A 72,089-nucleotide genomic window follows, 5' to 3' on the forward strand; every position below is an offset into this window, starting at 1 on the left:
GCGGTATGGAGAGTCCTCAGAAGGCTAAACATAGAGCTCCCCTATGACCCAGCAGCCCTACTTTTGTGCATCTACACAAAAGACCACAAACAAGAACACACTAAAGCTATCAGCACAACAATGTTCATCTCAGCACAATTTGTCATAGCTAAAATATGTCATTTGAATTTTTTTTTTTTGGCCAGTCCTGGGGCTTGGAATCAGGTCCTGAGCACTGTCCCTGGCTTCTTTTTGCTCAAGGTTAGCACTCTGCCACCTGAGCCACAGCCCCACTTCGGGCCATTTTCTGTATATGTGGTGCTGGGGAATCGAACCCAGGGCCTCATGTATATGAGGCAGGCACTCTTGCCACTAGGCCATATCCCCAGCCCTGTCATAGCTAAAATATGGAACCAATCCAGATGCCCCTCAGTAGACAAATGGATTAGGAAAAGGTGGAACATATACACAATTGAATTTTATACCTCTATCAGAAAGAATGACATTGCCCCATTCATAAGGAAATAGAAGGACTTGGAAAAAATTATACTAAGTGAAATGAGCCAGACCCAAAGAAACATGGACTCTATGGTCTCCCTCATAGCGAATAATTAGCACAGGTTTAGGCTAGTCACAGAAGAGGATCACAAGAGCCTAATAACTATGCCCCTATCAATGCATAAGATAATGTTAAGTGAAATGAACTCCATGTTATGGAAACGAGTGATATATCACTGTTGTAATTACTTTCAATATGCCATGTGAAACCGCAGCTTCTATTATTAATGAACCTCTTGTATCCCCTTCCTGTGGTTTTACCTGCAGTATCACTGCATCTTATCTGAGTACACTGGAAACTGTATATACTGGTATTAGAACTAGGAAAGTGAAAGGGAATACCAAAATTGAGAGGCACAGGATAAAAAGACAAACGACTACAAAAGCAATGCATATCTGTTTGGTGTAAACCAACTGAACAAGTCATGGGGGGAAAAGAGAAAGGGGGAGGGGTAGGGGGCATGAGGGAGGAGGTAACAGTACAAGAAATGTATCCAATGCCTAACTATGAAACTGTAACCTCTCCTTACATCACTTTGAAAATAAGTAAAAAAATAGGGGCTGGGAATATGGCCTAGTGGCAAGAGTGCTTGCCTCCTTCCTACACATGAAGCTCTGGGTTCGATTCCCCAGCACCATATATATGTAAAACGGCCAGAAGGGGCGCTGTGGCTCAGGTGGCAGAGTGCTAGCCTTGAGCGGGAAGAAGCCAGGGATGGTGCTCAGGCCCTGAGTCCAAGGCCCAGGACTGACATGAATGAATAAATAAATAAATAAATAAATAAATAAATAAATAAATAAATAAATAGATTAGAAAAAATAATCACTCAGCTTAAAAAGAAACAAAACAAGGAAGACAAAGCCACAGAGGAAGGTCCTAAAGTGTATGTGACAGGATAAGGTCAAGAAACTGTGCTCATGAGTTTTTCGTTGCTGTGAAACAGCTTGTGGATGGGGGGAGTCAAGTTGGATCTGGCTCACTACTTCAGACAATTATGGCACAGAGGGGATGGCAGAAGAAAGGAAAAGGGACAGAGGCAGGAGAGACAGAAGGGTAAAGGGAGGGAAAGGGGAGAAGATAGGGGAGGATGGAGAGAGGGAGGGAGAGGGAAAGAAGAAGAAAGGAGAGAGAAAGAGGAAAGAAGAGAGGGAAGGGAGCAAGAGGAGGAGAGAGATGGAGTAAAAAGCAGCACTCTTCCCTTTCTACATTTTATGGGAGGGGAGGGAGGATCAATGAGCTTGAACTCATGGCCCTGAGCTTTTTCACTCAAAGCTAGGGCTCTGCCACTCTGAGCCACAGTGCAATTTCCTGTTTTCTGGTGGTTAATAGGTGATGAGAGGCTCACAGACTTGCCTTATAGGGCTGATTTCGAACCACACTCCTCAGATCTCAGCAAGTAGCTAGGATACTGGTGAAAGACACCACTGCTGGCCCTTTTACCCTTGATGTCATCTGGGCCCCAGCCCATAGCATAGAGCCACTCTCATCTGGGACAGAATTTTCCCACTTCACCACTCCTCATTAGAAATAACCTCATAGACATACCCAGAGGGGTGCTTTCCTAATCTCCTAGCCCCTTCTCAATCTAATCAATTTAACCCAATTAAACATCACAACCCACTCCTTCCTTGTCAACTATGCAACCAAACACATCTCATGTAACTGGATGAGACATCTGCATCTGACCCCCCAAAAGCTCACATTTATCTCAATGCACTATATATTCAGTTCCTACCCAAAGTTCCACACAGTTTCATAGTTCCAGGACTGCTCAAAGGTTCAAGTGCAAATTTCTTCTGAGACTCAGGGGCAAATTCATAGTTTTCAAGTCCTGTAAAATCAAAAAGTACATAACATATCCAATATACATATGTACATAATGAAAATTACAATCCCCAAATAGTGAGCTGTGACATAGGAAGAATGGAACCAAAGCAAATCTGAAAACATGGCAGAACTATCATTAAGTACAATAGCTACATAAGGATCATCCAGAGCCTCTGGAAGAAGCATGTAAGTTCCAAAGGTTTGGAACAGCTCTGTTCCCAAGGCCTCACCAGCTGCAGCCTGTGTGGTCTTTTCCTTCAGCTCATACCACTCATTGTCTGTGGCTCTCCTTGACAGACATTAACTTCCTGAATTCTCCATTGCATCTTCAGCTTCAACCTCACTTCTTCCTTTGAAATCTATCTTTGTGTCCTCCTAACTCTTCCATGGCAAATGCCTGCATAGCTAGCAATGTGGCACCAATGCCAAGATCTGCTGCAGTTCAAGCAGCTGGGCCCTAAAAGATCATGGCTGTAGCTGTTCTTGAATGCCTGGATGGCACCAAGGGAAATTCTTGCCTAAGCAGCTTTCTGTGAACAGAGCATTCCTGAGTGTGTGCGCCCCTGCCCCCTCTCTCTCTCTGGAAAGCATGTTCTTCCTGTTCTTTCCCATGAATTCAACCATTTCAGTTTTGAGCTTGCCTATGGTGCATTCTACACATTCATAACATTCCCTTAACCTATCTTTCCTATTGATCTGTTGAAAAGTACTTGGTTTCTTTTTTTTCTGAATAATTATTGTCAAAGTGATGTACAGAGGGGTTACAGTTTCATACATAAGGCAGTTGGTACATTTCTTGCGTAATTGGTTACCACCTCCCTCATTTTCCCCCTTCCTCTCCCCTTTTCCTTCTCCCCCCCATGAGTTGTTCAGTTGGTTTACATCAAATGGTTTTGAAAGTATTGCTTTTGGAGTCGTTTGTCTTTTCATCCTTTGCCTCTCAATTTTGTTATTCCCTTTCACTTTCCTAGTTCTAATACCAGTATATATAGTACCCAGGGTACTCAGATGAGATACAGTGATAGTGTGGGGACAAGCACAGGAAGAGGATACAAGAGGATCATCAACAAGAAAAATGCTACGGTTTCACATGGCATGTTGAAAGTAATTACAACACTGACATAACACTCGTTTCCATAACATGGAGTGCATTTCACTTAGCATCATCTTACGTGTTCATAGGGCATAGCTATTGGGCTCTTGTGATCCTCTGCTGTGATTAGCCTAAACCTGTGCTAATTATTCCCTATGAGGGAAACCATAGAGTCCATGTTTCTTTGGGTTTTGCTCACTTCATTTAGTATAATTTTTTCCAAGTCCTTCTATTTCCTTATGAATGGGGCAATGTCATTCTTTCTGATAGAGGCATAACATTCCATTGTGCATACGCTCCACATTTTCCTGATCCATTTGTCTACTGAGGGGCATCTGGATTGGTTCCATATTTTAGCTATGACAAATTGTGCTGCGATGATCATTCTTGTGCTGGTGGCTTTAGTTATACTTTGTAATCTGAAGTTAATAATGTTGCTATACTTTGTATTTTGATGTTAATGTTGACTTATTTACTTTTGTCAGTCATGAGGCTTGAACTTCAGGCCTGGGTGCTGTCTCTGACCTCTTCAGCCTCTTCAGCTCTTCAGGCTAGTGCTCTACTACCCTGAGCCACAGCAGGACCTCCAGTTTTCTGGTATTTGATTGGAGATAGCATGTCTCATGGGCTGGCGTTGAACCCCAATCCTCAGATCTCAGCTTTCTAAGGAGCCAGTACCCAACTTATTTCTCAATCTTTTATTTTATCGATTGATTTTTTGTCACTCGCGGGGCTTCAACTCAAGGCCTGGGTGCTGTCCCTGAGCTCTTTTGCTCAAGGCTAGCACTCTACCATTTTGAGCTACACCACTTCCAATAATGCTTATTATTTGATGGTTACAGGTATCTTTTTCTCTTTCTACCCTAGACTGAAAACAGAGTTTCCACTTCTGCCTTGAGTGCTATTGCAATGCCAAGGATTATAGACCTTGCCCACTAACGGATCAAGTTAAAGGGCCTCTGCTATGAGAGAGAGAGAGAGAGAGAGAGAGAGAGAGAGAGAGAGAGAGAGAGAGAGAGAGAGAGAAGCGAGAAGCCCATCCGCCCAGTAAGCATGGCCACCGCACCATCCCTCGGCCCTCTAATCCCTGCTTCTGTGGTACAGTTTTACCTCTGCAAGGCACAGCCCAAAATCACTGGAAAGGGATTCCCTTCCGGCAGCCGGAAGGAGGACCTGGCTATGTGATATGGAGAGAGTCAGAAGAAAGGTGGGCAAAGAGCATGCGGTTTGAGAGCCAGTAGGAGCTGGGTTCAAGTTCCTACCTTACTCCTTTTGGCTCTACATTGAGAGCCCTTCTGAGGGGCTGAGGGCACAGAATAGTTATCTGAGTGTATCTGTGAGCTGACCCTCATTCCCAGGGAACAAAGCAGAACTCCAAGCTGCTTAGTGGAAATGGCAAATAATGGATCTTGTCAGCTAGTGATAAATGGTGTGAAAAATAAAATGAAAAATGAGAGACTTGGTGGAGATGGGCTGCATGCAGGGAATGGTGGAGAAACATGAGTGTGAGTCGAGAAAGACACAGCTCCCCTCACTGGGCTTGGCACAGTCAGTGGCTTCCCTCCCTTTCTCTCCTCCTGACTTCGCCTCCTTTAGATCTGGCGCCAGCTTTGTGCCCTGTCCTAGTTGGGTTTTCAGTAAATACCTTGGTTGCGTTGCCTCTCTAGGAACCCAAGGGTTAGATATGGAAGCCTTTGGGAAAAGAGTATTCTAAGAAAAAAAACTCATGGAGAGAATGTATTTGAGTTGGCAGGAAAATGACTTTCATCTCAGATGGTATGTATTGTGAGGATTATAGACATCTATTGCTTCTGGAATTAGTGTATTTTAATATATAAAAAAGAGCACAAAGGGATCCTGCTCTGAAAATCATACTCTCCAACCTCAGAACAACATTCACCAGCTCCATACGAAACACTATTGGGCTGCTGAGCAGTATCAACTGTACGTCCTGGTTTTTTTCCAGTAAGGTCTCATCAGAGACTATCTTGTAAAAGGTGGAAAGACAATATGGCAGATTAATCCCTCAAAGAGGCAGTGGGTCAGCACATAAGCTATTGTGCACTAGCTATCGGGAAACAGGTACCTGCTTCTGAGCAGCTAATATTCTAATGGGGAGAATAGACACTAAAGACATAAGGCAACTTATTCAGGTGCAGATAAGTGCTATGAACAAGAGAAAAAGGGCTTAGCATGGTGTATGTCTGTAATCTCACCACTTAGGAGGCAGGGGTCATGAATTAAGGCCACCCTGGGCTACATAGTATAAAGAAAAAACAAAGCAAAACAAAACACAAGCTGGATGCCTGTGGCTCACACCTCATAACCCTAGCTACTCGGACAGTGTCAGAGCCCAGAGTTCAAGCCCCAGGACTGGCAGACAGAACAAACAACAATGAAACAAAAACACAAACAAAAACCAAAAATGGTTACCGTACTAAAAACATATCAGAAAGCCTGACCTATTTTGTTTAGCTGGTCAGAAAGATCTCTTTGCAAACTTAATGTCTGAATTTGGGGACATAAAACAGGAACAGACAGCAAAGCCAAAACAGGATTGTCGGCAGAACTACAAAGTGTAAATGTGGTGAGGTAGATGAAGCTGAGCCAGAGGGGTCTTGTGAGCAGGGAGGGAGGGGAAGAAGATGAGACGTACAGTAGCAGCCAAGATCCTACAGGCCTTATGGGCACAGGGAGGAAGAGCCTGTCCCGTGTGTTAGCCATAAGTGCAAGGGAGAGCCAGGTGAAGGGTGAAAAGCCTGCATCCCGTTGTGGCTTGGGCTTTAGGGTGTACTTAGGTCACAGAGATGTTCGGATGGTTGAGTGGGATGATGTAGGTGCATCTCTTAGGATCCGGTCTGTCTCATGGACACCCTCACTCACTGCTCTTTCTCTCCTGACACAGGGAGGCTGCACTGTACTGAAGGAATGGGAGGAAACATGGAGAGAGCACTTAGGAGGGAGCAGCCATCCAGGAGAGGAATGATGGTGGCTGCAGGGCTGGGAGATGCCCAGGTCAGGTGGCATGGTGACATTTTCAATGTAACTTGGTGTCTCTGTTTCTGCTGCAGATAACCTCTGCCGCCATGTTAGCCATACCTAGCCCCAGAACAATACATCTAGCGACGTCTAAACCCCTTCACCCAGATTATCTACCTGCCCGAATGCCAAATGGCCTGTGCCTCATGCTGCTACCCACTCAAAAATATCTCCCAGAATTCAGGAGCTTGCAAATCCAAATACAAGGTATGTTGGTATAAGGTCAGCGTGGGGCAGAACAGTCTGGGAAGAATGGGAAGGTTAACCTGATTAGGCCAGGGAAGAGAGTGCAGAAAGGAAAACAAATGCAATAGCAAACACAAAAAAAGCAGTAAAGCCACATACCAGTGGCTCATTCCTGTAATCCTAGCTACTATGGAGGCTCAGATCTGAGGATCATGGTTCAGAGCCAGCCTGGGCAGGAAAGTGGGGCCATGGCTCAGTGGTGGACCCCTAGCCTTGAGCAAAAGAGCTCAGAGACAATGCGCTACAGCCTACAACAACAACAAATAGATGAGAGAAATCTACCCTTAAAGGGTTAGCATAGAGCCTGATGCGGTGGTACATGCCTGTGATCTTAGAGCAGTATAGCGGCTGAGGCAGGAGGGGGTCTCAAGTTCAAGGCCAGTCTGACTGCCAGGGTGAGTCTGGCCCAACATCTCTACGCCAGTGTAAAAAAGGGTTATGAGATGTGAAGATGAAGTTGTTCATCACAGTGATAGTGGAGCAAGGTGCAGAAGTTCATATCATCCACTATCAACCAATAAAAAGCTGTGCATGGTGGTACGCACCTGTCACTCTAGCTACTTGGGATAGTCTGGAGCAGAAAGTGAAACCCAGTTTGAAAACTAGGCAGAATGCACTGGGGCCATGGTCACATGATGGAGCACCTGTCCAGCAAGCTTGAAGCCTTGACTTGAAATCTCAGTCCTGCAAAAAAGCAAAGGCTTTGCAATCTGACACGTGGATTTAGTCACAGATTTTTTGTTGTGTTTTGCATGCTGATAACTTATGGGACTTGTGCTCAGTCTCCAGTCCTTGGCTTTTTGAGAGTCTTGCTCTGTAATATAGTTCAGGCTGGCTTTTAATTTGGAACCTCCTACCTCAGCCTCCCAAGTTCTGCAGTTCCAGACATGCACTACAACACTTAGCCCCTAGCCATTCATTTAACTTCTCTGAGCCTTCATTTCCTCTTCTGTACCATGAAAGTGGTAAAAGTCTAATGGGATAATGCCCCAGTGTTTGCTACTTGGGGAGAGCCCTGGTTGATTTCAGGTTCACTTCTTCTTCTCCCATTTCAGGGCTCCTGTGAACGTGGTATATTATGACCCTGATGCCTTTAAAGTCAAGCCGGCTGCTCTGACAGCACAGTGTTCTGCGAGAATCAAACAGTTGCCAGAACCTGTTGTACACTAAGTACAGACCAGCATTTCTGCCACACATCAACCACATATCCGGAAGAAGTATTAGATGAAGTAGTGTCCTGCCTTGGTTTACCACCCCCGGACCCTAAATGTGATGCTCTAGAGAAGACCCCCATGAGCACCAAGTAGCAATTGGTGCCACTGTCTGGAAGTGTGGTATTAGTAGGTTTAGAAACCCCAGTATGCAATAAAGAGAAGCAGAGCTTCTTCTGTAGCCTTCTGCCTCCCTGTGGGCCCCTGGCTGCCCCTGGCTGTGGCTCTTCTGCTTGTGGGCCTGGTCTTCCTTTCTGCTGAGTCCTGGTTCCCAGGCCTTGTGCCTGCCTCCAGCTCTTCCTTCTCTAGCAGCCCTGGTTGAGATCACTGCATGTGCTACTTCCCACCGCCCCCACAGCATTACCTGCAACTACAATGAACAGGGTCAGGAACTTGGAGAAACTGGAATGCTGGCATTTAGGGAGCAGGTTACCACAAAAAGAGGACATCTCCTCAAATCCTGCTTCCTTCCCTCATGCTTAGACTTCAATGACAGGAATGACAAGAAAAGCAAGAGTTGCCCAGCAAGGTGGTGCACACCTATAGACTGAGCTGCTAGTGAAGGCTGAGGTGGGGGAATCACGTGAGTCCAGATGTTTGAGATTAGTCATGGCAACACAGTGACAGCCCATCTAAAAAAAGAAGTGTAAAAAAAAAAAGAAAGAAAGAAACCAAAGAGAGTGCTTTAGATATTTCTCATTTTTATTATAAAAGTGATATACAGAGGGGTTACAGTTACATCAGTCAAGTTTGTCCGATTTAACTTTTATTCTTAATAAATTCAAGGTAAGCCCTACCTAAAAACAATTTCTCTTGATACCCTTCTTGCTTCAATTGGAAATAAAAAGGGACTCGGCTTCAATGTTCATTTGATCTGCCCTTGTCCCCTTGTCCCCAATGTGGGACATGCCATCCCAGCAATGAGCAAATGGGATGCTATCCCAGTAAGATGCAGACACCCTGGGACAAAGCTTGTCCCGGTGATGAGGAATCACCCAGAGGCAGTCTGAAAGAACTACACAGAGAAGAGGGGATGGGGTCAGATCCTAAATACAGCTACTTTGTGTTTGCCCTTTCAAAATGAACCAGAACCAGGAGGTCAAAAGAAAATATTTAATAAGCATGCCTGGAGAATGTTCATACCTTTCTTCTAAATGGGCAGGAACTTGTATCTATTACCTGATATTTTTATTTATACTGAGTCCCATCCACACTCTATAGTCCAGACATCTATACTCTAATTACGAGAGATGATCAAGGCCTCCCACTGGGCCTTAACCACTCCAATCCAGCCCCAGCTTCTGACTGCTTATTCTTAACCAGTCCACTGCGCTCTGCCCTACCCAGTCAGAAGTTATTAACCAGTCAGAAGTAGTCAGGGACGTGATCCACCAGAACTGCCTAGAATGCAGGAGAAATGAACGAGCCAAGTCATTCAATTTCTTTCTTTTACATCCTGAATGGATAGCTGCCCTTCCTTCTGCCATTTGTGTATGCTCTAATTACTTTTTTCCTTTTCTTATTGTTCAGCTCCTGCCCCAGAGATTCTTTCAGACTCCATCCAAAGACATAAACACTTGCTCATCATCAAAGAGCTGTTACTGCTGCCTTCTCCCAGATCAGAGACATCTTGGCCTTCTACCCATACTATCAATGCCCCTTGTCAGTGTCAAGTAGCCAGGGAGAGTCAGTGCCCCTTTACAACTATCAAAAGGATGGAATGTCAGGTCCTGCTAGGAAAAACGTCCCATCCCTTTGCTCTGTGGGCATGCATGACTGCATGAGGCCCTTCCCTAGGACTCCCCACCCAGCTCCTGTATCTCAGGCAACTGGAACACCTGGGGGCAGTGGGAGGTCCCTCAGACTCTGAGGTCATCTCCTCATCTACTGCAGCCACACCTCCTCACCCTCCCCTAACTAATCATCTTTCTCCTTACCACCCTAAGTTCTCTCTACACGCCTCCATCTTGTCCTGACTGGTGGTTTGGTTTCACCTAATAAACTCTCTTCTGCCTGAACAGTGTGGGGGTCTCTTTTAGCAACCCTTATAGGTACCTCTAAGACTTGCAAATCAAGAATTTCTTCAGATATCTATGTTCTGACACACAGGGGACCAACAGAACACTACCAGGGAGCACATGGTTGAGCCCCAATCACCTGTGACACCATTTTCCTCAGCCCCACCCACAGCAGCTTGGGGTTGCTGCACAGCAAGAGATTCACACATAGGCTGGTGGATGACTGTCTGAAAATTCAATTGCCTCAGATCCAGGAGTGAGATCCAAGGCACAAACTACAGCTCATGATTGGATATTCTCTTGAAAAGTTTGGATTGCTTTTGAGTGTTGATACTAAGAACAACAAAGGCAGGCCTGGGACCTGGAGGAGGAGCCCAAAGGGCAGAGAGCATTGTCTTTGGAAGTGGAGTACAGTGGGCAAAGAGCAGAAGGCCAAGCTACTACCAACCAGCCATGCACAGGGGTGACTCCCGCTGATGTCCATGAAGCTCCCCAGCCTAGAGTATCTTCAGTGACTTATCACAAGTACTGAAGTGCTGCGGGCCCCAGGAAGGAGGAAATATCCCATGGGTACCCTGTGGCTTTCAGGAAGGATGACTATCTGAGCAGACCCTGCTGGCTGTTTGATATTTATCTAGCTATTCAGTCAACCTATGTCCGCAATGTAGAGGGATAATGGAGTCACCCAAAAAACATCCACTGGTACTATATTTATGGAACTGTGGAGCATAACAATGTGTGCAGGCCCTCAAAGCTTATCAACATGAGCCAATGTGCCCACATTATGGAGAAAGAAGATCTTCCACTGACCACAGTTTGTTACACTAGATCAGGCTGTGCGCAAATGCTACAAGCTTAGTAAGACTGGTACTGTGGAGGACCAAGGGTGTAGAAAATCAGCTATTTTGCCAAGGAAAATCACCACCATTACATACTCTCCTGGTTTGCCAACACTGACAAATACACAACCATCCTATATTCCCAAAGTCTAGAGGGTGGAGCCCCCAGGGCCCATCTATCCAGTGTCCTGTTTGGGCTGCACAGTCTCCAAACTTTCTGATAAACGTTTACTGGGGATTCTGCTTTGGCTGCCCAGGCAGATCATCTGTGCAGATCGTTTGGGCTTTTGGACAAATATACAACCCGCATGGGTGCACATATAGTGGGTGAAGCACCTTGCAAAACATCTATTGAGGATCCTGTTTCATGGGGGCAGGAGGATCATCTGCGCAGACTCTGTAAAGTTTCTGATAAATATCCATCCCCCACGCTGTGTCCCCATATAATGGATGGAGCACCTTGCAGAACATCTATTGGGGCTCCTATTTCAGCTAAATAGGATAATCATCTGCACAGACCCTCTGAGCTACGTGATCAATAGCCAATCCCTCCCATGCATCCACTCCGAGTCCCCATGTGGACTGAGTACCCTGCAAAAAATCTATTGGGGCTCCCGTTTTTGCTGCACAGGATGATCACTTGCACAGACTCTCCAGGATTTCCAGTGGTGAATAGTCAACCTTCACAGGTCCCTACATAATGGATAAAACATCCAGCAATACCTCTATTGGGGCCCCTGTTTTGATCTCCCAGAATGATCATCTGTACACAGCCTCCAGGATTTCTGATCAATGCCAACTCCCCCGAGTCTCCACATAGTGGAGCGCCTCGCCCAACCATCTACTGGGGCTCCTATTTCAGCCTCACAGGATGATCATGTACACAGTCTCCCGGGTTACTGAAAACTAAGCTCCCACCCTCACCCCAAGGCCCCATTGTCATTACCACTGAATATGGCCACCTTCACACATGGGCCTGCCTTGACAATACTGACAAGTATACAACTACCCTGAGTTCATTAACACTACAGTTGGAGTGAGTCCCCAGGAGGCCATCTATCTACTGGAGTTCCTGTTTAGGCCAAAAGTGATGATCATCAGCAAAGATTCTACTGGACTGCTGCTCAGAAACAGAAGAACTTAGTGTACCCTCCCTCTCTGAGGTGGAGGTCAGACCTGTACACTTCCTCCCTGTGAGGAGCAACATCAGCTGCTCACCCCCTCCCCAGTGAGCAGTGATTATAAATGGGTATCCAATCATCAACTGAGGCTCATATGCAGTTTACAAACACTGCACCTCCTCACATTCTTTTTTGCTGTAGCCCCCAAAAAGACAGGCAAATTACCCAGACCTCTTATTTCCCATCAAATTAAGCCCAGAAATCAAACCATGTACTTACACTTATTTGAAATTTGATACTGGAGTGAAAGATACACAGAGGAAAAAACATAGTCTCACCAACAAATGGTTTTGGGAAATCTGCGTATCCATACACAGAAAACGAAGTGGATCTCTATTTATCACAATGCACTAATATCAACTCAAAGTGGATCAAAGACCTCAATGTCAGACTAAAAACTTTGAAATTACTGCAAGAGGGAGTAAGAGGAACACTAGAACTCATAAACACAGGCAGAAACTGCTTGAAAAGAGTCCCAGGATATGACAGATAGGAGGGACTTGACAAGTGGAACTATATCAAAGTAAAAAGTTTCTGCACAGCAAAGGACATAGTTACCAAACCAGAAAGACAGCAAACAAAGGTAATAATCATATTACCAAAGCTAATAAATCAGTCTGGGAATATGGCCTAGTGGTAAAGTGCTTGCCCTGTATACATGAAGCCCTGGGTTAGATTCCTCACCACCACATAAACAGAAAAAGCCAGAAGTAGCGCTGTGGCTCAAGTGGTAGAGTGCTAGCCCAGAGTGAAAAGAAGCAAGGGACAGTGCTGAGGCCCTGAGTACAAGGCCCAAGACTGGCAAACAAACAAACAAACAAACAACAACCAAGCTAATAAATCAACCACTAAATAGGCAAGGGGGGCTAGGGATATGGCCTAGTGGCAAGAGTGCTTGCCTCCCATACATGGAGCCCTACATGAGGCCCTGGGTTCAATTCCCCATCACCACATATACAGAAAACGGCCAGAAGTGGCGCTGTGGGTCAAGGAGCAGTGTGCTAGCCTTGAGCGAAAAGAAGCCAGGGACAGTGCTCAGGCCCTGAGTCCAAGCCCCAGGACTGGCCAAAAAAACAAAAAGGCAAGGGAGCTAAAGACAAGAAAGGTTAAGAGTGGCAAAAAAAAACGCATGAGGAAATGCTCATCGTCCATGGCCATAAAGGAAATGCAAAACAAAACAATGCTGAGATTCCATCTCAGCTGAGTTAGATAAGTCAAAATTGTGAATTCAAAAAACAAATGTTAGCAAGGATGTGGGGGGGGGGGGGCGGGGGAAGTACCTTGTTGCACTGTTGGTGGGAATGTAAACTAGTGCAACTACTCTGGACAGAAGTCTGGAGTTTCTCAAAAAACTACAACCCAGCCATACCACCTACCTAAAACATCACAAGCCAGGATATGATAAAGACACCCGCACATCCATATGCATTGAGACACTATTCGCAGTAGCCAAGCTATGGAAACTGCCCAGATGCCCCAAGATAGAGTGGATCCAAAAAAGGAAGAGAGGGAGGGAAAGGGAGGGAGAGGGAGAGGCTGAGAGAGGGAGGGAGAAAGGGAAGGAAGGGAGCACTTTTCTTTTCCCCTTTGATGTCATCTGGGCCCCAGCCCATGGCATAGAGCGACTCTCGTCTGGGAAAGATTTTTCCCACTTCACCACTCCTCATTAGAAATAACCTCATAGACATACCCAGAGGTGTGCTTTCCTAATCTCCCAGCCCCTTCTCAATCTAATCAATTTAGCCCAATTAAACATCACAACCCATCCCTTGTCAACTGTGCAACCAAACACATCTCATGTAACTGGATGAGACGTCTACACCCGACCCCCAAAAGCTCATGTTTATCTTAATGCACAATGTACTGAGTTGCTAACCAAAAGTCCACACAGTTTCATAGTTCCAGGACTGCTCAAAGGTTCAAGTCCAAATTTCTTCTGAGACTTGGGGGCAAACTCTTAGTTGTCAGGCCCTGTAAAATAAAAAAGTACATTATATATTTCGAATATACAAATGTACATAATGAAAATTACAATCCCTAAGTGGTGAACTGTGGTATAGGAAGAATGGAACGAAAGCAAATCTGAAAACAGGGCTGAACACATTAAGTACAATAGCTACATAAGGATCATCCAGAGCCTCTGGAAGAAGCATGTAAGTTCCAAAGGTTTGGAACAGCTCTGTTCCCAAGGCCTCACCAGCTGCAGCCTGTGTGGTCTTTTCCTTCAGCTCATACCACTCATTGTCTGTGGCTCTCCTTGACAGACATTAACTTCCTGAATTCTCCATTGCATCTTCAGCTTCAACCTCACTTCTTCCTTTGAAATCTATCTTTGTGTCCTCCTAACTCTTCCATGGCAAATGCCTGCATAGCTAGCAATGTGGCACCAATGCCAAGATCTGCTGCAGTTCAAGCAGCTGGGCCCTAAAAGATCATGGCTTTAGCTGTCCTTGAATGCCTGGGTGGCACCAAGGGAAATAATTGCCTAAGCAGCTTTCTGTGAACAGAGCATTCCTAAGCACACTCTGTGTCTGGAAAGCATGTTCTTTCCCATGAATTCAACCATTTCAGTCTTGAGCTTGCCTATGGTGCATTCTACACATTCATAACATTCCCTTAACCTGTCTTTCCTATTGTCCTGGTGAAAAGTACCAGTTTCTTTTTCTTTTTGGCAGTCCTGTGGCTTGGACTCAGAGCCTTAGCACTGAGCATGGCTTCTTTTGATCAAGGCTAGCATTCTACCACTTGAGCCTCAGAGCCACTTCTGACTTTTACTGTTTAGGTACTGAGGAATCAAACCCAGGGCTTCATTCATGCTAGGCAAGCACTCTACCATTAAGCCACATTCCTATCCCTTGGTTTCTTTTTAATTTCATTCTTCTCTAATCAGCTAATTGTACATGTGCCTCTTTTCTTCTTGTCTTATAATGCTCACAACAAATATGGCTAAAAGCACCTAGCAAAAGCCATGCCATGGTCCACATGCTAATTTGTCTTGAAATTTCCTCCATAATATCAACTAGTCTATCACCTCTATATTTTCCTTCACACTGAGCTTCAGCATATGGACAAAATACCAACAAGCCCTGTACTAGAGTGTAACACATATGGCCTTTAATAGAGGCTTCATCCTCCTAGGAGACCTTATTTGAAGTCTTTAGTGTCTGCATGCCCCAGATGCATTGTGGTCCTGGGTGCCCAAAAGAATTGCACATTAAGCTCTACTTACACGGCATTTGAAGCCTTTTCTAGACAGCATCCAAAACAGTTCCAATTCCATCATAAGGTATAGTGACAGCAAAATGTTCACTCTCAGTACCTATTTGGTATATTGATAACCTTTTCTGTCACCTGTAACAAATAACATGGAAAAGAAACAGAAGGACTTTTTTTTCATTTTTGTTCATTTTCATTCCTGTTCATAAGCAGTCAGAACATGACAGCAGCAGAGGCCTCTGGCATCACCATCTACTACTCTGTTGCCAGGTGGAGTCTCTAGTTCAATCCCCCTTTGTTGTGAGCTTGTGTCTCAGGGCCTGTCCAGCACTCACACCTGGACTCTACACAGTCTTCTCTCTGCCTTGTAGTTTTGGTTCAAAGAATATCTTCTCAGGAGTACCTTCCTTATCTTCTTATAATTCATCACCCTTTCATTATTGTTCTTTTCTTAAGCCAATTTATTTTGTGTCATAACATTTTTCTAACTTTAAAATGCCATACCTCTTTTGTCCTATGGCATATATTACCTGTTACTAGTGCTTCCTGAAGGAGCATATGTTCCATGGAAGTGAGAACTTTGCTTTGATCACACAGCAAAGTCCTCTGCACCTGAGATAAGGCCAGCACATAGCAGGCACTCCATCAATACCTGTTATCTTACTACTGGGGTTTGTGGTAAACATTCTGCCTGGAATAATTCTCTCTCTGCTCCTTCCTCCTCATGACTTCCTTCCCTTTCCTGGCTATTTCCTTTATCATTTAGTAGGAAAAACATCTACATGGCCCACAATTTTCAAGGTGATGCTTGCTTGCTCTCCTAAGAAAATATTCATCTTAAACTTGGACTGCTCTCACCTTTTGGTTCCAGTCCTGGGAACTAGTGGAATATTGAGTGGAACTGGTAGAAACACTGAAAAATGGGAAGTGGCCAAATCCAAGTTGGATGTGGGTTACAGATGTGAGGATGTGGATGTGGAAAGCATGGAAGGGCATAGGAACTTCATTTCCAGCCATACTTATGAACACTGTGAAGTGGAAAAATGGAATGTTTGGAAGCTTAGTTATAAACAATTTACTAACTTTAGCTGATTTATTAAAATAATAGTAGAAATAATACAATAAGCAGAATAATACATGATTCAGACTGGATGCTGGAGCCTAATCATTAATGGGTTATTCCTGGGAAGTGGAGTCTAAGCTTGTATGATGGGACCCTCAGAAATAAGACTGGTGCCTAAAGGAAGACACATAGGAAAACGTACTGTTTTTCTCTGGTCTTTTCCTGTGAGGATTCAAGGAGAAGACAGCCACGTGCAAAAGAAGAAATGGTCCTTTACCAGTCACAGGATCTGACTGGCATCTTCATCTTGGATTGGCCAATATTCAGACTAAGAGAAACAAACATTTGTTTTTAAGGCACACAGATTAAAGTATATTTGTTACAGCATCCCCAAATAAGACTGTGTTTTATAGTCTATTGGGACAAATGTGCAGGCAGATCAAAGGTAAATCATGAAGTAGTATAAAAAGTTTATGAAGGAAGAGAAGGCATAGGAAGACCTATTAAATCCTGTACATACATCCGCCTAAATTCCTTACTTTAACTTCCATTACCCTTCTCACAACAACTCAATTAATCTAACACTCCAGAGATACTTTTTGTTTTCTTTAGCCAGTCCTTGGGCTTGGACTCAGGGCCTGAGCACTATTCCTGGCTTCTTTTTGCTCAAGGCTAGCACTCTGCCAACTTGAGCCACAGTGCCACTTCTGGCCTTTTCTATATATGTGGTGCTGAAGAATCAAACCTAGGACTTCATGTATACAAGGCAAGCACTCTTGCCACTAGGCCATATTCCCAGCCCCTCCAGAGATACTTTTTGAATACAGTGAAAATCTTTCTAGCCTCGAATTCAGGATTTTACAAACATACTGAAAAGAAAATAAGTATTCACTACAAAATTATTGTGATAAAAACTATTTTGAGTTCCATAAGCATACTATGAAAAGTACATGTAGAATACTTATTTTACTTTCATGGTGTACATCTCTATCCCTTGGTTAGACATACTTCACAACACAATATCTTCCTGGAAAGTTCAATAATGAGCATCTTTGTCAAATGGCTTATGGGCACAAAGGGTTCATGGTGGGAGCCTTACCACCAGGCTGGCTAAAACCTCCCATGATACTAATACACTCAGGAAAGGGACCTTTCAAATAAAACAGCAACAGCAACAAACATGTTCTTGTGTATTTTAAGAAAGTAGATCCCATTTGGCCCTCTCATGTACAGCCTGGAAAATAAAAATGACCCCTGCATTCTCCACATCTTACCTATGCTGCCTGCAGTTCTACTGCTCTATAAAACCAAAATAAAACTCAACTACTTAAAAAGATCTCTCTCTAGCTCATGATACCTACAATCTGTGATCACAGATGGAAGAGTTGGCAAGCTGCCAGAAGCAGGCAAAAAAGGCAGGTTTGTGTCCTTTTCTATTAAAATATTCTCTTGTATGAAGGAAAAACAGACCCAAACAGGTACTTCTGGTAGAGTACTGTATAGAAGTTGTAATTTAAATTGGTAATTTTCAAATTTGCCTTGGAAAATAAAAGACCATATAGAAAACTGTCAGCCTGAAGAGAAATCTTATTGTTGGTATGCAAGCCTGTCATCAACAAACTTCTTAAGATTTGATCTGGTCATGACATGTGGTATATGTCTTTTGCATAATATATGAACAAAGCAAAGCCAGAATTCAGCTCTGATGAGCAATCCACCAGAGGTATTCTCACATGCATGGTACATCATCCAAAGTTGTTGTTTCCTTACAGTGAATCAGATGCTCTCATTGAAGAGTGTAGAGAATAAAATTGTGATCATTATGCCCCTAACAGCTATTTTGCTTCTGTACCTTTGCTTGCTAACCCATGGGGAAGTGGAAAAATACCAGCAGTCTTCCTATAGCTACTCTGTAACCACACGCCCCCCACCCCCACCCGAATCTGGGCACTATGTGGCGCCGGGACGTGATTAATTGTCCGCGCCCAGAGCCCACTCAAGGTTGGACATAACTGTCAGCTCTCAGACCCCGGCACGAGATAGGAACCGGCTGGCTCCAGGAATGTGACTACATGAACACTCCTGGAGGCCCACTGCCAAGGTTAAGGCCATCTGGCCCATGCTTCAGCGGGAAGACCCAGGCCAATCCTGAGGCGACCAGTAAACTAGGGCAAATGTCAACCAATTGTGTACTTGTAACCCGGGGTCTTCCTCATCTTCCCTGTACTTGTCTATAAAAGCTGTGCTGGAATTGTGCTTGGGGCCTCTCAGCGTCACTGGCAAGGAGTGCGCAGGGGGACCGGGATCGAACTCATAATAAACAGTTTGGCTTTGACTGTGGACTCTGATGGTTGTCTTTGGGGGCCTTAAAAATCTGGGCATTACATCATGACAGTTTAGTGACGGTCACTTACAAAAACTCATTAAGTAAGGTCAGGGATACCAGAAGACCACTTTTGGAAAGTAGACATTATCAGATTGTAAACATGGATAAGCTTTCACCTTTATAAAGAATGAAAGGATATGTCCCAGCCATCCCAGGGGACCATGAGGAGATAATCACAGACAGGAGAAGAAGGTTCATAAGGAGGATTATTAGTGGGGCCATATCTCCCACGGGAGAGGGAGCACCATGGCATCTGCACCTGCTGCACCTTAATTCAGGTGGTTGCTTCTTTACTCTGGGGCTACAGGGGAAGAAGGTAGGTCTGAATGGTGAGAGGGAGTGGCCCATTATAGCTCTAGGGCAGGGAGTTTTGGTATGGGTGCATCTGGGGGCTAATGAGAGGAGCTGAGGACCTGAACTGGGGGAAATGCTAACAAACCAATTGTTTTGTTTTGATTTCAATTAAAAAGTCAATAGCACTAGGCAATGGTGGCTCAAGCCTGGAATCCTAGCTACTCAGGAGGTTGAGATCTAAGGACTGCAGTCTGAAGCCAGCCCTGGCAGAAAAGTCTATGAGACTTTCATCTCCAATAAAATACTCAGAAAAGGCTGCAAGTGGCACTGTGGATCAAGAGGTAGATCACTAACCTTGAGCAGAAGAAGCTCAGGGATAGTGCCCAGGAATTGTGTTCCAGTCCCAGGACGATCTGTTAGTTTTTTTTGTTTTGTTTTGTTTTTTTTTTACCCTGACTCATTCTCTCTGTAGTCACTACAGCCATCTTGGAAGCCAGAAATGAGTGGATGGTTCAGTTTCTGCCAGGAGCCAATGACTCTTTATTGCAAACCATCCCAAGCACCTTGTCCTGCTGGCTGCAGCCTGGAGCAAGGCCAGGAGCAAAGCAATGATGGAGACTGGACCTTGGAATTGATTTTGGGGTACCAGGGGACCTGTTGCCTCTCTCAGCAGCAGATGCCTCTGATCCCATGGACAGGGTTTTGATTCATTATCAGACAAATGTACATACAGGAAGGTAGCTACATCAAAGGGACTACTTCAGTAAGGGCAGAAAGGTGGCTACATCAAGGGATGAGTGTCAGTTGGGGGGGGGGGATAATTCTAGGATTGACAATTACCAGTAAACAAGAAAACAACCAATTTGCATAGGCCACCTGCCAGCTCCAAGGTCTGGTGATGTTTGGGATTAACCAGAGGGTGAAGACTGTGGCCACTGTAATGATAAGCACAGTAGGTCTTGAAAGGGAGGCCCTTGGCCTTGAGGGACAGAAAATAGCATTCTAACTCTCTAAGGCCAACCTCATGGCTCTGTGATTACTGAATCTCACAACTCTACTGTAACAAGATCCCACCTCACCAATCTTGAGACAAAGTTCACCTGGGCCTACTGTCATCCCCTATGAACATGGAACACTTGTAGCTATGTGGCTGCTACTACCTGACCACACACACACACATACTCATTCCCTGCTCTATTTCTCCCTCTCCCCATACTTTCCTTCCTACTCCATCACTCTTTTTCTCTTCCCCTCACACCTCTCTCCTTGGCAGTACTAAGACTTGAAATCATAGTCTCCAGCTTGCTTTGTTAGTTTCTCTACCCCTTGAGCCCTGACCCTAGCCCAACTTTTTGCTGATTATTTTAGAGATGAATTCTCCTAGACGCTTCTGCAAGAGCTGGCTTTGAAATTATATATCATTGTCCTGTATACCTCAGCTTCCTGAATAACTAGAATTATAGGCATGAGCCACTGACATCTGGCTACTCTTATCTTTTACTTGATATTTTGGGGTGAATGGCTGGTCCTAACCTATGAAACCCAGGAGTTTGGGGCTGGGGTCTGAAAGCTGTTGTAAAAATCATGTTTCCTTTTTTTATTTAGTCTTCCAGTTCAAAATAAACCATTTAGCAAGGCCTTGTATGGATAAGGGGAAAATCACAAGCTTCCCAAATAACATATATTTTTGTGGCAAAGTAGGTTACAAATAATATTTAAAGTGCACATGGAATTATTTTATTGTGCACATTGCATTTGAAAATTCTTGAGTCGGATGATACTGCTATTTCTGCTTGTGTTTTTTCCCTATACCTTCCCAGAGAAACAAAGGTGAATCATCTCCATACCCAGACACATTTGCATTTACCCCATTGGCTGTACTTCCCAACAAGATTTCACCCAGTGATGCCATCATTGCTATAATCACCATTCAACATTTCTTCAGTGCTTTCTTTTTGCCTGGCTTTCCACTAAAACACCAGCCAATCATTATCTTACTAATCCCCTCTGCAGGTTGTTTCTACAAGCATGGGGTAGTGGGTAGGTAGCACCAGACTCTGGATGACTGGGTCAAAACTGAAACATTACTAGCAAGGCAACACCACTCTTCCCTCTAATTAAAATCTTTCTAAAATTTGTGGGTGGCTTTCTGTTAAGAGCTATTATACTATCTATGGACACATGGAGAAGGAATGGAGAAGGAAATGCACTAACAGCAATGAGCATGGTCAAAATCCAGAACAATGACAACACCAAATGCTGATGAGGATGTGGAAGACTTGGAATTCTTCATGGCAGGCAGGAAAGAAAGTGTTCTAGGTACTTTAGAACACTGTCATCAGTTTCTTATGTAACTAAAGTTCTATTTTTAATTGCTCAAACTTAGAAACAATAAAGATTGCATTCAATAGGCAATTGGCTAAATACAATGTAGCACATTTAGATAGTGTAATTTTATTTATTAATAAGTGAGCTCTTAAGGCATTATAGCATACTGGCATAATAAGCATACTACATAATACTATAAGCATAATATAAAGTATAGTTCCAATTATACAACATTCTGGAAAAGGCAAAACAGGGGAGTCAGGAAAAGCATTTGTGGTTGCCACAGGTGGAGGTAGGAAAGATGATGAAGTGGGCACAGTTGAAGGACAATGAAACTACTGTCTATGATATTCTCATGTTGCATGTATGTCGTAATCTCATAGAAACCACAATATCAAAGGTAAACTGGAATTTAAATAACAGACTTGGGGTGATGAGGAAATTTCAGTGAAAATTATTCAATGATCACCATGTATCATTGTGAGATGTCAATGATGGAGGTAGTTGGGCCAGTGGGTGGGAACATAGAAATCTATGTACTTTCTGCTTAATGTTTCTGGGCACCTAAAACTGCTCTTAAAAAAGGAAGGCAAGAAAAGGAGGGAGGGGAACAGGGAAGAGGGAGAGGATGCTTTCAAAAAACATCATGAGAATAAATATAAAATGGTTAGTAAATATGAAGTTTGCTTTAAAATACATGAATGGTTAAATAAAAATCAAAACACAGGAATCCTCAAATGTGAGAAGACAGGTGATTGCCACCTGACACCTGTGTGTGCTCTTGTTTATTTGCTGATCTAAGGGCTAGAGCTTAGTGTTGATTTATTTCTCCTGTGGTGCAAAGGATTGAACCCAAGATTCTAACAAAGTCTGGCAGTAAACTTAGACCTACTGATAACAGGTCATCTCTGAAAGAGAGCCTAGAAATGATGGTTATTGCCTATGCCTCACATGCAAATGGTAGGACTTTGTATGTGATCATATGTGCTCGGTCCAGGAATGAAGCTCAGAAGTGAAGCCTCAGGAAGGAGAGGAAATGATCTCAATGAAGGGTCCACAAGCTTTGACACAGTCAATACTTCTGGTCACTAGATATGCTCTCCACACCTCTCTCCATACATCCAGTCTCATACCTCCACAATGAAGTTAAAGTAAAGGCTCAATTATTTGTAGGAGGATAAAATCTGAAGATTATGATTTGAAGGTAGCCTGGGCAGAAAAATCCCTAAGACACTTATTTCCAATTAACCTGCAAAAAGTTGGAAGTGGAGGTGTGGTCCCAGTTGTAGAGCACCAGCCTTGAATGAAAAAGCCAAGTGAGAGCATGAGGCCCTGATATCAAGCCCCACTAATGGCACCACAAGACAAAAAAAGCCCCACAAGGGCTGGGAATATGACCTAGTGGTAGAATGCTTGCCTCATATACATGAAGCCCTGGGTTTGATTCCTCAGCACCACATATATAGAAAAAGCCAGAAGTGGTGCTGTGGCTCAAGTGGTAGAGTGCTAGACTTGAGCAAAAAGAAGCCAGGGATAGTGCTCAGGTCCTGAGTTCAAGCCCCAGGACTGACAAAATAAAAACCCTACAACCCCCAAAACATATATGTATCATGGTCCTCATATTCGTGCAAACTGTTACTACAAGAGGTGAGTTATGACTATCTCTAAAGGGAGGCAAGAATACCTCAATATTCTTATTTGGAGTAGAATTAAAAAGAGGACAGTGAAGAATTCCAAAACAAAGACAATACAGTGGATGAAAACTAGAACCAAAGTCAATCAAGACTATAGATACTTAGGCCTTAGGGGAAAAAAAGTTGGCAATTTACATTCAGCAACATCCAAAACTGATCTTGCCTTCTCAGGCAAAGTCAATTTACCATTTGGTAATTCTATAATCCAACACACTGAAACTAAGTGATGGATTTCAAAACAAAATGATGAATGAAATAAGTCCCCAAAAAATTGTTTGACTTTCTGAAAACATAATTTTAAATATGCAAACCAGTTAGGGTACTTGTGAAGTATAGATTTAAGATGAAGCATGAAAATGGTGAAAGTGAAATTGAGAGAAATGGTTATTTCTGAAATAACAGGCCTAAAAGGGTTGCTAATATGCTCTTTCCTAAGATAAGTGATATGTAGAGTTATATTCTTTTAGTTGTTCTACTTTATAACATGAATAAACTAAATTACCTTGTATATAACTGTCACTTAATTTCTAAAGGTTAAAATACAGGTGTATTTTATACAGATGCTCAGGCCTATAATCCTAGCTATGTAAGAGATGGAGATCAGCAGGATTGAAGTTCAAGACCATCCCAGAAAAAGTTCATAAGACTCCATCTCCGCAGAAACAGCTGGGTATTTTAGTATATTTCTGTTATACTATATATAGCAGGAAGCATAAAGAGATGGTAGACTAGGCTTGCCAAAATCAAATCCCTATTGTCAAAAATAGAGCAAAGAAGAGCTTGAGCCATTCCCTCAAGCAGAATGCCTTCCTGGCAAATGCAAAGCCAAGTGTAAACACTAGATCTGCCAATAATAACAATGAATAATAATAGTAATGAGTCTGACCAGGTGAAGTGGTATTAGGTGAAGAAGAGTACAAAGATAAGCTCATAGGTAGGGAGGGAGGACCAGTGTCATCTTCACTTATTGGTGACAGTGGGCTGTAGCTCCTGGAATCAGGGGTTTGAGGATAATGAGTTACTTGAATTATTTCCATTAAGGGTTTTGGAACACTTCAGGAATAAGTAACCACACTGCTTCTGGGTTTACATGTCAGTGTATGCCCCAGAGAAGAGGAGGTTGCCAGCCAGGCTTCCCTGTGCCATCCTGGAATTCTGGGAACAGTGGGAACAGTAAGCTTAGATACTGGCTCTTCCTCTAGGATACTACAGTATCTCCACCAGTTTCTCTCTCCTGCTGAGATCCTCACAAAAACACCAGTGGTAGTCAGGACACAGGATGCTGAATACAGATGGTGCCCGGTGGTAGCTGATGCTGACATTCACACTCAGGAAATGTGTGAAGCATTTGTTTGAGGAATGCCATTAATAACATAGCAAAGCCCTGAGGAAGGGTAAGATCTGCCAGAAATATTGTCAGTCCCTTTTTATTTTTTTTTTTTTGGCCAGTCCTGGGGCTTGGGACTCAGGGCCTAAGCCCTATCCCTGAGGCTGTTTTTGCTCAAGGCTAGCACTCTACCTCTTGAACCAAAGTGCCACTTTGGGCTTTTTCTGTTTATGTGGTGCTGAGGACTCGAACCCAGGGCTTCATGCGTGCGAGGCAAGCACTCTACCACTAAGCCACAGTCCCAGCCCCTATAGGTATATATTTTAAACTATGATCATTCAGAACAGTTGATTCTCTCTCTCTCTTTCTCACCACACACACACACACACTATATATATATATACACATATATATATTACTAGATGCATGCACAAAACACAAATTTTAACATATCTGAAAACTGTATGACTCTAATAATACATTGTGGACCCAACTCATTTTTAAAGAAATGAATATAAATTCTGAAGAACTATCAATCCATTAAGTCATTTAAACATGATATGAATTATCATAGATATTGAAAACTCTTGTGCAGACATGCTTTCCCAATTATGTTTATTTGGGTTCCGTCCTTTTCTGTCTCTTCCTTCTCTCCTTTTTCTATTCCTTGTCCTCTACCTTTAACTCTTCCTCTTCCACCTTCTTCTTGTAGTCTTCTCCTTCTTTCCTCCTATTCTTCCACCTCCTCCTCCTTCCTGTCCATCTTCTGTTTATACTTCCATATTTCCCTTCTTCTATTCTTCTTTTGCTCCTGCTAGAATATCTGAGCTACATCCCCAGTTCAGACTCTCTTCTTAAATGAGAATGGTGGTGAATCTCCCTCAATGAATTGGGACTCTGGCTCCCTGCAAAGCTCTCAGAATATGGTCTTGATTATTTGATACAACTCCAAACCAGACTTTTAAGGACGTCCATGATTTGCCCACCTACCACCTACCCAGGCTTACTGAGTCCAATTGTGAGATTAATGGCCTCCCACAGCCTCCCATCCAAACACACCAAGTTGCAAATGAACTATACAACTTGTGGGTAGGGATGGGAGGGCAAAAACTGGGAGGTAGTGAGGGAAGGCTGGCATTGTACAAAAAATACAAAAATGCTCATTACCTGACTTATATAACTGTAATCTTTCTGGATATCACCTTTGTAACGAAACATTTAACAACAACAAAAAAAGAATTGCCTCAGAAAATCTAGAAGTTAGTTGGCCACTTCTGTGCTCACTGCTCACCATTCTGGGCTTTGGCTGTTTTTGGTTTTTTTTGCCAGTCCTGGAGCTTGAACTCAGGGCCTGAGCACTGTCCCTGGCTTCTTTTTACTCAAGGCTAGCACTCTGCCACTTCAGCTACAGTGCCACTTCTGGCCTTTTATACATATGTGGTGCTAAGGAATCGAACCCAGGGCTTCATGTATATGGGGCAAGCACTCTTGCCACTAGGCTATATTCCCAACCTAGCTTTGGCTCTTTAAGCAGCTCAATGAATCCCTTTCGTGGCCTATTCACTGTTCCACAATCCATCCCACACTTGGGAGGAAGCTGTCCTGTGTTTGTATTAAATAAAATAATTTTAGACAAAATTAACACTTCTCTCCCAAATCCCCAATGCCTGGGCATTGTGCCTTAGCTTTTCCACTCAAGGATAGCACTCTACAACTTGAATCACAGTTCCACTACCTTTCTGCTGGTCAATTCAGAATCACAGGGACTTCTTCTGCTTGGAATGACTTTAAACCAAGATCCTCAACCATCTAGGATTCCAGGTGTAAGCCCTCAGTGTCCATCAAATGACCATTTTCTGTATGCGTATAGGCAGTAGCTGACACATTCTCCTTTACCATGGACTAGCTCTCAGAGTCTAACCTGGCGCTCTGCTGTTTTATGAATCCCTCCGGAGGGAGGTGCTCCATCATCTCCTGATGTCTTTAAAACTTCACTGCTTCGCCACTGGGGGAGATCCTGAAGTACCTGAATAGCTTTGGGAAAGATGCGAGCGGGGAGGGGGGGGGGGGTCTCCATCGAATAACTGTCAACTGCCCAGGGGAGGCAGGGTTCTGCAAAGGGCGGGTGTGGGGGAGGGTGCAGGAAACAAGGGAGACCAGCGCCTTCACACCAATGGTCACCAGGCCCTGGAGCTTCTCCTCCAAGAAGCTTTGCTCTTTTAGCTTTTAGAATAAACTTCTTTGGGGTCTGTGTCCTTTTCCTTTAGTGTTGGCACCTCTCCTTTTTCATCTGGTCAAACCTAAAAGACAAGGCAGCCCACCTTGACTCTAGTCAGGGGATTATACTGCTTCTGTCCTCTCTCTCTCCCCCTCTCTCTCTGTTCCCCCCTCCTTTCTATCTCTGTCTGTCTGTCTCTCTCTCTCTAGGCTTCTCTGTCCTTTCTACTCAATCTCTCAAGCTCTCAATTCCTTGAGACTGGTTGAGAAGATGAACCTGAATCCTACACGGTTAGCTCTGGACTGGAGGGGGAAGCAGAATGGCTCTGTGAGCAGCTGGCTGAGAGCATAGGCTCCTGAGCATGCATGAAACAATACTGAGAAAAAACAATCAGTTTCCATAAATATGGAAATACATGAGCCTGCTGATAGAGGAGTTTGGGCTGAGGGCGTGGCTCAAGTAATAGCACACCTGCCTAGGAAGTATGAGGCTCACAGTACATTTCCCATGGATGTCCAATCAATCAATTAGACAAATCAATGGAAGCTTAATTTGAATCATGCTCACATTTACTGGATTGCCCTGGAGTTATTCATACCAGTCATAACAGCAGATTTCCAGCTTTCAAGGGTGTGGGAAGTAGGGATGAGTAGGGGAAGTTCAGATGATTTGTAGGGCAGTGAAATTACTCTGTTTGATGCCACAATGGTAGACCTAGCAATGTACATCTGCCCAAGCCATAGAATGTACAACAGCAAGAGGGAGCCCTAAGGTCAACTAGGGACTTTATACGAATCTATGAATTTGGGCTCATCAGGGGACATAATGGAGTATATAAGAAATCTATCTTTGCTCAGTTTAGTTCTACAAATTTAGGTTTACTGCTCAAGAAGAACAAAACTCCTCTACCTATTGTTTTAATAAAGTAAACTAGTGCAAGAGGAGACCGGTTACATGGTACATTCTTGGAAATCTTGAATCTTCCAATACAGGTCAGGCTAAAACATGCTGACAGTTCTTTATTTTGTGACGGCGTGTTGCTAATTTCCAGGGTGTGAGATTCAAAAGCAAATGAGAATGATGAAAGACCTTGAACCCATTGCCAAAGTAAGCCTTCTCACTTGGTGACTAGCATGAGCATTAAAACCATCTATTCACAGGAACCACATTTACCATTTATAGGGAAAATTCCAAACACTGCATCTTAGCAATTCTCAGCATAGGAGTCAATGCACCAACACACATGCACAAAACATTTAACTACTTGAGAAACATGACTACAGGTGATCATCTTTAAACTATGGCAGGATTAGTGATGCTATCTTACTGTGTGTCTTCTTGTTGAGCAGTAACTCATTTTTGCCAGAACACACAGGTTTCCTTCCTGACTCAACCTACTGAGTGTTGAGAGTATAGGCATGTGTCACTATGCCTAGCTGCCATAAATGGTTTTCTTCTTAATTTTCTTGCATTTTCCATCTAAACAGAGAAAAAGGGGACCCAGCCTGCTGTTGCTTGTTGGGAATGGGAAGTAGAGCAGGTAGAATAACAGCTTTGCTCCCTCCTCCTCCTCCCCCTCCTCCTCCTCCTCCTGATTAATGCTCTGAGGTGTACCCTGCTCTATCAATATGGTGAGGGCAGCTGAGTTGTGCTGGGATGCCTTAGCACAGAGTGAATTAAGGTCAAGATGCTTTTTCAAGCCTCACCGAACCTCTTCTTGGTCCAGAATCTGAGCTCACTTCTGAAGGCACATACAGAAGAAGCCATTGTCTGTGTAATGCAGGAAACATGGGCCTGGACACTGAAGGAACCAATCAGGTGAGGGCAGGGCCACAGCCTCCCTCATCCCTTGACCTCAGTTGGGGCCTGCCATCTTCCAGCACTGGCTGTGCTTGTCTTACTGAATGAAGCTTTATTCAGTCCACATTTGTGATCTGAGGGCCAACCTTACCCCACTTTTAAACATTCACAAAGAAACCTCACCCTCTGAAAAAAGATTAGGTCTATTAAGTGGTCTAGATGTCTCTCATGCTTTGTTGATGCTTTTCTTTCTGTCTGCATGCCCTAGGTGGGGGAGGGGAGCTAAGCTGTGGGAGGGCACAGTGCAAAGAAGTGGGGAGGGGAGGGGAGGGAAGGGAAGAGGAGGGGAGGGAAGGGAAGGGAAGCCACTCAGGTTCACAACAAAACCCTTCTGTGTGGGCAGTGCGTCACAACTGACCCTGCTGTGGCTCTTCCTCCACATAGTAATAATAATCTGGCAAGTCTAATTATTATCTGGAACTTTCTTGGCTTTGGCATGGAGTTTAAAAATTACAATCTCAAACTATTATTGGGGGTTTTACTACTCAGATTACCTCCCAACTCCCACTCTCAAATTATTGCTGCAAATGCAATAATCTCTGTCAAAAGTCAGTATTACAATATATTTAGTTTAAGATTTAATCACCTTTTTCTCTCTCTCTCTCTCTCTCTCTCTCTCTCTCTCTCTCTCTCTCTCTCTCTCTCTCTCTCTCTCTCTCTCTTTGGATGGTCCTGGGCCTTAAACTCAGGGCCTGGGCTGGACTCTGGTCTGAGCCTCTCCGTACTCAAGGCTCTACCACTTGAGCCACAGCACCACTTTCAGTATTTTCTGAGCAGTTTATTGGAGATAGTAAGAGCCTCACAGATTCCTGCCTGGGCTGGCTATGACCTGTGATCCTAAGATCTCAGCCTCCTGAGTAGATAGGATTCCATGCCTGAACCACTGGTGCTTGGCTTATTTGCACTTGAACCAGACAATACATTACTCTGTTTCTGGTTGGTTTTTCTAAACAGAGAACAGAGGGACCCAGACAAGCTATCTGGAGACCTAGCTTGCTGTTGCTTGTTGGGAATGGGAAGTAAAGCAGGTAGAATAACAGCTCTGCTCCCTATTCCTCCTCCTCCTCTTCCTCCTGTTAAGGAAACAACAAAATGGAAATGAAACAACAAAATGGGCAAGGAAAACCAGGCACCAAGAGCTTATACTTAGATACTTAGGAAGCTAAAATCTAAGAATCAAGGTTTGAAGCCAGCCCTGGAAGAAAAATCCAAGAGTCTCCTATCTCCAACTAAACATGAAAAAGCTCCAAGTGCAGTCATGGCTCAAAAGATATAGAGTATCAAGCTAGAATGAAAATCTAAGACATAGCACTCAGGTTCTGAGTTCAACCCACTGTATTTGAATAACATTTTAAAAATTTAGAGTACTAAAATCCTGTTTCTGAAAAATTATTATTTTGTATTAGTTCAAGCAGACTTCGATTGGTGGGGGGGTTGTTTCTTAACTTCTGATTCACCATTGCTTTTCTAGGGGTGACTCAAAACGTGCATGAGTTAAATGTAAAAATACTGTTCTCCTGTTATTGTGTTTGTTTTTTAAATCTCACTTTGGATTTGTCACTCTGATTCAGCTGCGAGTAGAAACACATTCAAGTAAGTTGGTTTCTGTCTAATTGTGCCAGCACTTCTGCTCTGAAAACCCTAGCATTTGTGAAAAGAGTTGAAAATTAGCATGCAAGAATCTGGGAATGTGTGTATGCCTTATTACGAGTACCTACATTCCCTCTTTTGTAGGAGACATGTGACTGTCCTAGTCCTATCTTGCTTTGTGCAATGGAGTTTAACCTGGGCCTTTTGGATCTCAGCTTCTGCTGCTTTCCACATTGCTTGGCTTCCATGTCCATTCTGGAAAACCCATCTGGATGATGTCCAAAAGTGGTCATCATAAGTAAATCCGCCACTCAAAGTAGCAGTGGTTTTTTCCACTCAGCCTCAGAAGGAAGAGATAATTAGTGAAAAAAAATAAATTTTAGAGGAAAAGAGAGAAAGAAACAAAGAAAAATAGAGAAAGAAAGAGAGAGAAAGGATTTTTCCATTGCTTTAAAGAGGAATTGTAGTTTAATCAGAAAATGTATTTAATTTGCAGTTGCAAAATATTGGTATCTTAACGTGTTTGTTTGTACTGTAATCACGTTATCTGGCTTAGCAAAAGGCATCAATAATTTGATATTTATTTCCCTCCATTGTTTACAAATTTGAGGCTAAATGTCAGAAATTTGGATATTAATGTTTATCACTGTTAAAGAACTGCTTCGGGTTTCTCAGTCAGAGGTCCAAAGGAAAGGACAGGAAATCTTAGGATGGGCCTGTGTGTCTACTTCCGGGGTTGAGGGGTGAACTGGCAAAGGCGTGGCTGCTGGTCTATGTCTGGTGAGGCAGGCCGAAGGGGCGAGTCCACACATGGTGGAAAAAGAGTAAGCTGACACAAAGGCAGTTCATGGTGCCCTAAGGAGTCAGATGGGTATTTGCCCCTACTGTAGGACGGGCCAATGGAGGCCTATCTTTGTCTGTTCCTTGCTGATGGACATTGGAAACCTGAGGGTAAAATGGGCATTGGGATGATTTGTTTGTTTGTAAAACTGCCCGTCGGGATGTATTAAAAATTGGAAAAGTCTTAAAAAGAGGGTTAAAAAGTTTATCTGTATGATGTAATTTCATTTCTATGCTATTTTGCAATTTGAATGTATTTTTTAAAGCAAAGGTAATAAGTCTGGATCCTTGTGTTTGTAATTCCTGTGCTTATAATTCTTGCATAAGGATTCTTGATAATTCTTGATAGGGATTCTTAGAAGGTAAATATGATTATAATACATGATAATACATTTGAAATGCAATTGTAGTTTGGCTTGAATTTGAAAGTATTTCCTACTAGGTGATCATTCTTTTTTTTTTTTGGACAGTCCTGGGGCTTGGACTCAGGGCCTGAGCATCATCCCTGGCTTCTTTTTGCTCAAGGCTAGCACTCTGCCACAAGCTACAGCGCCAATTCTGGCCATTTTCTGTATATGTGGTGCTGGGGAATCGAACCCAGGGCCTCATGTATATAAGGAAGGCACTCTTGCCACTAGGCCATATCCCCAGCCCTAGGTGATCATTCTTGATGGCTTAAATTTTTTCTTCTCAGTCATTGAAAGTCGTTCCTTGGTCTTCTTTTTTTAAACCTCTTTTTAACATTTTATTTTATTGAAAACATGATGTACAGAGGGATAACAGTTACAGAGGTAATGAGCATATTTCTTGTTAAGCCACCACTTATTTATTCCCACTTTCCCTTGCCCCAGAGTACCTTCCCCACAAGTTGTATAGTTCATTTCCCACAACGTGTCTTGTATCATTGTTGCATTGGTTCACCCTTTGTCCTATGGCTCAGCATTCTTTACTTCCTCAAATTAGATCAACATATATATATAACACACAGGGCACCAAATAAATAAATAAACAAAAAAATGGTGATAAACCAATTGGGGAAAAATGAAAGGAAATGGACATCACTTCACACAGCACAAAAAAGTCCTTTGTTTCTAATCTTGGAGCTTATTTCAATTAGAATCAATTTATATGGTCATAGGTACATAGCTATTGAGTGATTGTGATCCTCTGCTAGGACTTTCCTAGGCATATACGAATCATTACAATAGGAGGAAGCCATGGAGACCGTGTTTCTTTGGTTCTGCCCTACTTCATTTCATAAGATTTTCTCCAAGACATTCCATTTCCTTATGAATGGGGCAACGTCATTCTTTCTGATGGAAGCATAGAATTCCATTTATATACATGCCACAATTGCTTGATCCATTCATCATCCATAGAGGAGAATCTAGGTGGTTTCCATAACTTGGTAATGCTATGGTAAATAATGCTGCAGTGAACATAGCTATTTGGGTATCATTTGGGTAAATGCCCAGGAGTGGGGTTGCTGGGCCACAGGGGAGCTTTCTGTTTAGCTTTTTGAGGAACCTCCATAATGCTTTCCAGAGTGGTTGAAGCAATTTGCAATCCCACCAACAGTGTAGGAGCTTTCCCTTTTGGCCACAGCCCTGCCAGCATCTGTTATTATTTGTATTTTTCATAATGGCCGCTCTAACTGGGGTAAGGTGGAATCTCAATGTAGTTTTGATTTGCATTTGTTTTATACCCAGAGATGTCAAACATTTCTTCATGTGTCTACTGGATACTCTTATTTTCTCTCTAGAGAAATCTCTTCTGGGGCTGCGGGAAGCAGCTGCCACCACTGCATTGCTGCTACCCCAGCTGCTGCTGCTGTTGCCAACGCCTCCAGACCTGCAAGGTTAGAACTGAAGAGGACAGGAAGGAGCACAGCAGAGTTGCCGCCTGCCCAAGCCCCTGACCTGAGGACAGCAAGGAGAGCCTGCTCAGAGGCGGTATCCTCTGGGGCAGGTGAGCGCCATGCCAGAGAGAGGCCGGGCACACCACAACGAGAGGAAGCATCTGGCCGCCACCAGGACCTAGAAATGCCAGACCCAGGGAGAAAGTTGCCGCACTGCCCAGGCTGGTGCAGGGGGACCTAGCAGGGGAACCCTTGGGGTCGACCAAGCAGACATTTGGCAAATGAATGAGCAAGAGAGTGAATGCCTGTCTCAAATGGCACTAGTGGAGCTTGGAAATGATGGAGGTTCAAGTGCATGGTGAAGAGGAGAGCTGAGGCCCCCCAACCCCCTAGCAGGGAAGGGAAATGGGTGCGGCTTGAGTGCAGAGTCACCAGGCCTGACTTAACTACTTGTGAAGTCTTTTTACAGTTTGCAAGTTTACTAGCGATGTTGCTGTCCTGGAAAATAAACTCCCATTTAAAAAAAAAATCTTATGGAATGTTATGGAGTCCTCTAGGACTCGATATTTTGAAAGGACTACAGCCCTCACAATTAGGTGTTGACCCTGCCCTGCTGAGTAGGGTGAGCATGAGACTAAAGCAGCAGCAAGGAAGGGAAACACAACAGATTCCCGGCTCTGAGGTGGGCTTGGAAGCTGCTGTATGGACAGTGAGCCTCTCCACTTGAGGGAGGGGAATAGGAACAGGTGTATAAGAGAGCAAGTTGGGAAGCTCAGGGTTTCTGCACTCCCACCACCATGTATGTGCAAGCATTAAGCCAGGGAAGCTTCTAATGAGTAATTTAACAACTGGTGTTTTTTTTCCTAAATTAAAATGCTGCAGGAAATGTGGATGGAAAGAGAGAGAAGAAGGATGCTGCAAAGGTTGCCCCTGACCCTACTGCCTTCCACCTAAAGTTCCAAGAACCAGGCTGAGCATTCTGCCTTAATTGCCCTAGACTTGACTGTCTCTATGTGACCATCATCCCCAATTATACTCATAGGGAATCAGATCAACACTCAAATCAACAGTCAATGGCAACAGAATCTTGTTTTTTGTTTTTGTTTTCTTTTTTTCTTTTGACAGTCTTTAATTTTGTTCCTGTTTTGACTGAGGAGAAATTAAAGGCATAAGACACAAATTTAGACTTTTGTGAAGCTGAGCATCACACAGTTTAACTTTGTGAGCCTGGAATGAAAAGAATGCACCCAGCAGAGCTGCGACACCCAGTGAACAGCTCCAAAAAGTTTGCCCCACAAGAGTTTTTCAAAGGCCTGCAAGTGTAGATTTCTAGGAATAGAAATTTTTAAAGGACTAGAATTCTCAGAACTATGTCTTGAAATTACAACCTTAAGTAGTTCCACCTTAGAACCTTAACACTGAGGGACAGAATGACACTCATGAGAGCCCTGAGCCATCTACTTGTGAACTGCCAGCTGCACTAAGCATATCTGGCAAGATCCACCTACCTCCCACCCAGCCTGCTAACTCAGGAAAACCGCTGGAACTAGCCACTAGGGAAAAGGAAGTACACAGACTTCTAACTGGTGCTATATCTTGTTAGTTCTTAATATTACATTGCTTATAAATATATAGGACAAATCAACTAGTAAATTCAAAGGAAACTGAACTCTCAGCCAACAGTTCTTTACCTAGTTTGTCAATTTATGATAGAGATCTGCATACTATATTACATACACACACACACACACACACACACACACACACACACATATATATAACAAGAGTATTTGTATAGGGTTCAGCATACCTAGACTTGAAAGTGAGCAGTTATAGAGAGGGCGATGGCACAGCCACAGTAGGGAGGCACCCCGACTTGCTCTAACTGAATAGCGAGCTGGGAACTCCAGCACCCAACACCCCATCAAGAACCCAGCAAAACCAGAAGCCAGAAGCAGTAGAGAAACGCAGGAAAACAAAAAGGAGCAAAAAAGAAGAACCAAAAACCTACAAGGAGCCGGAGAATCTCCGGGGCACCCTCCCCCCACCAGCCGACCATGGCCCGAACAGGGCCAGGCTGGGAAAGAGGATGCAGCGATCGGCAGACCAACTACCGGGAATGCAGAGTCCAGACAGCGGGACTCCACGGACACCAGGGAGAGTGTGGACCAAGACACACAGCAACAGCGGCGACGGGAAGGTCGGGTCCACACCGGGAACAGATGTAAGTGGCTGGGGAACCCAGCGGTGCAGAACGGGAGAGCCTGGGACACCACCACAACCTTTCGCCACACCCGAAAGACCAACAGCGGTGCGGGACACACACTCAATCCAGGACCAGTGAGTCCCCCATTACTCCCTCCCCCAACGGAAGACCAGCTATCAGAGACCCAAACCCTACAAAGAAGCTAGAACTCCCTCCCTCCCCCTCCCCACCCCGAGGGAACAAAGAACCTCCAAATCAGGCAGGAAGGCCCCATCATGCTCTGGGAAGTCATGGGAGTTTAGCAGGGGAAGGGCAGAGAAGCCCCAAGGCCGCCCAGGAACCTGAACTGGCCCCACCGGCCCCGTCCCCTTCCAAACAGGGGCCAGGGGACAGCCGGCAGTGCAAGCCCCACCCGAGGCGCCTGGCCCTCGTGGACTTTTACAAGTAAAATCACAGGCGCTGGTGGGCAATAATCTGCGCATAATTGGAATAGAAGAAGGAGCCAAATACCAGAGCAGAGGGCTTCATCATATTTTCAATAAAGTTATTGCAGAAAACTTCCCCAATCTCACAAGGGACCCCATGCAGGTAACCAAAGCCTATAGGACACCAGGAAAGGCCAGACCCCAGAAAAGCCACCCCAAGGCACATAATATTCAAGACTTCAGATCTCAAGATTAAAGAGCAAATTCTGAATTCAGCCAAAGCGAAGAAAAAAATTTTCTACAATGGGAAGAGGATTCAAATAACAGCAGACCTATCCACACAAACTTACCAAGCACGAAGTGAGTGGAAGAACACCATCCAAGTACTTCAGGCTAACAATATGCAACCTCGGATCAAATATCCAGTGAAACTGGAGTTCACATTCGAGGGGAAAACCAGATCTTTCCACACCAAAGAGGAGCTAAAGGAGTATGTGAATAAAAAACCAGCCCTACAGCGAATTCTAAGAGGTGAGCCCCACCTAACAGAGGTTGTACAAGACACACAGAAACAGAAAGAAACTACAATAGCCAAAGCCCACAGAAAGAACAGCTCACTAAAGACAAGACAAAAAAAAAAAAAAGAGGAAAACAGCCCAACAAGAAAATGGAAGGAGAAAAAACACCCTTATCCTTGAACTCTTTAAATATAAATCGTTTAAACTCTCCAATAAAGAGGAGCAGACTGGCAGAATGAATCCGCAAACAAAAAGTTGACATCTGCTGCCTACAAGAGACCTACCTTACAGCAAAAGACAAAAACAGGCTCCAAATGAAAGGATGGAGCAAGATCTACCAAGCAAATGCACCTACCAAAACGGCAGGTGTAGCCATCCTGATCTCAGACAAGCTGGACTTTTCATTAAAATCAACTCAAAAGGACAAAGAAGGACACTACATTTTAATACAAGGAAAAATACAGAATCAAGACATCACGGTAATAAATATATACTCACCGAACAAAAGAGCCCCTACATATGTCAAGCAAATTCTCACAGAATTACAGAACAAGATAGTTGCAAACACAATCATAGTGGGTGACCTTAATACCCCACTCTCTCCAACAGACAGATCCAACACCCAGAGGATCAGCAAGAGAGCTGAGGACCTAAGTAACACCATATCCCAAATGGATCTGACAGACCTATACAGAATCTTCCACACTACAGAGACCCAATACACCTTCTTCTCAGCAGCCCATGCATCATAATCCAAAATAGACCACATCATAGCCCACACAAAGAACCTCAGAAAATACAAAAGTATTGACGTCATCCCATGTATTATACCTGATCACAGTAGATTAAAGGTAACCCTCAATAACAAAGGATACCACAGAGGCCATACACACTCTTGGAGGCTAAACCCCACACTGCTATCCAACACTTGGGCCACAGACCAAATTAAAGATGGAATCAAGGAATTCATAAGCCACAATGACAATGAAAACACATCACAAAGAAACCTATGGGACACAGCTAAGGCAGTACTGAGGGGCAAGATCATTGTCCTCAGCACTCACATTAAAAGAATGGAAGCAGAGCAGGTAAATAACCTCACGATGAAACTAAAACAACTGGAGAAACAAGAAATGACAGAATCTAAAACGACTAGGAGGAGAGAGATAACAAAGATTAAAGAAGAGATAAATCTGATTGAAAATAGAAAGACCATTCAACAAATAAATAAGACTAAAAGCTGGTTCTTTGAGAAAATAAATAAAATTGACAGACCCCTCACAAGATTTACAAAAAAAAGAAGAGAAGAGACTCATATACGTAAAATCAAGGACTCCACCGGAAAAATTACAACAAGTCCATACGATATTCAAACAATCATAAGGAGCTATTTCAAAAACCTCTACTCAGCAAAAAACAATAATTATGCAGAAATGGGTCAATCCTTAGAAAAGTACAAACTGCCCAAACTGAACCAAGAAGAAATAAATCAACTAAATAAACCAATAACTTACAGTGAGATACAGGAGGTAATCAAGAACCTCCCAACAAAGAAAAGCCCAGGCCCAGATGGATTCACCAACAAATTCTACAAAACCTTTAGTGATGAGCTAATACCAATACTCCTCAAACTCTTCCGCGAAATAGAAACAGAGGGAGAAATCCCAAACTCATTCTACGAAGCCAATACCATACTCATTCCCAAACCAGGCAAAGACCCAACAAAAAAAAGAGAACTACAGACCAATATCACTAATGAACACAGACGCAAAGCTCCTTAATAAAATATTAGCTAACAGGATCCAGAAACGGATCAAGAACATCATACATCATGACCAAGTAGGCTTCATCGCACAGTCACAAGGATGGTTCAACATCCATAAATCAATCAACGTAATTCACCACATAAACAGATCTAAAATTAAGAATTACATTGTTATCTCAGTCAATGCCCAAAAAGCCTTTGACAAAATACAACATCCATACCTATTAAAAGCTTTGGAGAGAACAGGAATAGATGGAACATTCCTCAAAACAATAAAAGCCATATACAACAGACCAACTGCTAATATCATATTAAGTGGAGAGGAACTTAAATCATTGCCCCTAAACTCAGGAACAAGACAAGGATGCCCACTCTCCCCACTTCTGTTCAACATAGTGCTGGAATCCCTAGCCATAGCAATAAGACAAGAGGAGGACATCAAAGGAATCCACATCGGCAAGGAAGAAATCAAGTTATCCCTATTCGCAGACGACATGAACTTATATCTGAAGGACCCAAAAAACTCAGTCCCCAAACTCGTACACCTAATAAACCAATTTGGCAAAGTAGCAGGATACAAAATCAATCCACAAAAGTCAGCAGCTTTTGTGTACACCAGCAATATACAAACAGAAAAGGAAATTATGGAAACAATTCCATTTACAGTAGCCAAAAAAAGAATAAAGTACCTAGGCATCAACTTAACGAAGGACGTGACAGACCTATTTAATGAAAATTATAAAAATCTAATAAGAGAAATCAAAGAAGACACAAGGAGATGGAAAGACCTCCCATGCTCATGGGTAGGCAGAATCAATATAGTGAAAATGGTCATATTGCCCAAATTATTATACAAATTCAATGCAATCCCTATCAAAATCCCAGCCACATTCTTCACTGAAATAGAGAAACCAATCCATAAATTCATATAGAACAGCAAAAGACCTAGAATAGCCAAAGCAATTCTAGGCAAAAAAAGCAGTGCAGGAGGTATCACAATAACAGACTTCAAGCTCTACTACAGGGCCATCATAACAAAAACAGCCTGGTATTGGTATAAAAACAGATCGGAAGACCAATGGATTAGAATTGAAGATCCAGAAATAAAACCGCACTCTTACAGTCAGCTGATATTCGACAAAGGAGCTAAACACATACAATGGAATAAACATAGCCTCTTCAACTACTGATGTTGGGAGAACTGGGCAGCCATATGCAGAAAACTCAAAGTAGACCTAAGCCTATCACCATGCACCAAGATCAACTCAAAATGGATCAAGGACATCAATATCAGACCTGAATCCTTGAAACTACTGAAGGACAGAGTAGGAAAGACACTAGAACTTATAGGCACAGGAAGGAACTTCCTGAACATAGTCCCAGGGGCACAACAAATAGGGGAAAGACTCGACAAATGGGACTACTACAAATTAAAAAGTTTCTGCACAGCTAAGGACATAGCCACCAAAATAGAAAGACAGCCAATCATATGGGAAAGAATCTTTACCAGCACAGCAACAGACAAAGGCCTGATATCTGTCATCTACAGAGAACTCAAAAAAGTAAGCCCCTCCAAGCCCAATAAACCTATTAGGAAATGGGCAAAGGAGCTAAAGAGAGACTTCACAAGAGAAGAAATAAAAATGGCAAAGAAACACATGAGGAAATGCTCAACATCCCTGGTAGTAAAGGAAATGCAAATAAAAACAACCCTGAGATACCACCTCACCCCAGTTAGAATGGCTTATACTCTGAACTCAGGCAACAACAAATGCTGGAAGGGGTGCGGGGAAAGAGGAACCCTTCTCCATTGTTGGTGGGAGTGCAAATTAGTACAACCACTTTGGAGAACAGTATGGAGGTTTCTCAAAAAGCTCAATATAGACCTACCCTATGACCCAGCCATACCACTCCTAGGCATCTATCCTGAACATATCAAAAAGACATTTGTACTTCCATGTTTATTGCGGCACAATTCACAATAGCCAAAATATGGAAACAACCCAGATGCTCCTCCACAGACAAATGGATCCAAAAAATATGGTACTTATACACAATAGAATACTACATAGCAATTAGGAATGGTGAAATATTGTTATTCGCAGGGAAATGGTCAGAACTCGAACAAATAATGTTGAGCAAGACAAACCTACAACACAGAAAACAAAGGGGCATGATCTCCCTGACTGTTAAGAAAGGGAGACAGAGAGACAGTAGAGACCAAGTCTGTGAAACCAAAAATTCCTTGTCAAATAGTATTCCCCACAGGATTGGGGCAGCAACCCAACAGTATGTAACTAAAACCTAACAATTACTCAACATATAAAGGTCAAAAATTGACCTCTCAGGGGAATACAATAGCTCAAAAGCTATATATTTACGTTTATATAAGACTACTGTCGACATATTGTCTAATATCGACATTACATTTAAAGCCCTGGGCGAACTTTCTTGGGCATGGCCACGTGGCTCCTGTATATGTTCTTGATACATTGTATATTGTATATATGTCTACCTGACCTAGAGAAGGGAAAGAAAAACAGGGCATAAGATATCACAAGAAATGTACACACTGCCCTACTATGTAACTGTACCCTTTTGCACAACACCTTGTCAAATATTTGTGTTCAATTAATAAAAAAAATTAAATTAAAAAAAAAAACAGCATACTCAAAGCTAGCCGGAAAGACCCTCAATTGTTTGTGTCAGAGTTGTTTTAAAAACACTTGAAGGGCTGGGGATATAGCCTAGTGGCAAGAGTGCCTGCCTCGGATACACGAGGCCCTAGGTTCGATTCCCCAGCACCACATATACAGAAAACGGCCAGAAGCGGCGCTGTGGCTCAAGTGGCAGAGTGCTAGCCTTGAGCGGGAAGAAGCCAGGGACAGTGCTCAGGCCCTGAGTCCAAGGCCCAGGACTGGCCAAAACAAACAAACAAACAAAAAAAACACTTGAAGATCTAAAGCAAATCTAGGGGATGCACACATTGACAATTCCCTCACAAGGATTCACATCAGCAGCTTCAAGTTATCTACAGCACTCTGTGCTGTGTTGGAACACATGCAGTCTTTTGCTTTGGAGTCAAGGCCTGAGAAAATGCTACTGTAGTCCTAGCAACAAACACGTGACAAACAGTTCCAGATACTAGTTTGACAAGAGACTAGCTTTAAACTAGCATGTCAGAACTGTCTGGGTAGAAGAAGTACAGGATACAGAACCAAGCAGAGGTCAAGCATTGGTCTTCAAGGTCAGATAGGAGCTCTGCAACATGTAGCTGCAGAAACATCAGAGGTGAAATTTCTGGCCAGTACAGTTCTTAATATGAAAGCATCAAGCACTGTGAAAATGGAAACCTCAAGGAAGTCAGCAGTAAGGGAGGAGAAAAAGACACTATATGGTTTCAGCTGGCTCTTTGACACCTGGGAGAGAACTGGTTACAAAAAAGGTCATTCGATGGAGTCAATGATGTGGAGGTCTCTGCTGATTAAAGGTTTACAGAGGGTCTAGTGAACCAAAGGTAGGATGGCTTACACCTGGCTCCACTAAGTGTTTTTTGTTTTGTTTTTGTTGCCAGTCCTGTGGCATGGACTCAAGACCTGAGCACTGTCCCTGGCTTCTTGTTTGCTCAAGGCTAGCACTCTACCTCTTGAGCCACAGTGCAATTTCCAGCTTTTTTCTCTATATATGGTGCTGAGAAATCGACCTCAGGGCTTCATGTATACGAGGCAAGAACTTCCTGGTTTTTTACAAAAACTTGAGGCTGGCTTTGAGGCAAAGGCCAGGGTGGTCCACTGGGTGAAAACCCATAGCTCTGCTCCCACAGGACACGGGGAGCGCCGGCCATGGGAATCCAGCCGGGAGGAGGCCACCGGGGTCCTTCTGTAACTGCAGAGCCTCTGGCACCCCTCAACTATCAGCAGGTTGAGCGCAACTCCGGAGGCTCTGCGGGAGCCCCAGGGCTGTGAGGGCCTTTTCACTGTCCTGGGCTCTGTGTCACTTCCGGGGCGTGGCCCAGGCGGGTGGGGTCAGCACCTGCTCAGGCTTTAGGGGCCACAGCTGCTGGGCCAAATGCTTCACTACAGGTGATCAAACCTGGGCGCCTGCCACACTGGGACCCTGTATCCCAGTTGTCCACAGCAGCAGCATGCAGGGCAAAGTGGGAACAGGCCTCAGAGCCTGGCCTCGGACCTACTCCTCCATGCCAGGCACACCCGGTGCCGCCTTCTATGCTGTCCCCAAGCTGAGCTTAGGCCAGGACTGTTGGGAGCCTGGCCTGTTCTCTGGCTCTCCCTGGGCGCAGAGTGGTAACAGGTGGTCAAGAATGCTGTAGATCAGTGAGTCCTGGGCACAGCTGCCAAATGCAGCCGGGGTCCGCTCATGGATGGTGCTGAACCCTGGTATTCCCAGGGCAAGGAACCCCCACACCATGCCAGGTCGCCTGGAAGTGGGCACTGTGTGTGGGGTTCAGCAGAACCAGGAGCCTCCAGGGACCTGACCGGGAACAGGGACCAGGAAGTGGTGGCCACCCTCCCACCAGAGGCATTGGGAGGGGTAACTTTGTCTCTTTCAATGCAAGACTGTGGCTACTATCAGTGGGTGCTAATCTAAGAAAAGAGGCTGGACATGTTTCCTATGAGAGAATTCCTGCTTTCTCCATGGAACGTGGATGGTCATCTGGTCTCTTTCATTTTGTATTTCCAAGCTTTAGCTCCATTTTTTCTCTGAGAAATACAACATCACCTATGTGCCACAGGCTTTCCTTTATTTGGCCATGTGTTATATTCTCCACGAACCATTGGAGTCACAATGATAAGAGAAAGTTAAGTGGTCTCAGCAAGACAAAATTGACTTACTACATGGAAGGGTCCACCATCAGCCAAGTATCTGGCAACCCAGGACAAAGAAGGGCACCTGCCCTGATATTTATCCCTAAGACAGCAGCAGGCCCTGACCCTCTGCTCAGCTTGATTGAGCTAAGCTTTACAGTCTACACTGCTTGTGATTGGCTAGTTTGAATAGGATAAGCATGGTAATTTTCAAGTAAGATTAATAGTTCACAAGTAATCTCAAAATATGCCCACACCCTCTATTTCTTGAACAGTCTACGGCTGTTATAGGGCCCAGAAATTGACAAGAAATGAGACCACTCAGATAACAACCAGGGATGGAAAGAATTTTGTTGAGCGAAAAAGTACTGGCGTTCCAGGACTTCACTCAGACCGGATCTCAAGATGCAGTCTCCAGCCAGGTCAGAGGCTGCTTTTAAATCCAACAACCACAGGAATTTTCTCTTTTGCCTAATTGCAGTGGCTTGTTAATTTTGAGATGTGACCAAGAAACAGTTCATTACTTTTGAGAAATATCCAGAAACTGGTTTCATTACTTTTGAGAAATGTCTAGAAACTGGTTTCAAACAGGTCAGGGCTTCTTCACCATAATGGAAAACATCTTGTAACAAAACAGAATGTAGCAGGTATGGGCAATCTTACCTACACAATACACAGCAAAGGGCCAGTTTCAGAAAAGTTTCACACTGGACAATGGCATTAATACTGAACATTAGCAATACTTGTTGTATAAAGTTAGTATAATAACACATTAATTTTTTACATCACTTCAGGGTGTGTCACAATCCCATCTTGGATAGCCTGTTTAAGAGGAAACCTTACATTTTACCAATCCTTTATCCTAAAGCAGTTCCTCTTTTCCTGAAGAGCCAAGCGACTAGGCCAAAGCAGGAACTATTAAGCAACACACTTTGATAGAAGAGATGGTTTTTCTTACACATGTATATATGAGTAAAGGAGGTTATGTAGCATTCCTACATGTTTCATCTTTAAAAGTTGGTCAGAGAAGTCATATTTCCTTTCCAAGGCAGGAAAACAAAGGCACTGCCACCTTCCCAAGTTTCCACCTGTGAATAATGTGTAAGCAAAAAAGTACTAGCATCATGTGTGTATATGTTATATATATATATACATACATGTATATATATACATTATATATATATCAAGTATATGTTCAACAGCTATGTGATTTAACATGTGTCCTATGATAGGAAAAAGTTTTCCTTTCAGGAGGTTTTCATTGCATGTATTTTTATAATAAAATCTGTAACTATAGACACCTCACAAAATTAGTTGCCATGTTTCCATTATGAATAGATCAAGTACTACCATGTATCTGAATTCATCCACCTCCACCCTCAACTTTAGAATGCCCTTTCAAGCCACTATTTTGAAAATAAAACTAAGCTCAACACCAGAGGCCCAGCAGCTGTAGCCCCTGAAGCCTGAGCACGTGCTGGCGCTCCCCCTTCCCCCCCCCGCACCCCGCCTGGGCCAGGCCCTGGAAGTGACACAGAGCTCAGGACAGTGAAAAGGCCCTCACAGCCCTGGGGCTCCTGCAGCGCCTCCCGAGTTGCACTCGCCCTGCTGATATTTGAGGGGTGCCAGAGGCTCTGCAGCTACAGAAGGACCCTGGTGGCCTCTTCCCGGCTGGGTTCCCACAACTGACGCTCCCCGTGTCCTGTGGGAGCAGAGCCGTGGGTTTTCACCCAGTGGACCACCCTGGCCTTTGCCTCAAAGCCGGCCTCAAGTTTTTGCAAAAAACCAAGAAGTCCTCCTCCTCCTCCCCCACCCTTGAAGCTTCCCTTCCCTTGAAGCCAAGCTGTAGAAATGGGGTTTGCAGGGGGCAAGGGCTTCTGTCTTTCTCAAAACTTTCTCTGGAGAAAAGGAACCAAGCAGCAAAGGGTACATAGGTGCTAAGAGAACCGGGTTGGGGGCTGCTAAGGAAGCCACAAGGGTTCAGGAGAGGCCTCTCCCTCGGGGAGCCATGGGGTCGGGGTGCGCGCCTCATCTTTCAGTGTGGGGAGGGGGGCCAAGAAAATGAACACCTGTGAGAGACCCGTGGCTGCCTACCCGAATGGCTACTTGAAACCCAACCTAGGAAACCTGGGGTGGGTGGGGTGGGGGAGGGTAGTCTCTGATGCTTTTTCCTCCACTGTCCTGCCCAGAATATTCTGTTGACTCTACTTTCAAACTATATTTTTCAAGAGTGTCCAATGTGCCTGACTCACTCTGTTACAAATGCTGCCAAAAAAGCCTCCCCTCTGCCTTTCCTGTGGCTCACCTGGGCTGTTGGTCTCATGGTTCCTGTGGGCTACCTGGCTTATCTTAGTCTTAAAGGGGAGGCCTGGTGACTTTTATGGGTTGTCACTTAAAACCTACATAAGCTCCAGGTGGAATGAAGTAAAACTTGTTCTTAACACGTCACTGAGGAGCTATGTGGAAGGCCTAGGCTGTTAGGTCAAACGTGCCTGCCCTTATGGGTAACCTTTCTACTTTCATTCTGGCTTAGGAACAAGAAAGCCCCACATGTGGCTTCCTTCAGCCTCCATGAATTCTATTCCCTACCTGGTATTACAAAAAAAACTGACCTGACAAATATGAAGTTTCCTAAGTTCTTCTGGTTCCTCAGTGAGATAGGTTGGTTATCTTTCCTAATCCCCACAGTTGGGTCTGAAACCTCTGGACTCTCCTGCATTTCTCGTCAGCATTCCCACTTTTCTGAGATGTTACTTGCCTTTTACCCTGAGCCTTAAATGCATGGGACCACAACCCTTTCAAGAAATAACATGAATTTGTAACTGGAGCCTAGCAGCAAAAAGGTTACTTTATTATACCGAATGGGTCTACGTGTGCATATGTGTGTGTGTGTGTGTGTGTGTGTGTGTGTGTGTGTGTGGTGAGCTGTTTTCCACTGCTGAGAAATGAGATCTTTAACCTCTCCACTGAGACTGTTACAAAATAAGTGCTACTACTATACCTGCTCTTAATGCTCAGAACTGTTGTGAGGAAACATAAGGCATCAGCTTCATATGTGTGCATAAAGCTTTGTTGGAGTTGATGTCAGAACTGACTACAAGTTATCCAAATCTCTGGCAGGATGCTGGGCTCTATGGCTTTAACTTTCAGCTTAAGTTACACCTTTAGGGTAAAACGTTTGGATGCTGTGGAGGGTGCGCAGCTGTCAGCAGTAAAAGAAAAAAAATCACATCTAAATTATGCCTAAAGAAAACAAAACACTGGGCTGGGGATATGGCCTAGTGGCAAGAGAGCTTGCCTCGTATACATGAGGCCCTGGGTTCGATTCCCCAGCACCACATATACAGAAAACGGCCAGAAGTGGCGCTGTGGCTCAAGTGGCAGAGTGCTAGCCTTGAGCAAAAGGAAGCCAGGGACAGTGCTCAGGCCCTGAGTCCAAGGCCCAGGACTGGCAAAAAAAAAAAAAAAAAAGAAAAGAAAACACAGCAGAATATTTACAGGCAGTAAATGGAAGGCCTGCCAGCCCATTCCTGTACCTGTGTCCTGAGGGCAATCTCGGTTGAGTTGTCTCATCTGTGGGGCTCAGTGAACACCAGGTGTAGCCATCCTACCTTTGGTTCACTAGACCCTCTGTAAACCTTTAATCAGCAGAGACCTCCACATCATTGACTCCACTGAATGACCTTTTTGGTAACCAGCTCTCTCCCAGGTGTCAAAGAGCCAGCTGAAACCATATAGTGTTTTTTTCTCCTTCCTTACTGATGACCTCCTTACTGCTGACTTCCTTGAGGTTTCCATTTTCACAGTGCCTGATGCTTTCATAGTTCGAACTGTACTGGCCAGAAATTTCACCTCTGATGTTAACCCTTCTACTCCAAAATGCCCTGCTGTTCAAGTCTTTGCCATATCCAGTCACATTAAAAGTCCAAATTTCAGGCTTAGCTTGAGCTCAGTCATTGCCTGGCTCCCAGGTTCAACTCAACTGAGCTTTAGTGTCCTGACAAGCTTTGTTGCATCTACCCAGGTCCTCATTGTAGCCAGAGTGCACTGAACCTTAACTTCTCCAGCTACATGTTGCAGAGCTTCTATCTGACCTTGAAGATCAATGCTTGACCTGTGCTTGGTTCTGTCTCCTGTACTTCTTCTGCCCAGACAGTTCAGACATGCTAGTTTAAAGCTAGTCTTTTGTCAAACTAGTATCTGGAACTGTTTGTCACGTGTTTGTTGCTAGGACTACAGTAGCATTTTCTCAGGCCTTGACTCCAAAGCAAAATCTGCATGTGTTCCAACACAGCACAGAGTGCTCTAGATAACTTGAAGCTGCTGATGTGAATTCTTGTGAGGGAATTGTCAATGTGTGCATCCCCTAGATTTGCTTTAGATCTTCAAGTGTTTTTAAAACAACTCTTGACACAAACAATTGAGGGTCTTTCGGGCTAGCTTTGGGTATGCTGTTTGTAGTTACCTCAATTGGGTGATAAACTTGGCTTCAGATGTGTTAGGGAGATGGAAGCTTAGAAAGAAACAAAGAAAAATAAAGAAAGAAAAAGAGAGAAAAAGGAGGGAGGGAGGGAAGAAGGAAGGAAGGAGGACACTCGAGGAGCAAGGACTAGCACACGGAGCAAGATAGTTTCAGAACTATGCTTGTGGGAGATGGTCACAGGGAACTTATTAGTCAATGTCAGACAAATATCATAACATTAATGCACAAAAAACCCAGTTCCCAGTGTTCAGCATGAGAGAACATGTAATCTTGGTGCTGAGTGGGGTTTGGGTTGGTGAGAAGATGGGGTCCTGCAGCCATCCAGGGTGCCAGGCACCCACACACACATTCTTCTGTATTCACAGGCCTCTCCTCTCAGCCACAGGCTGGAAGGAGCTCTGGGAGAGTGAGGCGTGGTTCTATAGCCACTTGTAGAAGTGGCTGCCAGGAGAACGGCTGACAAAACCGTCTGTGAACACAGGAAAAGAAGGGGCAGGGGTGGATGAACATGGGAAAGCCTCTAGGCAGGTGAAGAAAGGACAGCAGTGTGCACGCCATTGTGGAGAGTGCTGAGGCATGCAGAGGTCTGGATTGCTGGATGAGACACTGGAGAGACGCTCACCCCTTCTGCCTTTGGGCAGGAAGAACATCCCATAGTAACCAATACCTGTTTATCTTCAGAATATAGTAACTTGTCTACTACTAAGATATTCTCTTGCATGAAACAATTTACTTAAAATCAAACTTTTTTTTTAAACAAAATAGCTATTAGGAGATAATAAACCCCTATACTGGGCATTTGGCTCCCTACACTATAAAGCAACAGCATGTGGTGGCATGTGGCAGTCAGTTTCTTCTCCCCTGCTAAAAATCTTCATGCATACAGCAGCATCTAGTGTGTTCTAGAAAAGTGGGCTCAGTATAGGCTGCCCTTGGTCTAAGCCCAAATAGCAATCCATTTCATTTTCATTCATTCATTCAGCAAATGCTTAAGAAGTTCTTGCCACAATCCAGTCTGTTCTAGTACTGTCCATCTTTACCAATTATAGACATCAAGTGGGCACCTGGCCCAACTCCAGACAATGAGAAGGAAGGAGAAGACTGCCAGGGAGCCTTTGGGAAAGGGTTTTTCCCTACTGAAAAAAAACAGATGCCTAAAGAGAACACTGGGATTTTCCTTCTCTGTTGGGATTATATCAGGGGAAGTGTGATGCTTATAAGTAGAGCAGTCATCTTGTGACCATGAGGACATACAAGAGAATTCCAGAAAGGAAGGAGGCCCAGTGAACTAATCACACCTGCATTTCCAGACTATTGTTAAAGGGGAATGAGAAATTCACTAAGCCATTTTCAGTCACTTGAAAGCAAAAACAACTTAACATATGCGTGATTTTAGATAGGAATGGGTAAATATTTTAATCAAATGAAAAAAATGAATGCCAGAGTTTCTTTTTTTTCTGAGCTTGCTTTTTATCAAAAATATTTCAGTAGCAGATTTCTTTGTTTACCAAGAAGAGAACCAGGCTGTCTTTGTGATCTGTGAGGTTTCTGGAGATATTCTGGCAAACCGCATGTTTTAATTCAGAGCTTCCTGTGTGCACTCACAAGAACCCAGTTTAGGAGTAAACTGGAAAGCTAAGGATGTTTAAAATGAATGGAGGAACTATTTAGGAATAACCTTTGATATTTTTTTAGAGTAACTAGGTTAAATAGCACTTGCTGGAATGACTTAGCAGGAGTTACAAATATGTCATACATCACTTGGCTTCTCATGGATAAGAAAGGGAATACTTTGGCCACACATCGTGAGATTCAGGTACTAAGGCAGATCTGCTTTATTACATAGTTAACCACTAAAGACTTCAATGTCTGCCCATTTTTCATGTCATTGGTTGTTTTAACTAGTAGTTAAACCAGTAGTTATAATTTAAGAGAGTAGTATTGTTTTGATCTGGCTACCCACAGTAAATATATAGTGGAGGAAGTTGGAGACTACAAAATCATAAGGGAAACTGGTGAGGAACAGTGAAGCACTGGGACTATCAACAGTTCCCATTTCCAGGCTTGACAAGGCCAAGAGACATGACACTTGGAGCTGAGGGTCCTGTACCTGTGGAGAGGACCACCAAGCAGGACCTCTCCGCCTTAGACAGAAGATAGTCACTATCATATCCTACCTCTGGAGTCAGGGACCAAATACTCTGATCACTTTGCATGTTCACCTATTGACCTCCTACAAGTGCCTGTCCATGGCTAAACCTAGCCAGAAGTAAGAACACAGGATTCTAGCTGAAGGAATTGGTGTCACTCTCCTTGGCCTCAGTAGAGTAAAAAAGAGGAAGAGTGGACCTGGGAGGGAAAATGGATACGATTCATTTGTATGATTCTGTATTTTTTGGTCAATAACTTCTTTAATATCTATTTGCCTTTCTGCTAGGATAGGGGCTAAGGTCTGTGATAGGATATGAGGTCCCCAAACACTACAACTTAACCTACATAAAGTCTGGCTTCTATCCAGATCCCTTTCTGCACAAGAGTCCAAGTCTGCTGTGTTGACTTGATGTTCAGACCCTTGGTAGATGTTAGTATTTCCAATTCTCTTCCTTTGGAAGTAAGATGGGATTGTCCTCCTCTTCCCCCTGGGGGCTAGATGTGGTCATGCAACTTTCTTTTGGCAAGAAGAATTGCATGATGTCACAGACCTAACTAGCTGCCAGGGCAAGTCTCTCACTCTTTTCCCTTCCACAGAAATTTGTGCAAGTGCTGTGCTAAAAGTTAACCACAGCTGCAGCAGTTTTACCTTTTTTAATTTTTTAAAGCAACATCTTGCTATGTATCCCAGTGTTGCCTCCAACCCTCAAACCTCCTTCCTCGGCCCTCCAAGTGTTGCCACACTTAGCCACCACTGTTTCCAAGCTTCAAGGAATGAAGGCTGTTTTTCAGTTCAGTAAATTAACCATACAGCACTAGGCACTTTCTGTGTGGTTATCCTCCAAGCCTAAGTTAAGGCATGGCCACCATTCATATGATCTCAGATGGTTGTATTCTGTTGGACTCTCTCTACTTCCCCTCCACTTGGGGTGGGGGGGGGGGGGAAGGGGCTTGTCTGCCCCTTCCTGGTGGTCCTTTATCACTCTCACGTGGGAGCGATGGCCACATGTAGCCCTCTGTAGCGTGTGGTCGCAGAGTGCCCCAAACCTGCCAAAGGAAGACACGGATGCGTGGGCCCCTGGAGAAAACCTCTAGGGCTTCTGTTTATTCAAATGAGGAGCCCCCCAGATATACCCCCCAGGGCAGGCACAAGAGAGGGATTGCAGATTGGTCACAGAGGGCTGTCCATCAAGTGATGTCAGGGGACCTCCTTTGGGGGCGGAGGCCCAGCCCCCCAAGGATGGGCCTCTGGGGTACCCCTCCATTATACACGTGCTCGCCCCAGGAGCAGGGCTTCTCTTCCTGTTAAAGGCAGGAAGGGGAGGGGCAGACCAAGGTCAGCTGTGGCTCCTTAAAGGCACAGCTGACCCCAACAGTATTCTAGCTCAAGATTCTAGCAAGAGATGGTGCTTACTCCTTTTAGGAGCCTGATCCAGAAGTGGTGGATATTGCTTCCTTGGCTCCATTTACTGTGATGGCTATCTATTGCTGCTTAACACTCAATTCCAAAGCTGAGCAGATTAAACAAACAAATGTTCAAGAAACTTACATGCCTCATATTAGTAATTAACTATTATAACATATATGAATCACCCAAGAAATGTTAGTACATTCTAAAGCAGTGTAAATGTGCGTAGATTCACCATTCTGAGCCTCCAAGAACCTCCAACTGATGCCATTCTGAACTAATCTGGGGATCATTTCTTGAGCAGAAAGGGACAAGTTTTTTTATATTTTAGTGATGCTGCATGTCGATTTCAAAGAGAAGGAAATTAAAGTAATCAAACCTGTCTTCAAAGAAGCAGAGTGGGGCTGGGAATTTAGCTCAGCAGAAGAGCGCCTGCCTGGCGAGCTCAAGACCCCAAGTTCGGTCCTCAGCTCCAGAAAAAAAAAAAAATGTATAAAAAAAGAAATCTATAGAAGACCAAAGCAGCAGAGAGAGTTAATGAGTGAAGAGTGTGAAATGAATTAATATAGAATGGAACAAATATGTAAGAGCTAAGATTAAGAAATGTTTGCCATGAGCACAAGCAGTTAGTGAGGCAAGCACTCTTGTCACGAGGCTATATTCCCAGTCCCGGCACAGGCATATTAGCTCTCTGCTTCCTGGCTGCCATGCTGTAAGTCTCACACTCTCTGAAACATTGTACACAAACACCAGAAACTGACTCTTAAGTTATGTATATTGGCTTGGCAGAGCCATGACAGAGCCAACACAAACACACATCTAAATATCCTCTCTTGTTCCTGAGAAACAATACATATTCTGGAGATAAATGTACTAAAACATTAACTTAAAGAAAATAAGAACTATTCCATTTTCAGTAGTTAGAATATGGTAAGATGAACATGTAACAAAGATTTCTAGGGTAGTTCTCCCTAGAAAACCCTGTGCGTACACTGTCCGCTCCTCTACAGGTCCTCATTTCCTTCATCCCTTTCAGTCCAAGGTACTAAGATGAACCTTGCACTGCAGTAAACAGCCCTAACTGACCCAGGACAGGATCTGAAGCATTTTGGAGGATGGAAGTGGAGTTGAGAACACAACTACCAGTCTGGACTGACCAACTGCCCAAGACAGACCACCCTTCACTTAATCTGAACCCTTCTGACAGCCATAGACAACCTATAAGCATTATTAAATCAATAATTTCCTGAGATGTAGCTATTCTCACAGACGCACAGGGGACCACCAGAAAACTACCAGCAAGCACATGACTCAGCCCCAGTCACCCGTGACACCAACTTTTTTCAGCCCCACCCACAGTATCACAGAGGTGCGGCATAGGTGGAGAGTCACAATGCACAGTGGTGATTAGACTGTTTGCAAAATTCAGCTGCCTCAGATCCAAGAGCGAGAGCCAAGGCCTAAGGCACAGCTCATTACTTGGATATTGTATTAACGTTTTGGATTGCTTATTCCTAAAAGTTACTCATAAAACCAACAGGCCTGGGACTTGAAGGGGGAGCCCAAAGGGCAGGGAGCATTGCCTTTGGCAATGATGCCCAAGAGGCAAGGAGAAGACCACACCACCAGCAGCCAGGCAGCCAGATCCGCAGGGGCGACTCCGACTGACATCCAGGAGACGACTCCCCGCAGGGTATCTTTTGCCAGGTATCACAAGAACTCCAGCACTGTGGGCCCCCGGGCAGAAAAGATCCCAGGTGATCCCGTGGCCTTCAGGAGGGAGGACTACCTGAGCAGGCCCCCCTGGCTGCTCGATATTGGCCGCTATCCAATTACCCTATGTCCAAGGGTAGGGGATGATGGAGTTCCCCAGAAAACATCCACGGGGGCTCCTATTTATACCATGGAGGAGAGAAATGTGTGCAGACCCTCAAGGAATATGGACACCAGCCAGTGTGCCCATATTATACATCACGGAGCTCGAGCTCAAAGAAAATCTTCCACCAGGGCTCCAGATTTTGTCACTGCGGATCAGGCTGGGCGTAGATCCACCAAGTTTACTGACTCTGGTCAATTCCCACCCATGCCCAGTGTCTCCCCAGAAGAGGACAGAGGCGGCAGAAAATCATCCATTGCCTTTGCCACTGAAGATGGCCGCATTCACACACCCTCCTGGCTTGATAACCCGTACAAGTACACCACCATCGCAGGGCCCCGAACGCCAGAGGGTGGAGCCCCCCGGAGACCATCTATTGGGGCTTCTGTTTCGGGTGCCCAGGGGGAACATCTGCACAGAGCCTCCCGGGCTTCACAGAAACATCCCACCTTCCCAAGGCCCCGTAAAGATGTTGGAACATCCAGTAAAAAATCTGCTGTTGTTCCTGTTTTGGCGGCCCAGGGGGATGATCCACCACCCAAATCCTTCTTGAATATCTTGGTGTACCCCTGTTCTGAGGTGGAGGCCAGACCACATACATATTCTCCCTTTGAGGATCAGCTTCAGCTCCACAACTGGACCCCAGTGTGCAGCTATAATGATCCAGGAACAGCCAGGGACCTCCATCAATCACCTGGGGCTCATAGGCGGGCGACAACCACCGTGTCCCAGCAAATCTCTGAGGATGTAACCCCCCAAAAGTCAGGAAAATTACCCAGGTCTGCATCCCCTATACCTTTCACTGAAGGCAGAAGCAGTGGCAACCTGGCTGCTAGGAAATACTCAGCAGCCAGAGAGACTCAAGCAAGAAAGGGCAAGGTGCCTTTGAAGGTCACCAACATAACCGGATCTGACCTGAGCACCTGCAGAGGACCCAGACCTCCTGCTACTGGGCCTAAGGCCACAGCAGAAGAAAACCCACTGCTCCAGGCCCACCCACACACCAAGAAAGGGCACCAGGATAAACAGTGTATGCCGTCCCCAAGGCCCATCACCACCACTACAGAATCACAGAAGGGACAAGGTTTTATACCAATAAATACTCTATGGACTGTAACACCCCCCAGCTCTCTAAGAGTTGAGGGGCAAGTTGTTGGAAATACCAACATAAAAATGACTTCATCAGCCGGTGATAGTAAATTAGACAGGTTGTCCTCAAAGGTCAGTAAGAGAATAATTGTTGACCTGATCCCCAATAGAGCTGAGGATCAAGCCACTGAACACCTGGCTGGGAGGGATGCAGCCAAGAAACTGAAATGGGGCAAGGCTGCGTCGCCCATCAAGATCGCACCCCAAACCTCAAACCTCCAAACAGCAAAGAGAAGAATCTCTAGCACCCAGGCTGCCCAAGCGACTTGGGGAGGAGAGGTTTTCAAGCAGAACAGGACCACCTTGCTCAGGAGCACTGGAGAAACTGAGCACCCTCAACCAGCTGCAGCCACAGCTGCTGACATCCAGGCTGATGGAATTCACTCAACAGTGAATATGGCCACTGGGAACACCAAGATCATCGGTCAAACTAATAGCACCATTAAAGTAGTGGATAAACCCACTTGCCTCCATTCTGCTAGGCCTAAGGAATTGGCCCCAACCACTGGCATCCGTGAAAATAAATATAGCACCAAAGGCAAGGGACTTTTGGCTGCTAAGGATAATGTGGAAATCAAAGAGCCTAAAGCACTCAAAAAAAACTCAAAACAACATGTGCATCACACCCTGTACACTGGCCGAGTTAAACTACTGCCTCTCATGTACAACCCAGAAGAAGCTAAAAGGTGGAAGGATGCAAAGTGTGATCTTAAAATCACAGGCATCAGTGTTAATCACCTTCATGGCCAGGTGGACAAACCACAGAAATAACTAAACCTATTGAGAAAAAGCAAGAACTAAAACTGGTCATAGAGTCGAGGCCTAAAGCCTCCTCAGAATCTACATGAATGTGTATATATTATAAGGACATACTTCCTGAGTGCCCAAGAAGTCATGCAGCTTCACCGAACCTGTAAGTAGCACAAAGATTTGCAGGCTGGAAAAGAAATTCAACTTTAACAACTAAATGGCCTGTACAGCATTTACAAAGAACTTCTGTTTGTTAAGAGCTATAACACATCCTTTCTGGAACATTCAGTCATAAGTAATGAGCCAGATAGAAAAAAATCTGACCAGCCATCCAAAACAGAAAGGACACCAACATATAATTATGTGGAGACCAATATAAACTTAAAGAACACTTCTTAAAAAATTTATGGGGCTGGGGATATGGCCTAGTGGCAAGAGAGCTTGCCTCCTATACGTGAGGCCCTGGGTTCGATTCCCCAGCACCACATATACAGAAAAAAACGGCCAGAGGGGGTGCTGTGGCTCACCTTGCTAGCCTTGAGCAAAAAGGAAGCCAGGGATAGTGCTCAGGCCCTGAGTCCAAGGCCTAGGACTGGCCAAAAAAAAAAAAAAAAAAAAAATTTATAAAAGAGTACACATGAAGAAAACCATCTTGCACTTTTCAACTAATACAAGTACCAGATACCAACATATAGGAGTTACAACCTGAAAAAACTGATGAAATGATACAATAAGGAAAGGAATGTTAACGAGAGAGGAGAGACTAAAAAACTGATATGAACATAAAAATACCCAATACAAGATGCTTCGAGCACCACAAAGAAACCATCCCGAAGACACCAACGGTAAATCCAACCTACTTCCAATAGCTGCTCATGAATGAAGAATTGGAAGAGACACGACACACACAAATTCCTCTGGAACATAATGGAGAATGACTACCACCTTTCAGAGTTTTTCAAAGTAATGATTTTGCTATACAACACTGATTCTGTTTTCACAGACAAGAACACTTATTGAAGTGTCTAGAACCTTACTAGACTCTGATTAACATCCTAGCAAATGGAAAAATGCTCAACATTGTATTTGAATTTTTTTCTTACAATTTGAGAGATGAAAGTTTACTATTCTTTCCAGCATTAGGAAAATTGGTCAAACACCAGTTCACGGTGCCAGGCTACATACAGTCCCCTGATTGACTGGCCAAACATTCCTCTGTCATTCATGACCAGTTATATGTGGGGCTGTCAACCCTAGCCTGGGAATGTGAGCCAATGCTGCAGCAATGCTGCTGCACAGGAAAGCAGTCAATTTTATGTGTTCCAGGAATTGTAAGAGATCAAAAATCTCCAAATGTAAATTTCTATTTTCATTATGATAAACTTCATTTTTATTTTAATACTTATTCCTACTTTGACTAAATATTGGCATTTTTAATTTATCTTTATTTTCAGTCTTTTCATTTTTTTCTATTTTATCTATTTTTAATATTATTTGTTTCTATTAAAATTTGTTTAAAGTTCTATGTATTTCTACTTTATATTTTATTTATATTAATATCTAATTATAATTTTTATTGTTATATTTATATTTTTATTAAACATTTAAAATTTTCTATTTAGCTTATTTTAATTATATTTATACTTTATGTTTGATGTTACGTTATTATTAAAATGGAAAAATATATTTTATTTCTATTATATTCTATTTTTATTTGATTTTCATTTTTAATTTAATATTAAAATGGTTCTATTTAAATTATTTATTTTTAGTTTTTGTATTTGTTTTATATTTATTTTATTACTAAAATATTTACACTTCTTAAGTTTTATTTTAAATTTTATTCTGTTTTTTATTCTTAGTTCATTTTTGTATGTTATTAAAATATATATTTACTTTCATTTTTCATGTTATATTTACTGATATTTTAGACATGCATTTTATTTATATTTATTATTTAGGTTTATAATTATATTTCTGCAAAATATACCTAAAATAGGCTAGAAGCTGTGACTTTCATTTTAGTGAAATATTTTTAAAATTTTTAAAAATGGCAAACAATCTTCAAAACAATTTTCTAGATGACTTCATTTGTATTTGAAATGAGTTTATATACAATTGGATACAAGATAGCATTGTCCTTCAACATGCTTTGCTTTCAGAACTCGCATTTTCTATTGTGATGCTTTTAAGAATTTGTAAGAACTACAAAATTCCCAACTATATTTTCTCTGAAGACTTCAGAAAAAAAAATTGGACTAACATCGAATTCACCTTCAAGACAATTTTAATTACTAGCCTTTACCTTCTCCCCTAGTATGTGCTGTTGTTCAAATTTTTAATAAAATAATTAAAATCCTACTTGTGATTGTAATTTTGAAAAGACAGTCTGCCTGAGAGTGAATGGCCCATGTGAGAGAATGGGGTAGGAGGGATGGGGTGAAGGTGAGAGAGCCTAAGGGAGACAAAGTTTGAGGCTCAAGAGGGAATGGGGCAACTGGAACAAACGAAAGAACACTAGGAATATTGAGGCATCAAACTTCATAGTGAATTTGATGTGGGATAGGACTGTAACAAGGAAGACAAAGGCACAGAAGAAGATCCTAAAGTGCATGTGACAGGATAAGGCCAAGAAACTGTTCTAATGAGTTTTTCATTGCTGTGAACAGCTGGGGGGGGGGGGGGGCGCAGGGGACGGGGGGCGTGTGTGTGTGTGTGTGTGTGTGTGTGTGTGTGTGAAGTTTGATCTGGCTCACTAATTCAGACAATATAGCACGGAGGGGATGGCAGAAGAAAGGAAAAGGGACAGAGGTGAGGAGCAAGAGAAAGAGAAGCTTAAGAGAAGGGATGGAGGAAAAGGCACTCTTTCCCCCTTTGATTTCATCTACACAGAAACCTATCTCATCTAACCTGAAGACACATCTGACATCCCCCCTCTCCCAACTCTGTTTATCTCAATGCAAGATGTATTTAGTTCCTAACCATCTTGAGAATTGGGGGCAAACCTTAGTTGTGAGGCCCTGCAGAATCAAAAACAAGTTATACACTTCTAATACACAGGACATAGTGTGGAACAGAGCATGGCCTAACCTCATGCATGTGTCCTGATGGCCAGCCCACAGCCTTTATCCAGCAGACCCTGGGGCACTTGGGTAGCAGCCGCCTTCCTGCATCCTTGCACCTCATTGGGATGACTTGATGGTGGCAGGGGACTCTCTGGGCCTGGGCTCAACCTTGCTGGACCTAGGCCTTGCCAGGCTGCCAACCATGTGTTGTCCTTGGATGGATATGGGCACAGTTCAACAAGGTGAGAATGGCAGAGGCCTTCAGGGCATGGAGGACTGACAATGGAGAAGGCAGTATATAGGCTAGGGAGCCCATTGATCAGGGGCCTGGGGTGACCTCCTTACCCCAGATGACTGTGTACAATGGCTGGCATCCTCAGGAAAGCATTAAAGTGACAACCACACATGCCCACCAGACACCTCTGCTGACTGACTTGCCACTTGTAGGCTTGAGTATGTAACAGGAAAAACCCGCTCAGCTTCCCTGAACCTTTTAGAAGATGACTCTTGATCCATCCGGATGTTGCAAACGTGAAGAGGTTGCACACATATGCCACAGTAGAGGTAGAAAATCACACTTGTCAATGCTCATTTGTTTATAAAAACAACAGACATGTCTTTTTGAAGAGACGTTGGTGATCTTAAGACCACCCCTAGGTGACACTCATCCCTGTTTCTTCCATTGGTTGGAGGATGTGGAACAGAGGACCCACAAGAAGAGGGGGGATGGGCAGAGACGTTTTCCAATGACTGCCATAGATCTGTGTGCATCACAGCCCCTTGCTGTATAAAGCGTTGACTGTGCTATGTACTTTTGATGTTTTGAAGTACCTGCTATATTTTATAAGTAGGAGTTGGAAAATAGCACATTTTGTAGGTACCTTTTTTAAAAATTCATATGAAATGTATCTTGGGAGGAATGGTCAACCCCTTGAGTTGTAGGCATATGGTGTTCGTACCTTGGTTCCCAGGAGTAAGAAATGCAAAGAGGGTCAAATCAGTAACAGTGTCCCACTTTTGTTCTACTTTCTTGTATACACAGTATATATAAAAGACAAAGGAGTCCTAGCTTACATTTACTGTTTCTAGATATTAGGTTGCCAGTGCATGGCAAAAATGGATTTAGCAGATGAATAATCTTTGTATGTTTTATGTTAAAAGTTCTAGAAACAGGGGCTGGGAATATGGCCTAGTGGCAAGAGTGCTTGCCTCCCACACATGAAGCTCTCAGTTCGATTCCCCAGCACCACATATATGGAAAACGGCCAGAAGGGGCACTGTGGCTCAGGTGGCAGAGTGCTAGCCTTGAGTGGGAAGAAACCAGGGATGGTACTCAGGCCCTGAGTCCAAGGCCCAGGACTGGCCAAAAAAAGTTCTAGAAATGGACTGAGAACTCTCAGAATTTCTCCTGAGACAATTCAGCCAAGGGTACAAAGAAAAGGGATTTGTAAGGCACTCTGTGAATAGCAATTGTTATAGACTGAGGGAGACTAAAGCATGGGGAGCTGCTGGATTTTCTCCAGCCCTCAGAAAACTACTTGTCTGGTGAATATGGCTTAAAAAAGTTTAACAGGCACTCTCTGAAGTAGAGCTCTAGGAACCTCCTCAGGAAGGAAGAAAGGCAAATTATACACAAAGGCAGCTATCTTGAGTGTGTTCCACGGAAAGAGTTGAGAGTAAAACCCAGTGGGAGGGCCAAGGCAACTTCAGTTTGTGAGACAACTGCAGAGTAGAAAAAGTTCTTGTGGATTTCTGCTGTGCATAAAGGACTAGATCTTACTAATGTTTATTGAAAGCTAGGACTGAAAAGCTAGAATTGGTTTTTTGTTACTCTTGCTAGACAATGGTATCGTTAAAGTGTTACCAGTAAGGCCCAGCACTGGTGGTTCTAGCTACTCAAGAGGCTGAGATCTGAGGGACCATGTTTGAAGCCAGCCTGGGCAAGGAAGTTCCTTAGACTTTTATCTCCAAGAAACCACCATACAACCTGAAGTGGAGCTGTGGCTTTGCGCAAAGTGGTAGAGCATTAACCTTGAGCAAAAGAGCTCAGTAATGGCACCCAGGCCCTAACTTCAAGTCCCATGACTGACAAAAACAAACAAAATGTTACCAATAAGAAAAGGGCCATATAGGGGCTGGGAATGTGGCCTAGTGGCAAGAGTGCTTGCCTCGCATACACGAAGCCCTGGGTTCGATTCCCCAGCACCACATATACAGAAAAGGCTGGAAGTGGCGCTGTGCCTCAAGTGGTAGAGTGCTAGCCTTGAGCAAAAAGAAGCCAGGGACAGTGCTCAGGCCCTGAGTTCAAGGCCCAGGACTGGCAACAAAAACAAAACAAAACAGAAAAGGGCCATATCCAGGAAAAAAAATTAGAAATGTTATTCCTAACACTACAAAGGAGGATAACTGAGGGATTCATTAATCACAAGACATTTATTAGCTGATGCCCAGTGGTTCACACCTCTAATCCTAACTACTCAGGAGGCTGAGTAGCTCTGAGGATCAAGGTCCGAAGCCAGGCCAGGCCAGGCAGGAAAATCCACAAGAATCTTATCTACAATTAACTAAAAAGCTGGAAGTTGAACTGTGGTGGAGCACTATCCTTAAGCAAAAAAGCTCAAAGGACAGTGCTAGGTCCTGGGTTTAAGACTCAGGACTAGCACACTTACACACACACACACACAAGATGTAGTTATACACATACACTGACTTGCTAAAATGAAATACCCTTGTACAAATAACGGATGTTAATTTTTTTAAATCCTCAAATAAATGAATTAAATAAAATGAAATAACACACCAAGAAGTGAAGGCATGGTACTTTACACATATGTAATCTCAGTACTGGGAGGCTGAGGTAAGAGCACTGAGTTTGAGTCAAGCCTATGCCACATAGGAAGAGATATTTGTCTCAAAACAACCACCACCAAGGTGGGGGTGGGGGGAGGACAGAAACCAGTGGCTCTCTCTTTTAATCCCATCTAATCAAGAGGCTGAAATTTAAAGATCACAGTTCAAAGCCAGCCTAGGCAGAAAAGTGTGAGACTCTTATCTCCAATTAACCACCAAAAAGTTAAACTGGAGCTGTGGTTCAAGTGGTTGAGTTTTAGCCTTGGGCAGAAAAGCTCAAAGACAGTGCCAGAGTTCAAGCCCCAGCACCAGCACAAAACAAAAACAAAAAAAACCCAGAAGGGATGACATTATCTAAAAGAAAAATGAACACATTATCTATATAGTAAAATGGTAATCACGCTGTACAACATCTTAAAAATAACAAATTGTATTTAAAAAAAAAAAAAGCAGCCAGGTACCAGTAGCTCACATCTGTAAACCTAACTACTAAGGAGGCTGAGATCTGAGGATTGAAATTCGAAGCCAGCCCAGGCAGGAAAGTCCCTGAGACTCTTATCTCCAATTAGTCACAGAAAAAGGTGGAAGTGGATCTGTGGCTCAAGTGACACAGTGCTAGCCTTGAGCAAAAGGAGCTCAGGGACAGCACCCAGGCCCAGAGTTCAAGCCCCAGGACTGACAAAAAACAAACTAGCACACCCTCCATTTTCCTTTCTTTCCTCCTAATAAACTTATAATAGAACACATTTTAGCTTTAGTGAAAATTGGTGCATTCTTCCATAACAAAACAACAGTTCAGTAGTTATTAAACTATACCTCTTCCTCTCCAAATCTAAATTTGTAAGCAGCAGAGCACCTGCCAACTACACACAAGGCCATGCTCCATCACCGATGGGACAGGGGAGATCCAAAAAGCCAAATGAAGAGAAATGGGAAGTGACTGAAAGAGCATGAGACTGGGGTCAAGGCCCCACACTAGCACAAAAACACAAACTAAGAGTTCACCCATCCGCATGCATTCAATTACTACTACTACTGTATCAGTCAGCCCTTTCTTTCCTGTTCACAGATGAACTTAGATCCCTAAGACTCCAATGCATGATCACTCCCCAGGACCTAGCAAGTTATCCTCAGAATCTTTACTTCCAATAATAGGGTGACTAGAAGCACAAGCAGAAACTTAACAAGAATCTTTTCCTCTCATAAAGGCTGGAAATTTCCCCTATCATACCAGGTATTGGAAACCAGCCTGGGCTATATCACAACATAACTAAAACACTTTTTTTTTTTGGAAGTCCTGGGGCTTGGACTTGGGGCCTGAGCACTGTCCCTGGCTTCTTTTTGCTCAAGGCTAGCACCCCACCTCTTCACCCACAGCATCACTTCTGGACTTTTCTATATATGTGGGGCTGAGGAATGGAGCTCAGGGCTTCATGTATACGAAGCAAGCACTCTTGCCACTAGGCCATATTCCCAGCCCCTACTCATGCGTCTTAAGTCAAAACTATTCTAGCAAGGCTAGGGAGGCTCACCTATAATCCTATTTGCTTTTCTGAAGATGGAAGTTTGAGGCTAGTCTGGGCAGAAAAGTCCAGGGGACTCTATCTTCAATTAACCAGAAATAAAGCTGTACTAAAACTGTGCCTCAAATGGTAGAGCTCTAGCCAAGAGCAAAAATCACCTGAAAAGCTTGAAGCCCTGAGTTCAATTCTAATGCATGTGTGCACGTGCACACGCAAACACACACATGCATACACACACACACAGTTCTAAATTAAGATAGGTGTATTGATACATCGATCATGCCAGCTATTTGGATGAAGGGAGGATAGAGGTATGAAGTAAAGTTCAAGGCCAGTACCAGCCAAGTTAGGAAGACTATCTCCAAAAAACAAAACAAAGAGGGCAAGGTGTAGCTCAAGTAGTAGAGCCCTTGCTTGGCAATCTCAAGGCCCAGAATTCAATCTTCCTATCCAAAAAACCGAGAGAAACAAAAACCTACCCTAAAGTAGCCAGGTACTTCGCTGGAGAAGCAGTCTCTAGAAAAAATAACTGGAAACTCTTCAGGGGATGTAAGATGACCAATTTTTTGGAACCCATTAATGAGAAAAAAGAGAATAAAGTATAACCGGTATGTGCCTCTTATATTCATATAAAATTATGTGTGTATACACATATATACACATTTATACACATATACACTGAGATAAACTTGATATGGAAACAAGAGACCTCTTTTTTTAATTTTTCATGTTTTGATGGTTCTGTCTTATTTTCTTTATGTATGGGGTCTTCATCTGTATCTTTTCAGGAGGGTGAGGCTGAGAGTAGGGAACTCAAGTGAAGAAGTGCTGCAGTGCAGCTCACTGGACACTGATAAAAGTGAACTATACAACTCATGGGTGGGGAATGGACTGAGGGACAGAGAGTGAGGGAAAGGAAGATATTGTACAAAAGAACATATACTCACGCAATTGTAATTCCACTGTACATCACCTTTTAAATAACAAAATTTAAAATAAATAATTAAAACTTGAAAAAGGATACCTGTTTGGATAATCATCAGGGTAGAGGTTGACTGCACAATTAGAATAAAAACAACCCTGGCTCACTAGGCATGGGTGGCTCATACTTGTAGTCCTAGCTACTCGGGAGAATGAGATCTGAGGATCATGATTCAAAGACAACCAGGCAAGGAAGTCCATGAAATTCTCATCTCCCAAAAGCCGGAACTGAGCTGTGGCTCAAGTGGTAAAGTGCTAGCCTTGAGCATAAATTCTCAGGGATAGCACCCAGAACCTGAGATCAATGCCCAGAACTGGCACCAAAAAATTATAACTAAATAAATAAATAACCTGATTTACACCTGTAATCCTAGCTAATCAGGAAGTTGAGATCTGAAGATCACAGTTCAAAGCCAGTCTGGGAAGGAAAGTCCCTGAAACTCTTATCTCCAATTAACTATCAAAACACTAGAAATGGAGCTGAGACTCCAATGGTAGAATACTAGCCTTGAGTAAAAAAGCTCAGGGATAATACTCAGGCCCTGAATTCAAGCCCTAGGACCAGCATCAAAAATACAAACCAACCCTGAGGGGAGAGAGAAAGAAAATGGTAGAGGGTGAGTCTACATGGAAACACAATGGGAACACTATGCACTGGAACTGAATCCATGAAGTGGGACAATTAGCTTCTTTTGCTTATTGATCCTTTTAATCCCTGTTGGGTTTGGTAATATTCCTTCTCATTTCTGATACTTATGTGTCATTTCTTTTGGTCTTGGTCTGAAATTTTCCTGTGGACTAGCCAGGCACAGGAGGCCTATGCATGTAATCTGGGCTACTTAAGGAGCTAAGATCTGGCACAAAACGGCATGAAAGGGGAGCAAAACCTATCTCCAATTTACCACCAAATAGCTGTGGCTTAAGTGGTAGAATCTTAGCCTTCAAAAAAAAAAAAATTAGGGACAACTCCCAGATCTTGAGTTCAAAGCCCAGGACTGAAAAGGAAGATTTCCTATGACTGTTCTGGTTTCTGAGCTCAGACTCTCAGTTAGCTTTGCTGGTCAAAGCTGGTGGTCTACCACTTGAGCCACACCTCAAGTTCCAGCCTTTAGCTGGTTAACTGGAGATAAGAGCCTCTCAGATTTTTCTGCCCAGGCTGCCTTCAAACCTCCATTCTCAACCTCCTAATTAGCTAAGATCCCAGGCATGAGCCACGAAGGCCAGCTTCTTGCAGCTGTTCTTTTAAATAATTCAGTGCTTCATTTCTTCATTGCATCCTTCAAACATATGTATGTCCTACTCTGAAGAAAACAGAGTGCAAAGTGGTCCAACATCACGACAATAACAAGTCATGGAACCCAGACTCTTTCAAGCACTGTTTAAGTAAAGCTGCCTAGCAATCAGAAGTGAAAGGAGAACTTAATGGACTAAAAGCATCCCTTACCTGTATGAGTCCAAACATGTTGGACAGAATTGAGTTTTTGTCAGAAAAGTAGTTGCATTTGCCACACGTGTACACTTTCCTTGGGAAACGGTTTCTTAAGTGTTTCCTTCACTGATATTCACTTATGGTCACAAACGATGCACTTGCAGACCCACTCATTAAACCCAGCCCGAGTGTAATGATCATATCCGTTGGTATTATAGCCACAGCGCTCACATCGATTGGGGCCCTTGGAGAAATCTCCCTCCTCTGGAGTGGAAGAGCCAGATTTCCTGGCTATGGCTTGCTTCTCTGCACTGTCTTCCACAAAAAGCTTCTTGGCACTGTGAACTTTGATATGGTGCACAAAAGGCTCCTCAGATTCTGCTTCATATTGGCATGGCTTATTGCAAAAGGGTTTGCTCTTAAGAGTTCTTGCACTTGTCCTCCGCTCCAGGTGTTTCAGGAGGAAGATCTTTAGTGGAGCTGTAAACTTCAGGATCAGCTGACGAGGCCTCAAAGACAGGCTGTGCTTCTGCAACACTGAGCTCCATACTTGTCAGTTCCAAGCTCCCTAGCCCACCAGCTCCACCTTCCATTTCAGTAGATTCCTCATGTCCTTCCCCGTCACTATCTGAAAAGTTGTTATCTCCAAAAGGCATCAATTCCACCATCTGTCTCTCTTCTCCAACCAGATAATCACAGAAGCTGTCATTTACTTCCCCCGTTGAGGCTACGTTTGCTAACATGATAAGCTGAGGGACAGCCAGCTCAGCTATGGAGAGGTCATGCAAGTCATACATGTCATTAGTTAAGGCCATGCCCATGTTACCACTGCTGGTGAACAGACCTCCACCTCCAGAAGACTGCCCCATCACTTGTGTAGCCATAATTGTGATCTGAATAAAGAATAAACAAAAGAGCAACTGTTAAAACCAACTCTAAGAGGAAAACCAACACATCACTCAAACTCATGACCAAAAACAAGTATTTTTTAAAAATATAATCTCTAAAATTCAATGAGACTCATTACCTACTAACAACAAACTTTGAATACATTTCTGTGGTATATGATGTATGAACTCTAATGTCAGTAGTCAAGGCTAAGCATGATCAAGATGCAGACTACCCTGGACTATAGGAAGACTGTGCCTTAAAAAACAATATATAAGCTGGGTGCTAGTGGCTCACACCTGTAATGCTACCCAAAAGGCTGAGATATGAAGATAACAGTTTAAAGCCATTCTGGGCAGAAGTCTGTAAGACTCTCTCCTCTCCACTAAGCTACCAAAAAGTAGAGATGTACTTCAAGTGGTAGAGCACTAGCCTTGAGTAAAAGAAATTCAGGAATAATGCTCAGTCCCTTAAAGCTCCAGGAAGAACAGACAGACAGACAGACACAAACTATGTAAATTAGGCAAGGTCACACCTGTAATACGGCCTACTCAAGAGGCTGAATTGGAAAATCTTGATTGGCAGAAAAGGCCAAGAGACTTGCATCTTTTAACACCAAAAAGCCAGAATGGCCCTCAAGTAATAAAAGTGCCAGCCTTGAGCAAAAATAGCTGAGGAACAGTGCTCAGGCCCTGAGTTCAAGCCCTAGTATCACCATTACATACAGATAGATAGATAGATACATAGATAGATAGATAGATAGATAGATAGATAGATAGATAGATAGATAGACAGACAGAGACATAGAGACATAGAGCAATGCATTGTCAATTCTCTCTATTGAAATCACTCACAAAACAAATCCTCATCTACAAGAAAGTTTTATTACTTGTTTGACATAATTCAATTATCAAGTAGATCTACCATTTTTTGCAAGCACTCAAAATAGTTTTCAAGGGTATGGGGGACTAATCTTCATTTTTATGCTAATGAAAAAGAAAGTTTTAATATTAGAGTAGTAAACAGTCCTCCCCCTATTGTCCTTCAACAGTTGAGCAATAGGAACGAGAAAGCCTAGAAATCCACAAATATTTCCTTGTCTATAGTAGATGAAGTAAGCCATGTAGAAGGAATTGGTTAATTTAGTTGTATTGCTTAAGAACTTATCTAAATCATATACCTCCAAAAGAACAAAACGACTGTGAAAAGTACTTTGTCTCTCAATTTTTGATGACAGCCCAAATATAAACGGCAAAATAAAAAGACCCCCAATAATGCAAACATCACAAATGAAATATTTTTTTTCTAACACCTGGTTAGTCCAAGAAGCTCCCTTCCCGTAGCTTAGCATGCTCCTTTCCCAGGCAACACTAGGCCCACGTGGTGCAGGATGTAAAGTAAATACTCAGCATCCTTCCCTGGAGATGACTTTCCATTCAGGCCAGTTACCATAAAATGTAACAGGACCCCCTTAAAGTGACAATCAGTCTGGCCAGATGCAGGCCCCTTATCAACTACTTGAGCAGCTGCCATAAGTATTAGTCTGCCATAATGAAGTTCCTGGCCCATGCTTCCACACCAAGGTCCCTGCTTCCTAGCCCCTTAGGTTACATAAGTCACCCAAGACAAAGGCTGGTGCTTCTTCTGTCTGTGAGAATTGGCCTTGTCAGTCCCTTGGCTGTCATTAAACCTTTCTTTTTTTGTTCTGCCTGTCTGGATGTCCATGTCGTTTTCTGGCAGGGTCTGACATTGGTGCCTGACTTGGATCAAACCCCGCCCCCAGTTTTGCTCTTTTCCTCTCAAGAATCTGAGGACCTGGTTCTGAGACACCCCTGTGCTAATTGCCCTCTCTCCTGGACAGTGGAGACCCCAAGGGCCTAGACTTCTTCCAGATGACAAAGCCACCACAAGGTTTCTGCTCCCAAGTGGCTCTTTCACATCCAATTCAATAGCCTTCATTCATCTGCATGAGGTAAATGGACTTGGGCTCTCTACAGTGATATTTCTTTCTCTCTATGGGCCCTGGTACAGGCTCTACCTGTCTATCAAGCCCAGGGATTTCTGGATAAGAAAGAATTTGCATAGTAACAACTGTCTTAAAATGTTCATTCCGGGCTGGGGATTTGGCCTAGTGGCAAGAGTGCTTGCCTTGTATACATGAGGCCCTGGGTTCAATTCCCCAACATCACATATGCAGAAAATGGCCAGAAGTGGCGCTGTGGCTGAAGTAGCAGAGTGCTAGCCTTGAGCAAAAAGAAGCCAGGGACAGTGCTCAGGCCCTGAGTCCAAGCCCCAGGACTAGCCAAAAAAAAACCAAAAACAAAAAAATGTTCATTCCAAAATGGGAAAAAGTGAGGAAGATAAACCCCAAAAGGTTCCCATATGTAGCAGATGGTATGACTATATCTGAAAAGATGGAACTTATGAGTAAACTTATGAGATGGTATGTAATTAAGTTGGTTATGATGTAAATAAGGTAAAGAACAACACACTGATGTAAAACTAGCATGTCATTATTTCCATCTTTAAAAGTAATTGTGCCTTGGGCTGGGGATATGGCCTAGTGGCAAGAGTGCTTGCCTCTTATATATGAGGCCCTGGGTTCAATTCCCCAGCACCACATATACAGAAAATGGCCAGAAGCGGCGCTGTGGCTCAAGTGGCAGAGTGCTAGCCTTGAGCAAAAAGAAGCCAGGGACAGTGCTCAGGCCCTGAGTCCAAGCCCCAGGACTGGCCAAAAAAAAAAAAACAAAGTAATTGTGCCTTAATATATCTTTCTCAATCATAACAATCTCATTGGATACAGAGCTGATATCAACTCCTACAGTCTTCATTGTAATCACAAAGGTCTAAAAGTATTTATAATGTCTTAATCTCAATATCCTAATATGTTATATACAATTAAAAATAATTGTGGAATCAATCACAATTTAAAACTTTAATAACCACTTTTGTAAAGGCTGAGAAGTGCATAAAAAAGATCTCTGTGAGACTGTCATCTCTAACCAGCCAGCAGAGTGCTAAGAAGTAGAGTTGCTTAATGGCTCAAAGTAGCAGAGCGCTAGCCTTGATCCGGAGAGCTGGGGCCAGAGTTCAAATCCAGAGACCCACCAAGAAAAATGCAAATGTGCATTCATCCCAACATGGAAAAGACGCTCCTGAGACCCTGGCAATGATGTAGCATCCAGAGACAGTTACTAAGACATTGCTACAATGAGAGTAATGATGGCACATCCTGAAACTACTTGTCTGGCCTTTTCAAAAGTAATCAGAGCCAGAAGATCATAGAAAAATAGCTTGTAAGCATGCATTTCTAATAACCATGTTGGTCTACCTCATAACTGGATAGAAACTTACACCATTCCCAGTTATTTGTGATAGTGGATAGTAAAAGCTAAAGTTGTCAAATGGGGGAGATACTTTAAAATCCCAACCTCAGGGCTGGGGATATAGCCTAGTGACAAGAGTGCTTGCCTCGTATACATGAGGCCCTGGGTTCAATTCCCCAGCACCACATATACAGAAAATGGCCAGAAGTGGCGCTGTGGCTCAAGTGGCAGAGTGCTAGCCTTGAGCAAAAAGAAGCCAGGGACAGTGCTCAGGCCCTGAGTCCAAGCCCCAGGACTGGCCAAAAATAAAATAAAATAAAATAAAATCCCAACCTCCTATATCTTCTCAAAGCCTTAACTGGCAGTGATTTGGGGCTGGAAGTAGCCGCATAAACTCAAGAAAAAAAAAAGAAAAAGAAAAAAAAAAGCCGAGGACCAGAGATTGTATTCCTATTGAGAGCTGTCTAGGGCCTACACCCATGACTTAGGCATTGCTAGGGTCACCAGAGTATGAGATTCTCCAGGCAGCCTGTGCGTTTGGTAAAAAGTTAAATAAATGTGGTACATTCTTTCCAGTCTGGAATAAAAAATGCTTCTACTAACATCTGATCCTAACAACCACTTGGTAAAATAGGCTGAAGTTTTAGTTAGGTTAAACTTCTTTAACCAACTCCTTTCAGGAACCTATTAACCTCGCTCACTTGCTAGACCTGGTATAGGATTTACACTTACAAGGAGCTGTTGTGAACTTCACACCCTCCAAATTTACCTTTTCCCTCACCTTTTACTCCTTTCACATCCTTTCTTTTACTTATGCTTTTATTTCTCTTAATCACCCTCAGTCCTCTGGGAAAGTGGACCTTGGCGATCACTCCCTTCAACAGACTCTGACCAAGTTCCCTAGACTGGTTAAGACTTTTACCTTTGGCTCTGTTTTGCCTACAGGTTTTGCCCAAGTGCGTCCAATGAACCAAAGCAAATGCCATCACAGAGAGCAGTGGGAGCTGCCCCACCGCTGCGCGGCCCCAGGGCTCAGAAAGCGGCCCGCACATGGCCTTCACTGGCGCCCCCAGCCCTGCCGGGCTACCCGCCTCCGTGCGAGGTGAGGATTTTTCGGGAAGACGGGGCGAGGAAGGCCACTGTGTGCTCCGCCACCGCGCCATTCCCGGCTCAACCAGGCAAACGGCAATTTCCTCAACATACCCAGCAAAAGCAGCTCTTTGGAGTTCTGGCGCTCTCGTTTCCGCTCCACTCCGCCCGCTCTCCACACGCAGTCACCCACCGCGCCGGGAGCCGCCGCACGCCGTCCCGTCGCTCCTCCCCGCCCCCTCCCCAACGCTGCCAGTTGGCAAGCGGGGTACCTCGGGGTGCCGGCCGGCCGCGCCTCCCCACTCACCATTCAGTCCGCGGGGGTCTCCGACCGCCCCTGGCCGCGCCGGGACCGCTGGGTCCACCAGCAAGTTTCAGGACAGGGACTACGAGAGGCTCCGCACTCGGTCTCCGAAATCGCGATTCCGAGAGGCTGGCGGCCTCGCCTCGGCTGGGGAGGGGTCCCGCCAATGGGCTGCTCCACAACCACGCACCGGGCCCAGTTCCCCGCCCGACGCGCCCGAACCTGATCCCGCCCAACGCTGGGCGCGTCCGCACCTCCTCAGCCGCTGTATCTACAATCAGCCCTGGACAGCGCCTCGCGCCGCGTCCTTCCACGCCCTCCCCGCCAGCCGCCGCTGCCCGGCCCTCCCCACCCCCGCCCCAGCCCCGTGCCCACCTCACCGCCCTTCCTTGGCTCCCAGGGGCGCGCGGGTCAGCGCCGCCACTCCGGCTCCCAATACTTTTCTTTGTTGCTGGAGTTTCGGGAGAAGGGAGAAAAGTTAGGCGCCAGGCCGTCAAGGACCGCGCAGGCCCACGACTGAGAAGACACAGCCCGCTCAACCGCCGCTGCCTGGGTCTCGGCCCGGGCTCTTGGCGGTGCTCGGTCTGCCACTGACTCGCGCGCCTGCGGGATTCGCACAGTCAACGCCCGCTGACCACGCCCCCTGCGCGCGTGCCCGCAGACCATCCCCCTCTTCCACTTCGCGGGGACGGGGAGTCGACGGAGCTGCGTCTTCCTCCCACTCTGCAGTCCCGCGGCTGGGGAGCAGGGAGTTGGGAGAGGAGAGCCAGGAGCACCACAAACACTGGGGCAACCCGCCCTCTTTCACTTCAGCGCCCCCCCCCCCCTTCCTTCTGTCCTGGTCCTTCCCCTACTGTCTCCTTTCCGCTTCCTCCTCCGCCCCAGCCCACTGCCCAAGTCGCGCATCCTTCCCTTTGGCGTAATACCTTCCCAACCCCGCGCGCCTTTCTCGGGCGCGGTGCAGCGCTGACCACGTGCTCCCGGTGCCTGGGGCGCGGTGCCTTCCTGACCACGTGCTCCCGGTGCCTGGGGCGCGGTGCCTTCCTGACCACGTGCTCCCGTTGCCCCGGGGCGCGGTGCTGTCGTGGTCCCCGGGCACCCGCCGGGTCCTCTGGGCGAGATGCTGTCCCAACCCCGAGCTCTTTTCGTCCCCCTGGCGCGGGGCTGTCCTGACCACGTGCTCCCGGTGCCCCTGGCGAGGCGCCTTCGCGTCCCCAGGGCGCCTACAGGCGCTTCCAGGCGCCATGCGGGCCCGACCCCACGCGCTGGCCCCATCCCCGTGCGCACAGAAGCGGTGCAGGGGACGGCCCGACGGCAAAAATGGCGGTGGAGGTGCTGCACCTGGTTCTGTTGCTGCTGGCCAGGGATTTGGCAGGTAATGAGCATTAGTGGGCCTGGAGACGGGACCCCGCCAAGGAGCCTCCTAAGGGACTCACCATACATTGGCTGTGTGGGACCGCCAAGCTCCCCCGAGCTCTGGTGACTGTACAGAATGCCCATCACTGGCTGTTCCCACCCCTTTAAGGGTCAGCAAGGCGAAGTGGAGAGGGAGAGCAGGGAGTTACCCATCTTGCTTGGGGTTCCCCACTAGCTCCTCTGGGTGGGTCCTTTATCCGCTCTGGCTGCCTTAATGCAAGTGGTCCAGTGCCAGGCTGGACAGCGTCTAAGAGAAGCTGGCACTGGGAGCTAGGAATCTTGTGAGGAAGGACTTCACACCAGCCACACTGACACCTGTCTTAAAATGGAATTAAGTGTAATAGTGTTAAGTTTTTGTTTTGTGCTGGTACTGGAGCTTGAACTTAGGACACTTGGCTCCTCTGTCCCCACTGGCTGGCATCTATCATTGGAGCCACACCACTAACCTCTAGTGTTATGCTCTGTGTTTATTATTGATTTGCAGAGGAAAAGATTTACTAGAAACACATAAGAATTACACACTCCATCTTTGTAACCGGCTTTTGAGTCCTTCAATCAAACCAATGAAAATGAAGACTGGCACCCACCGCTCAGGTTGTAATCCTACTCAGGAGGCTGAGATCTGAGGACCATGGTTCAAAGCTAACCTGGGCAGAAAAGTCTATAAGACTCTTATCTCCAATTAACCATCAAAAAGCCACAAGTGGAGTTGTGGTTCAAGTGGTAAAGCAAATGAATGTTCTTCTCAGGCGTCTGTTTAGAAATGCCAGGGGAAACAAATGTCTTTAAGATACTGAAAATTTGGTAACCTGATCGCAGTGCTGATCCACAAGTAATGAAAGCCAAATTAAGGTTTACTAGTTTTGCCAAACAAAATGAGGGTGGTATACTGTTGCTTCAGGAAATAGTCATAGCCAAGGGGAGGAGGATGTGTGCGTGTGTGTGTGTGTTGGGGTTTGAAGTCACAGCCTCACACTAATGCTCATCTTCCT

The sequence above is a fragment of the Perognathus longimembris genome, chromosome 16, assembly GCF_023159225.1.
Source record: "Perognathus longimembris pacificus isolate PPM17 chromosome 16, ASM2315922v1, whole genome shotgun sequence".
Taxonomy (NCBI): domain Eukaryota; kingdom Metazoa; phylum Chordata; class Mammalia; order Rodentia; family Heteromyidae; genus Perognathus; species Perognathus longimembris.